The following is a 70,584-nucleotide window of genomic DNA, read 5'->3' as shown; positions in this document are numbered from 1 at the left end:
GGTTGCCCTTGTTTTAGTTTCCGAGGGCTGTCGTAACGAAGTATCACAAATTGGGTGGCTTAAAACAGCGTGTTTATTCTCTTATAGTTCTGGAACCAAGAAGTCGGAAATGAAAATGTCAGCAGGGTCATGCTTCCTCTGAAACTCTAGGTAAAAAGGCTTCCTTGCCTTTCCTAGTTTCTGGTGGTGTCCAGCCAGCCTAGGAGTTGTTTGGCTTGTAGCTGCATCACTCGGATCTCTTAACTCCAATAGGGTGTTTTCTCTGTCTGTCTCTTTCTCTTTAAAAGGACAGAGGACCACCCTACTCCAGTATAACCTGATCTTAAGTAATTACATTTGCAATGACAGTTTCCAGATCAAGTCGCATTCTAAGATTCTGGGAAGGACATGAATTGGGGCGGAGGGCGGGGTGTGTGTGACACTTGCCAACCTCATATAGCTGTCAAAGAGCTTAAGCTGGCAAGCCAAAAGCTGAGAATTTGCTGTAGTACACAGGAATTCAAACGTAGTTCAGTTGGATCCAAGAAGTTTTCGTGGACATTTGAACTATTCCCTTGAGAGGTGGGTAGGATTTGGATGTGCCATCATAGCTCATACCCAGCATTCTAGGCAAACAAACATCACAGACAAGAAAGCACAGGTTGAAATGTGAGTAAGTTAGGTTAAAGCAGGAAGGATCTTGAATACAAGCTAAAGAGTTTGGATTCTATTCTGTATTGAAAATGAGCAGTAAATCAAAGTGGGCAGAGGAGTTGTGCTCTGAAGATTAATTAGCAACTTGAGTCAAACCTACTTTGTGTTACTTAGTCCATTTTAAGAAGTCTTAAATCCTATTCTCTGAGCATATCCTGTTATTTTTCATCCTGGTGTCTCTGCTCATGCTGTCCCTTATTCCTGGAGTGCTGCCATCAAGGAGAGTTGTTCAGATCATTTTATGTTTGCATCCCAGTATTGCCAAAACCTGACAAAGGTAGCACAAGAAGAAAAAACTACCAAACTCCCATGAATACAAAGCCCTAAAATAAAATATTAGCAAATTCAGTCGTGCCCTCCATCTGGAACAAAAAAGGTTTTATCTCGGAAATGATTTAACATTAGAAAGCCTGTTTCTATAAATCACTGTATTAGTAGCTTAAATCTGTATGAGGTTTAAATCTGTATGATCGTCTCAATTGATAAAGTGTTTTTTGAAAATATTCAGTACCTCCTTTGATCGAAAACACTTAGCAAAATGGGAATAGACAAATAGCAACTTGATAAAAGGCACTTAAACTGATAGTAAATTTCATACTTAATGATAAAACAGTAGAAACATTCCACTAAACTCAGAAAGAAATGGAATATTTACCTTCCCTACTAATATTCAACATGATGCTAGCTTTTCTAGCCAAAATAATAAAGAAAAGGACAAAAATCTTAGAAAAGAAGTGAAGATACTATTTTTAGATGATGTGATTTTATTTCTAGAAGATGGAAAAGAATGAAATTACAAATTATTAGAACTAATTAAATGGTTCAGCAAAGTGGCTAAATAAATTACATACAGACACTTAAGTTTTTCTTATGTACCAGTTATAAAATAGGGAAAAAATGGAACCCAATATGAAGATACTGCACAAAAGAGACTTTTTATGAGAAATATGAAGAATTATGAAAAGACATTAAAGACAAGTAAATGGAGATTTCATGTTCCAGTATGGGAAGTTCAGTGTTTTAAATATATCAGTTTATCATAAATTAATAAACCGTTTTGATACAGTGCCTACTAAAATACTGATGGGATCTCCAAGTAATTCTCTTTGGTCAAAGTATATTCTTTTGATACACTCTTGGGTGCCATTTATTGGTATCTTATTTAGAATGTGTGTCTTATTAGTCAGACTGATACATAGGGGAGGTTTTTTGTACTGTGTTAATCAGATGTTGGTATTTAAAATTATACTGGATCCCTTAAAATAACTGTAGGGATCATTTCATATTTTACTCTGGTCTATATGGTAATGGTCTGAAATAATTTAAGCAACTTCAGAATTATTTGCTCTTTTAAGGCCGAGGAGAGAAATCAATTGTGAAACTCTATTATGTGATGCAGTATTATATGGTGGATTTTAAATGATGTGTCCACACTCCTCTGTGATCATTTAAAAAGTCAACTCTTCTCTTCTGTGGGGGATCAACTGTAATTTATATTTTGCTTGGAAGTCTTCCATTTTCAATAGGTTTTCCAAATTAGTTGTCCATTGTATTGTGTATGAAATTCTGTTGTGCTTCTTAAAATCTGTTCTGTGCATGAGTTGTTCACTCTCTCATTCCTAACCTTACATATTTTTGTTTTCTTTTTTCTCGAATCAGACTCACAGAGGATTTGTCTCTTTTGTTGAGTGCTTCAGAGAATCAGCTTTGGCGTTTTTCTGTTCTTACTGTTTTCTGTTTTTCCCTCTTCCTACTCTCTCGTGTTCTTTTCCAATTTCTTAATATTAACCTAAGAGCCTTTATTTTTTTAAGTGCTTTTATTTTTAATCTTTCATTTTTGATGAAGACTTTTTAAGGCAGTAATTTGCCTCTGAATACAACTTGTATTTATGTTGCATAGTTTTTGGTATAAAGTGTTCTCTTTTTCATTGCTTTTTACATATGTTGTAATTTTGTCATTTTTTTTCATTTGACCCAAGAGTTATTCAGGATCGGGTATCATTTTTTTAAAATACTTAAGTTTTTCAATCATTTTCTTTTCTCAGTTTTATTGAGAGATAGATGTATTGACATACATCACTCTGCAAGGTCAAGTGCACTGCACTGCATGATGGTGATCATGTTTGTATTATTTTCCAGTTTTATTGTGATCAGAGAATTAGATTCTGTATGTTTTAACTAAGCATTTCCTCTTTGGCAAGTACATAAAAATATGTATATTTTCTTCTTGGAATTAAAAAGTTCTGTGCCTCTGTTCCATCAGGTTTACTGGTTTTAGTATTCACGTTTATTGATTTTAGAGTTCCAATTCTCTGATATATTTCCTAGATCAGTCTAATTCTAGAAGAGGTGTGATTAAAATTTCCAACTTAAATGTATTTTTAAACAAGTTTTTCTTGCATTTCTAAAAGGTTTCCTTTTATATATTTAACTGCTATGTCAGTGGTTCACACAAGACTATCCCTTGTCTTCTTTGTAAGTTCCTTTTTATCCTATTTAATGCTTTTAACTTATGTCTAACCAATATCCCCTTATCTGATGTTAATGTTACCATTCCTTATTTTGTTTACCTCTCTCTGGTTTCTCATAGCTCACCTCTTTGTTTTAAATCTGTTATATTATTTGTAAGTTTCATTTCTAGTAAAAGAAAAAATTATAGATATAACAAATGAGCAATCTGGGTTTAGTTTTTCACCTGGAAAGTTTAGCAGTAACCATGCAGAAGCCAGCTGTTGTGCTGAGGGGATCTGCAGATGCATGGAGGCCTAGAGCTTGGATAGTTTTATGTTGCAAAAAAAACCCAAAAAACCCTTAATGTTATATGATGTGAAACAGTAGTTCCCAATACTGTGGTATCACTATTGTCCATTATCATTAATTTTATTCTAAGGAATCACAAGCAGATCTGCAGGAAGTCATGGATTAGACTTTGCATTAGTAAAGATTATTTTCCTTTTATAAGTATTTCAGGTGCCCTGGAAAGGTTCTGAGGTGACTAAAACCCAAGCCCACTATCTCTTTGCTTTCCCTTTTTTTCCTGCCAGAAATCAGCCTGCCTCCTCACGTCCTGCCTCTACACTGCCCAACTAGTTCTGAGTTATCAGAAGCTAATGTCAGAGGTCCTGCTAGGGCTCTTGCAGTGGAGGGGAGAAAGGTGTTCTTTTTACTCAAAGCCAGGAGGGGAGAGGGTGAACACAGGAAGGCTTGAAAACAGGAAGCAAATCACCTCCATTCATGTTAGTCTCTGGGTCCTCCCAATAGTAGCCAGTTGGAAGACGGGAGTTCTGGGGCCAAAAGCACACGGGCCCTGTTCACAGTTTCCCTCAATTTCCCACTGAAGAGGCTCCAGGTTAGGACCAGCGCTGCTTACCTTGTTTCCCCCGCTTTTCTCGTTCCACTGCCCTGCCTCCTTCCCTAATCAAACGGCCAGATTTGAGTTCCTGTGATACACCTCCCTTTCTTCCTCCTCTATAGCCGATAGACTTTTGGAGTTGTGAAAGAAGCCTTGGCATCGAGGTTGGAAGACTTGCTTTATAGGCAGCAGAGCAGAAACAGAATGACCTCTACCCTGTTACTATGTGAACTTTGTGGAAAGTGTTCCCATAATCCGTTAACCTGTAAATTTTAATCGGTGTTCGGACTCTGATTTCTCTCAATGCGAAGTTGAATCTCAGAACGAGAGTGACGCCTGAATGATTAAAGGTGGTAAAAACAAGTTTCCTGTGTGAGGAATACTGGGGACAGCGCCTGGATGCTCGGTGTGTGACGATGTTTTGTAAATGAATTCAAGATACTTGTGTAAACATAGGGGCGTTAGGGAGACGAGAGAAAGGAGACCCAGTCTGACAGCAGGTGCTTGCTGCCAGTGCGTTGGAAGAGCGCTCAGGCAAGTCACTTAAATGCTGTGTCCTGTGTTCCAGCGATGTTGAAGAACGTGGGATTCCCTGCAAGCGCCCCCTCCGCCCTCACCTAACCTTGAGAGGCAGGCTCTGTCTCCCCTCCGTTTTCAGGAGAGCACCTGCTGTCTACATTGCTTCAGCACACACCCTTACCTCCACCCTATCCAGAGGGAAGAGGTCTTCTCCCATCTGGGGCTCGCTTGTTCTTGTGGGCTCCGATGCCCCACCTCTCCTTCTCATCCTCATTGGACTTTGTTTCCTCACCTAATATACATTTTGTCTTCTGAGCCCCATCCAAAGAATACTTACCTCTAGATTTCTTTCAGGCATATGAAGTGATTAATCCCTCTCTTTAAAAAAACTTTATTGAGAGGGGAGGGGGGTGGGAGGATGGGTCAGCCTGGTGATGGGTATTGAGGAGGGCACGTTCTGCATGGAGCACTGGCTGTTATGCACAAACAATGAATCATGGAACACTACATCTAAAACTAATGTAATGTATGGGGATTAACATAAGAATAAATAAAAAAATAATTTAAAAAAAACTTTATTGAGATATACTTAACAACCATACAACTTACCCACTTAAAGTGTACGATTCAGTGGTTTTCAGCATATTCACAGATACACGCAACCATTACCACTGCCTATTTTAGGACATTTTCATCTCCACAAAGAGAAGCTCCCTACCCTTTAGCTGTCATTCCCCTTCCTCACAACCTAAGCAACAACTGATGGGAATACTTTGTAGACAAAAGATTCTGTTGCTGGACATCTGCATCTTCTGGACATTTCGTGTACATGGAGTGTTCTTGTGTCACTGGCTTCTTAGGACAGTTTTTTCAGGGTTCACTCGTGCTAGCATCTATCAAGTACTTCATCCCTTTTTATGGCCAATTGATGCTCCATTATATGGATATGTCTATCAGTTGATGGGCATTCGAGTCCTTTCTACTTTTTGGCTATTGTGGGTAGTGCTGCTGTGAACATTTGTGCACAAGTTTTCATTCGAATGCCTGCTTCAGTCCTTTTGGGACAATACCTGGGAGTGGTGTTGATGGGGCCTGTGGTAGTTGTATGTTTAACCTTTGGAGGGACCGCCCAGCTTGTTCCGTGGTGGTGGCACACGTTAGCTGCCCCCCCCGGCATGCACAAGGGTCCCCTCTCTCCAGCACCAGGTCCCGAGTGATCAGTAAGGCCTTTCAGTCCGAAGGCTCTTGCCCTTCAAGTGTGAGAAATTCTCTAATTTCCTCACTTGATTACATGTTCTTCCTGGAATGTCTGTTAATTCAGGGTTGAAGTTCCAGGTTAATTTTCTGTCTCTTGTCTCTCTTTCCATTTGTGTGTTCAGCTATTTAGTTGAAGATTGCATCAGTTTTTATCTTCATGCCCTTCTATTGACTTCATTTCAGTCCAGCTTTTACCTTTCAGGAGTTTTTGTTCTTTGTTACTCCTTTGTAGCATCCTGTTACTGGCTTAAGGGTGAAGTTTCTTCCATGTGTCTGTTTTCCCCTGTTCCCTGAATTAATTCTTCCCTTCACAATCAGGGCGGTTTCTTGTTTATTTATTTATTTATTTTTATAATCTTTCTACTGGAAGATGATTCTTCTATCTTTTCATCCTGGAAACTTCCTCAAATGTCTGAGGGTCTTGACTGTTCATATTTAAGAATGAGGTAATAAATGGATTATCACCTCTCTCTACTCGGGTGAGACTTGTCAGCTGCTAAGATGATGGGGCAGGAGTGCTGACATTTTGCCCTAAGTGGCTGAATGCAGGGTATTTTCTATGGAGCCATTAAATGTATGTACAGAATAACGTTTCAGTGTTTTCTGTGTATATGTGTGTTGGGAAGTTCTGGGTGTTCTCCGTTCCTTCTCCCACCCTGGGGGTAGATGTCGCTGTGAGGCATTCTGTGCTGGGTTGGAGAGAGGGACACCTATTTCATAAGCGGTTTCTTTGCCCTGCCTCTCATCCCCGCACTCAGTGGTTCCTGGTTCTGGACCCTTCTAGCAATCTGTAGAGCACATTGGTTTCTTCCTTGGTTTTATCTCACCCTCCACAGTTTCTACTACTTCCCCTGGCTGTTTTCATTCCTCATCAGCTTCCTGTCTTCGCAAGTATTTTGAAATCTCTGATCCACTGATGGTCCTTTTTTCCCATTCTCTTGTCTTGATCTTTATGTCTCTTTTTATCTCTTAAGTATTGTTTTAATGAAATCCTAGGAGGGTGAGATAAGTCAGTGTTTTCAGTCTTGCAAATATAATAATTCTATGTCACTGCTTTCTGATTTTTTTTTTTTTTTTTTTAAGTTTTTTATTTAGTAATCTCTACACGCAGCGTGGGGCCAAACTCACAACCCCGAGGTCAGGAGTCTCGCACTCTACGGACTGAGCCAGCCAGGCACCACTGCTTTCTGATTTCCACCATTAAAAACAACTAAAAGTCCATCAAGCATTGATTAAATTATGCTTTATTCATGCAACAAATACTAGGCATTCATTAAAATTGATATGAATCCATTTTTGGCATCAATAACTCACCAAGATGAGTATGTTTTTAAAAAGTTACAAAGCAACGAGTTATAAAAGTATAAACTAGATTCATACATGTCACTGAGGGGAGAGCCCAATTATAACAGCGGTTAAATCTGAGAGGTGATATCCAAAGTTCTTTGTTTCAGTTTCTTTAAACATCTCTGTATCTTCTGAACTTTTTAAAAATTAGCATGTTTTTGGGCGCCTGGGTGGCTCAGTTGGTTAAGCGACTGCCTTCGGCTCAGGTCATGATCCTGGAGTCCCGGGATCGAGTCCCGCATCAGGCTCCCTGCTCAGTGGAGAGCCTGCTTCTGCCTCTCTCTCTGCCTGCCTCTCTGCCTACTTGTGCTTTCTCTCTGTGTGTCAAATAAATAAATAAAATCTTTAAAAAAATAAAAAAATAAAAAAAAAATAAAATAAAAATTAGCATGTTTTTAATAACCAGAATATATTTTAAATTGATTTGTGAAATAATATCATGACTGTCCTTGTACCTAACTTTTGTGTACATCTTGACTTTTTAAGTTAAGTACCTACATTTATTTGGTGAAGAAAACATCATATGAAGCTTTAAATAGGTATTTTCAGATTTCCTCTCCAGGAGGAATGCAGATACATGCTCACCAGCAGTATCTGAATCAGTGCTGGTTCCCTAGGCCCTCACTTGAGCCAGGGAGTGATCCATCACTACTCGGTTCCTACGTGGCAAGTTGGATGGGTCATCACTTCCAGGTGCTTTCTGCAAGGTGTGTCTCATTGGATTGGCACTCAGAGAGTCACCCCTTTCGAACTGGTGTTTGTATACTCTCCAAAGTTGTGCTTTTCTCTTAGATCTTTCTGTTGTCAGCATTTTTTTGGGGGGGGGGGCCTGGTTTATTTTCTTATGAGTAGTTATCAAAAGAATCACTTTGATATTTGGAACTCTTCTCTACCCAGTTCCAAAAGTGTAACAACTAAAATAGTAAATTCCTGAACTCGGTTCCTCAGATCTCAAAATGATTTTTCCTCTAGTTAAGGCAGTATAGGGAGAGAATTAGGAGTTTGAGCTTTACAGCTAAACTGCCTGAGCTAAAAATCTTAGCTCTACGACAGCTTACTAGCTGTAACCAGAGTCTAGTTAATGAGCTAGACCCAGTTCCCTCCCCTATATAATAAGTGCACCTACCCATGTAAGCGTGTGACATGGGGCTGGACATAACAAACTCTCGAATTGTTTATGAATTTGATCATTACTATCATAAGAAGGGACACTCCTGAGTAGGTACAATGCTGTGGACTGAAATGTGCCCTCTCCCCTGAAAATGTGTATGTTTAAAAAATTTTTTTTTATTTGAGTATAGTTGACAATTCTACGTTGGCCTCAGGTGTACAACGTAGTACTAGATTCACTTCCTCTGTAAAAAAATATATATGTTGTAAAAAAAAAAAAAATTATATTTTAAGCCCTAACCCTGAATGTGATGGTATTTGGGAGATGGGACCTTTGGGAGATAGGTTTAAATGAGGTCAGGAGAACGGGGACCTTTTGATGGGATTAGTGCCTTTATAAGAAGAAACACCAGAACTCTCTCCTCCCCACCTTTGTGCTCCCCAGCAAGAAGGCAGCTGTCTGCAAGCGAGGAAGAGACCCTTCAGCAAAACTCAACCTTGCTGGTACTCTGATCTTAAGACTTAAAAACTGCAGAACTGTGACAAGACAACAGTTCATTAGTATTTTGTTTTGGCAGCCTGAGCTGATTAAAACATACAGTTTTGGGGCACCTGGGTGGCTCAGTCAGTTAAGCGTCTGCCTTCGGTTCAGGTCGTGATCCCAGGGTCCTGGGATCGAGTCCTGCATCAGGCTCCCTGCTCAGCGGGAGCAGGCTTCTCTCTGCCTGCCACTCCCCCTGCTTGTGCACACTCCCTCTCTCAGTCAAATAAATAAATATTAAATACAAAAAACATACAGTTTTGTTATCATTGAGCATGGGGCCTGGAGTCCTAGGTGAGAAATAAAAGGGGAGCAGCGAAGATAGACTATGAGATGGGTTTGGATGCTGGTAGAAGTACAGAATACATAGTGACTGACATCCATGCTTTGCTTATATCTATCTGTTTGCCATCTAGACTGTTTATCATGGGAAAACAGTAGCAGTGAACTGGTAACTGTTTTCCCAAGCAACAAGACCTTGATTCGCCTGAATTTGAGGGCTAATTTTGTGGAAGATTATGGAATGAAGTTTCTGTGTGAGGCTTTGAGTCATTCTGACTATAAAATGCAGAATACAATGCAGACTGTTCTGCAGCTTTCCTTCTATATGGCATTTGGTACGTAGAGATTCTGGTTATGGATGAGGATACTGGAACCGGTATCTATTAAGGAAAAGTTGAGTTCTAAATGACTCGTTTGTTTCCTAATGGAGTTCTGAATAAGTCTTTTGTCTTCATTATAATCATTATAATACAAGTTTTTCTTCCCCAAAGTCCCACTGATTCTTAGAGTTTTCTTTTTGTGTAAAAAATGCTTTTTTTGTTGTTGTTACTAAATCGGTATTAGGGTATCGTGAAAGGAATTAAAATATTTCAACCCACAGCTTCATTAAATTAATACCAACTACTTCAAGATTTGTTTATTCTATATGTGAATAATTTTGTACACTTGTTTATTCACTTAATATTATTTCAATGACTCATTTCAATATGGCTATTCATTTAAAATACCCATATAATAGTCTATAGAACCACATTATCTCTGAAAGGGTGTTGGTAATATGCAGTATGTATGGCCAGTGGATGCCAGTCTGACCACTGAGACCATGGCCTAAGAGAGGATATGGTTTGTCCACCAAAGTGTAAGGTCCAGCCTTCAATTTAGGCTAATAAGCTCAAGGTTTATAGTCTTTAGAGGGGATTTTGAGAAATTGATTTTAATTAAACAATTTGGCAAGAGGCATGAAAATTTTAGAATATAAATGAATGTAAATAGAAGGGAGAGTAGATTTGGAATTGGCATTTGGTATGTAGGGATTTTTGATTAAAGTCTGATTAAAGTCATTTTCTTCTGGAAGGAAAATCTACCTGGAACTGTGGGTAACTAGATGATCATTAACTTATAACAGGGAAGAAGTTGGATGATTTTTTTTTTAAAGATTTTATTTATTTATTTGAGACAGAGAGAATGAGAGAGACAGAGAGCACATGAGAGGGGGAAGAGTCAGAGGGAGAAGCAGGCTCCCTGCCGAGCAGGGAGCCCAATGCGGGACTCGATCCCGGGACTCCAGGATCATGACCCGAGCCGAAGGCAGTCGCTTAACCAACTGAGCCACCCAGGCGCCCAAGAAGTTGGATGATTTTAAACATAGGCCATAAAACTGCAACATATGAACACACTTGTTATGAAGACTGTTGATTAGAGACTCTTGAGGTCTCCTTCCCCCTGCTCCCTGAGATGTTCACCAGGATGCTTCACTACCTCCTGGACTGATTGTTTATCCCACAGTGGTAATGAGCTGAGAACTTACTAGCAGATAAACCGGAGTAAAGAAAACTATAGCCTGGAATGTTTACAAGTGAGGACTTAGCAGGCATGGAATCTTTCTTCCTAAGAGTATCTCCAGGAGGCTGCAGGCTGAGAGCAGAAAATGGAGAGTGGAAATAGGACTAACATCAAAGGGATTAACTGACGGACAGGACAGACGACCCCTGTTCATGCTGTGGCCCTCCTCAACCCTGCATGAAGTGACTGGGTTAGCTGCAGCCATCACTAAACTGGAAACAAAAGCTGGAGAACTGTTTCCGCTTCGGGAGGCTCCCACTTCCAGTGTGGGAAAGCCCTTCTAACTTGGGCGTTTGGAAGGGTCCTCTTTCCTGCCCCCTGCCTGTGTACCCTAAAATGAAGTCTCCCACTTGACACACCCTCTATGTGTGCAGAGTTCACACTGTCCCTCCCATTCCACAGAGAGGCCAGCTGGTGGAGAATTCAAACTCCCAGCAGCAGAGGAAACTCAGCCAGCCACCCAGAGGCCAGGTCCTTTGTTTTTATGTAAATTTTTTAAAGGGTTCAACGAAGATTTACTACTTGTGAAGAAAACCAACAGAAGGTAAGAAAACCCCTTAGGAGCAAACAGCTGGCCTGAGAGGGTAACTAAAAATTTTAGTGTCTATGGAAAGATTTGAAGATTCTGCATCATAAATCAAGAATAGGCTACCATGGAAAAGGAATGAGAGAATGAGAAAGTTCTTAGAAATTAAAATGATTGTCAAAATAAAAATTTAATAGTACTGGAATAAAAAATACATTTTCCCTAAAAAGATAGAAAAAAGATACAGTGTTAGTCTAGAAAAATCTAAATACCTAAAAGAATTTTTTTTTTTTTTTTAAAGATTTATTTATTTGACAGAGAGAGAGACAGCGAGAGCAGGAACACAAGCAGGGGGAGTGAGAGAGGGAGAAGCAGGCTTCCCGCCGAGCAGGGAGCCCGATGTGGGACTCGATCCCAGGACCCTGGGATCATGACCTGAGCCGAAGGCAGACGCTTAACGACTGAGCCACCCAGGCGCCCCTACCTAAAAGAATTTAAGAAGGAAAAAAATAATAGAAGAATGATAGTTCAGGTAACTCAGAGGTACATGTATTTTTATTGAAAAAATACTAAGCATAGTGAATTTAAACAGTGTCTGTCTTCTCACACACACACTGCAAACCCTTGAAAGATTTTTGAATCTAAAGATAATAACCTAAAAGCTTCCAGAGAAGGAAAACAGAAGTTACCTAAGAAGGAATGAGAATTAGATTGGCATCTGTTTTGTCATCAGCAAAAATATATGTTAGAAGATACTGAAGCAGACCTTCAAAAGTCTGACTAGAAAGGTTTTTGAATACAGAATTCTGTACCCAAACAATTAAATAGAAAACGGAAATAGGTATTTCAGTTACAGAAGAATTTACTTGTACTTCACATCTACATTTTTGTGAAATTATTTAGTATTCTTTGGAGAAAATAAATAGTGAAAAAGATTACAACCTAGGAATGCAATAAGACCAAAAAAAAAAAAAAAAAATCCTAGAATGTTAGCTATGCAGCAAGCCTGAAAAATAATGGGTCTACATTAGACAGGATGCCAAAGGATCAGAATTCCTTGAAAGAAAAAGAAGATTCCTTTTAAACAGGATAATTAAGAGGCTGATCATCACCAAAAGAGTAATGGTATATGCTTCATTTTGTCAAATAAAAGCAGTTATTAGAAACACCAGGGAAAGTGAAGTTTTATAAGAACATGGTAGTCCAAATACAAAAACTAAAATGTAGCATGATTGTAAGCAACTACCAGAGTGTAAAAGGATTTGATTTGACCTTGACCCTTGAAGTGGCGCAAGTCTGGTGATAAGAGTACATTTCTTACTCTTTGAATATAATCTTACCCCTTGGTCCTGCAGTGAATGATATTTATAGAAATATAATCTCGTAAGTGCTATATACTCACTTTGAAATTTTAGAATCTATGTGTAAAATACAGAAACAATGACTAAACTGTGTAATGGAACCAATTAGGATAAAAGAGGTGCACAGAAGTTGGGAGATAATTTCCTCATATAAAAGTCAATAGATCTATCTACTATTATATCAAACTAAACTATTGATAGGAGAAATAAAAGCAATGTAAAATATGTACAGAGGGAGGGGGGACTTCAGTGGATTCACTCAACTGAAGACATGAAGGTGACAGTCCAGGGAGACCAAGGCAGCTAGAGTTTACTGAACAGTATACCATTGAGGAGAGAACTGGATAGGTCAATATAGAAATTGGGTTCACATGGACTATTCACCAGAGTCCTGATCAGCTCCTGTGTGAGGAAACCTGATGCCAGAAAAAGAACCACCTGGAAGAATTTTACAACAAAAGTAGTGCCTATTCCCACGACCAAGACTGGAAAAACTCATAATTCATTAGGCATTGGGGAGAATACTAAAAAAAGTCTTGCTTCATTAGTGGGGAATAGTTATCCCTAGCCTAAATATAGTTCTAGTCCCACCAAACAAATCTTAAAAATAAGACCAGAAAGGGCCAGATTCCAAATAATTACATCTTAGAACTACATCAACGCTCCAAAAATTTTGTAGGAATACAAAATTATCCAGCAGTTAACAGCGTAAAATTCACAATGTCTAGCATCTAATCAATGATTACCAGGCATGCAAAAAAGAAAAAAATGCAATCCAAATGGCGTGAATAATCATTGAAACCAACCCAGAACAAAGACACTAGAATTAGCAGAGAAGGACATTAAAAGTTATTAGAACTATATGCTATAGATTCAAAAATTTAGGTAGAGAAACGGAAGATCTAAAATCCCAATTTAACTTTTTGAGATGAAAAATACAGCATCTGAAATGAGAAACTGGGTTGGTTCATAGCAGATCAGACATTGCAGAAGATTAGTCAATTTGAAACATAGTCATAGAAACTATCCAACATGAAATAGGGAAACTTGTTTTCAAATGAACAGTATCAGTGACCTATCAGATAACTTCAAGTGGCCTAATGTACTTGTAATTTGAATCCCAAAAAGAGATAAGAGGGGAGGATATATTTGAAGAAATAATGATAAAGATTTTCCCAAATGGATGAATACTATAAATCTATAGACTGAAGCTCAATGAACACCCAAAAACAGGAAATAAGAAAGAAATATACCAGGCACATCATACTCAAAATTTTTTAAACCAGTGAAAAAATCTAAAAGCAATCGTATGTGGGGGGGGGGTGTGGTAGGAGGAGATATTACAGAAGAACAAAAGTAAAGATGATGGCAGATAACTTGGTGGAAACATTGCAAGTAAGAAGTATTAGAGCAACATCTTTAAACACTAAGAAAAAAAAAAAAACCTGTCAAGTGAGAATGCTATACTGATTCTACCCCTTATTTCAAAAACAGGTGAAATAAAGACTTTTTCAGACCTATTAAAGCTGAAAACTCATCAGCAGCATCCCCTCCCTACAAGAAATATTAAAGGAAGTCATTCAGGCACAAGGAAAATAGCAACAGGTAGAAACCTTGATCTACTGGAGAAAAGAAGAGCACCAGCAATGACAACTACATGTGCATTTTTTTTTTTCTCCAACAAAACAACCTGTTATTTTTTAGAAAGAGCCAGGCTGTTCCTGTGACACTACAAAACTGGTGGAGTTAAGATATGATTTTTCCTCGTTTCTCCTTGGAATAAGATATGGATCATTGCATCCTGTGGTATCATCACTTCCTTAACTGAACAAAAACATCTAGAAAATCATTTCTGTGACTTTAGCCACCAGTTTGTTAGTGATATCCACCCCTTCCCGGGCCTGGAGTATAAATAGTGGTGGGAGGCACATTTATTTCCTTAATCTTATTTCATTGTTTTAGCTAACTTTTTCTGTGATTATGAAATGGACACGTTATCTCACTCCAAGATACAAACTTCAAAATACTGGTTCACCAATGTTTCTGGGACCACCAGTCTGTTCTGTTAGTCATTTTGTCTAATCTTGTACCAGTACCATACTGTCTTAATTACTATGGCTTTATAGTAAGACTTGATATCTGACAGGATGAGTCCTCCCTATTCTTCAAGAGTGTCTTAGCTGCTCTTGGCTCATTGCTCCTGTATACACATTTTAGAGTCTGACAGTTTCTGCAAAATAAAGGTGAATTTGTGATTTGTGAGTTGTATAATCCTCAAATAAGATTGGGGGCAAACATTTCTGCTTAAACTACTTCTTAGGTTCAAATAAATAGTTTTTGTGGCCCATAAGCTTCTTTATTTATCTTAAGCTTGTCTCTTTCAAGATTTTCACAGGGTTCTCAATTTCAGGTTCACGTGGTTTTTCTGATTTCTTTCAAAATTTTTAGTTTGGGTCATTTCTCACCTATATGTGTCTTCATTGTATGTTTGAGGGATGTTTCACTCCTGATTGTTGTGACAATTTTGCCTCTGTTCTTCATCACAAAGAAGAATCTGACAAATATAAACGTGGCCCAAAATACCTTGGAGCATGATGGGGTGGCGCAGTTGTAAAATCTTTGAATCACCCAGAGTGTAACCTACGCATGCTCAGGTAAGACCCAACTGTTTCCTGTGTAGAATGTCTCCAGTGAAAAGGTGGTCGGAGTCTGTTGTATCAGCAAATCATGCCGACTCTGTCCTCTGGGGATTGCAGTGGGTCACTCCCCTCCCGTTGTCCCCCCCTCCAATACCTTGACCAGTAAAGCCTGGCGGATAATAAATAATGAGCTATAAGTAGATGAGACCAACTTATTAAACAAATATAAAACATACCTCTCAGACTCCAGTATCCTTATTCCTTTCACTCACATCCTAAATACTCAAAATTTGAGCCTTCAGATGCTCTCATACATGTGTGCAGATAAGATCCAGGATGGTAATGAGTTCTCTGTCCTCCGGGTAACTCAGAACCACGAGGAAAAGCAAATGCAGGAATTCCACAGAAGCACCCTAAAGATTTTCCCAAGTTCAACACAGATGAATCAGTCTATTCAGATACACATACATTCATGGTTACATATAAAAACTCATGCTCTTTTGAAGAGACCAGATGATAGCAGTTATCTGTGATAAAACACTGTTTTACAGGAAAGATGGTTCTTAGTTGCATTAGTCTGTTCCTTGGCTGGGCAATGGGGTGTTCCTGGCATTCCACTGGAGGGAGGAACCAACTGTCGGGTGAGGAGAGTAACATAATCAAGATCAGGGGATAGATCCTCGGTGCTTCTTCTAGGCTGTGAGAAGGGTCAGTTGGTAAAAGCAAAAAACAAAAGCAAACCCTACAGTTTTCTTTGGACGCTGTAAGTCTCTGACTTCTATTGAGGAAGATTGATATGATTATGAAAGGCAAGGAAGATACTGGTGGTGATCTTCCTGATTTGAAGATCTTTAAATGTATTCTCTTGGAATGATCCTGAATACAGATGGACATGAAGCTTTATCTGTAACAAGCCAGGACTGAAACCTCATGAAGATGTATGTTCTGCTCTCTCAACAGCCCTATCAGCCAAATAGACTGTAGCTGCTCTGTGTTGTTACCTGTGGGGTTCAACTGCCAGAACATCTGGGGTTTGGTCCTGGTTGTGTCCTTTGGACCTTGAAAAAGACCCTTTAAAATCATTCTCTCTAACATGCTTGTCTGTACTTTGAAAGAATCAAATAAGTTAATGTTCTAGCACTTTGAAAGAGTATAAAGTGGTATTATTTACCAGTGGACATGAATCAAGAGCTAGAGTAGAAGAAACTTTAACCCTTAACCTACTTTGGTTAGGAAGGGAGATTTGAAAGGATGTCTGGGCACAACCCGATTAAAGGACTCTCAAGTGTCAGTCACCTCAATCTCTCCTTTATGTCCCTGTCTTTTTTTTGTGCCTCCCATGGCCTTAGTTAACACATTCGTCTCTTAATTCATTTGCCCTCATCTAGCCATCCCCAAAAACCTGCTTTCCCAGTTTCCATTATCTTTCACACTGGCCACCAGTTATTCTCTAGAATTTTTTTAATTGCAAAATTCCTATTCCCATACCGCCTTAGGGGACTACAAAATGGATCACATTCTCTCCATGATGTATAAGGCTTCTTCCAATCTACCTCTCAGGCAGTTATAAGCGCTAAGTTTGTGTAATGCCTGACACATAGGATTTAATAGATCTAGTATTATTTATATAATAGTAATGTTATAAATAATTATAAATATGTAGACTATGTAACTTAAATATAAATATTTTAAAAATAAATTTTATATATATAAAATTTTTCATATATATAAAATTATCTCCATTTATAGCCCCTTTCCTCTCTGTGGAGAATGAGAGATGGGGCTGAAAATTCCAAGCTTCTAACCATGGCTTGGTCTTTCTGGTGACCAGCCCCCACAGAAGAGTCACTTCATTAGAACAAAAAACACTGCTATCACCTATGAAGGAATCCAAGGGATTTAGGAACTCTGTTCAAAACCAGGGTCAGGGGGCACCTGGGTGGCTCAGTCGTTAGGCGTCTGCCTTCAGCTCAGGTCATGATCCCAGGGTCCTGGGATTGAGCCCCTCATCGGGCTCCCTGCTCCACGGGAAGCCTGCTTCTCCCCCTCCCACTCCCCCTACTTGTGTTCCCTCTCTTGCTGTGCCTCTCTCTGTCAAATAAATAAATAAAATCTTAAAAAAACAAAAACAAAAAACAGGGTTAAAGGCCAAATATTAAAACAAAGATGCTTCTAGTGCTCTTATCATTACGAATTTAGGATTTTAGTAGTGCTGTGTCAGGAACCAGGAACAGAGACCAATATATATCTTTTCTATCCTCACATTCACCATTTACTACACTTCGCTCAAATCCCTCTTTTGTTAATTCTTGGCAAACTTAGTATTTCTTTGTCTAAAAGGTATAAAGGCTTCCTTCTCTGGTCACTTTTTCAGGTCTTCGTTCTTTTGTGAAGCCCCCACCCCCACCCCCACCCCATGTACATGTAGAAATGCAATTACATTTTTATGCTTTTCTCCTGCTAATCTTACATCAATTTAATTCTTTAGTCCAGCCAGAGACGCTAAGAGGGTAGAGGAGAATTTTTTCTTCCCTTACACTAACATCTTCAGTACAGTGTTGACTAGAAGCAGTGATAGCAGACATCCTGGTCTTGTTCTAATTTTGAAAGGAAGTTCTATTAATTCACTAGGCTGCTATAACGGAGTACCACAAATTGGGTGGCTTAAATAGTAAAAATTTATTGTCTCACAGTTCTGGAGGCTAAAAGTCCAAGATCAAAGTGTCAGCAGGATTGGTTCCTTCTGAGATCGTGTGGAGAAACTGTTCCATGCCTCTCCTGTAGCTTCTGGTGGTTTACTGGCAACCTTTGGAGTTACTAGGCTGTAGACCCATCACCCTGGCCTCTGCCTTCATGTTCATATGGTGCTTTCGCTGTGTGTGTGTCTGCCTCTGTGTCCACATTTCCTCTTTTTGTAAGGATACCAGTTATATTGGATTAGGACTCACCCTAATGGCCTCATATTAACTAATTACATCTACACTGACCCCATTTCCAAATAAGGTCACATTCTGAGATACTGGTTAGGACTTCAACTTAATAATTTTTGTGGGACACAATTCAACTCATGAGAAGCTCTGACACTTTGCTATTAAATGTGTTTGCCACGATAACCTTTATTAAGTGAATTCTTTTCCATTTCCAGCTTGCTTAAAAGCTGTTTCCTTAGATGTTAACCTTTATTCAATGTTTTTATATACCTAATGAGATTTAATATATGGCTTAATCTGATAGTGGGTGGTTTATTCTAATAGCTTTTCCATTTTAGTCCATGCCTGAATTTTCAGAATAAACCTGAACTGATCATGATTTTTAATACATTTCTATATTCAGTCTGCTAATATTTTAGGAGATCGTTTCTGCATCTTTGTTCATAAGAAAGATTGGCCTATAATATTTGTCGTTATTGTTATTAGACTGTCTTTGCTTCTTATATTGTTATAACAGCCTCATAAAATAAGGTGGGAACTATGACAGAGATTGTCAGTTGTTTCAGTTTGGGATGATGAAAATGTTCTGGAGATGGATGGTGGTGATGGTTGCACAACAGTATGATTGTACTTAATGCTTAATTGTTAAAATGGTAAATTCTATGTTATGTTTTACCACACATACAAAAACCAAACCCACAGCTAACATCATGCTTAATGATGAAAGACTAAAAGCTTTCCTCTTATGATTAGGAATAAAACAAGGATGTTTGTTCTTGCCATCCCTATTCAATATTGTACTGGAGGTTCTAGGCAGGGCAATTATGAAAGAAAAATAAAAGGCATCCAGATTAGAAAGGAAAAAATAAAATTGCCTCTATTTAAAGATGACATGATCTTATATATAGGAAATCCTAAAGAATACACACACGCAAAAGTAGCAGAGCTAATAAATTCAGGATGGTTTCAGAAGATAAGATCAATGCATAAAAATCAGTTGTATTTCCGTACACTAACAATGGACAACCTGAATATGAATTTAGAAAACCATTTCATTTACAAGAGTATAAAAAAGAATACTTAGGAATTATTTTTTACAGAGAAGTGCATGACTTGTACACTGAAAACCACAAAACACTGTTGGAAGAAATTAAGGAAGACAAATAAATGGAAAGACATCCCATTTTCATGGATTGGAAGACAAGATGGCAGTACTCCCCCAAATCGATCTACAAGTTCAGCACAATCCCAATCAAAATCCCAACTGCCTTTTTTTAAAAAAAAAGAAATGGACGACCTGATTCTAAAATTCATATGGAATTGCAAGAGACCTTAAATAACCAAAACAGTCTTAAAAAAACAAAGGTGGAGGACTCCCATTTCCCTATTTCAAGCCTACTGCAAATCTACAATAATCAAGATAGTGTGGTGCTAGCATAAAGGTGAACATATAGATCAATGGAATAGAATTAAAAGTCCAGAAATAAACTCATACAACTATGGCCAAATGATTTTCAACAAAAGTCCCAAGATTATTCAGTGGGGAAAAGACTTCCCAGAAATTGTGCAACAAAATAAAAAATAGATAATTTGAACTATACCAAAGTGAAAAACTTTTGTATATATATATTTTTCGTATGTATATATCAAAAGAGTGAAAAGACAATCCAGAGAGTGGGAGAAAATATTTATAGACTCTAATTTCATAAAGGTCTAGCAGCCAGAATGTATAAAGAATTCTTATAACCTAAAAATAAAATTAAAAAAATGGACAAAGGTATTAAATAGACATTTTTCCAGTGAAGATATACAAATGGCCAATAAGCACATGAAAAGATACTCAACATCACTAGTCATTAGGGAAATGCAAATCAAAACCACAATGAGATACAACGTCATACCCACTAGGATTGCTGTAATAAAAAAGACAGATAATACAAGTGTAAGTAAGAATGTGGAGAAACTGGAACATTGCTGATAAGAATGTAATATGGTGCATTTGCTTTGGAAAGCGGTTGGATGGTTCCTCACAAAGTTAAACACAGAATTACCATATGACCCAGCAATTCCACTCCTAGATATATATCCAAGAGAACTGAAAATATAAGTTCCAACAAAAACTGGTACATGAATATACATAACAGTTACTCATAATACTCAAACAGTGGGAACAACCTAAATGCCCATCAACTGATGCATGGATAAACAAAATATGGTATATTCATACAATGCAGTATTATTTGACCATAAAAACCAATGCTACGCATGGATGAATCTTGAAAACATTGTGCCAAGTGAAAGAAGCCAGACACAAAAGGTCATGGATTATATAATTCCATTCATATGAAATGTCCAGAACAGGCAAATCCATAGAGACAAAAAGATTAGTGGTTACTAGGAATTGGGGAAAGAGGGGAATCAGGAGTGACTGCTTCAGGGCGCCTGGGTGGCTCAGTCGTTAAGCGTCTGCCTTCAGCTCAGGTCATGATCCCAGTGTCCTGGGATCCAGCCCCGCATCGAGTCCTGCATCTGGCTCCCTGCTCTGCGGGAAGCCTGCTTCTCCCTCTCCCACTCCCCCTGCTTGTGTTCTCTCTCTCACTGTGTCTCTCTCTGTCAAATAAATAAGTGAAATCTTTAAAAAAAAAAAAAAAAGGAGTGAGTGCTTCATGGGTATGGGGTGTTTTTTGAGGGTGATGGAAATGTTCTGCAATTAGATAGTGGTGATTGTTGTGCATATTTATGACAATCTAAAAGCACTAAATTGTAGGGCGCCTGGGTGGCTCAGTTGGTTAAGCGACTGCCTTCAGCTCAGGTCATGATCCTGGAGTCCCGGGATCGAGTCCCGCATCGGGCTCCCTGCTCGGCAGGGAGCCTGCTTCTCCCTCTGGCCCTCCCCCCTCTCATGTGCTCTCTGTCTCTCTCATTCTCTCTGTCTCAAATAAATAAATAAAATCTTTAAAAAAATAAATAAATAAATAAAAGCACTAAATTGTATATTCTAAAATGGTGAACTTCAACAAGATTATATAGATGAAAAGTGTGCACATGAAAATATGTTCAACATATTAAGGAAATGCAAGTTAAAACCATTGTGAGAAGAGGAACCCAGAGGGATATGATGACTAAATGTTAATGGTATCTGGGATGGAATCCTGAAACAGGAAAAGGGCCTTAGCAAAAAAAGTAAGAAAATCTGAACGAAGTATAGACCTTAGTTAATAATAATGTGTTGGGGCACCTGGGTGGCTGAGTCAGTTAAGCGTCTGCCTTCAGCTCAGGTCATGATCTCAAGGTCCTGGGATCAAGCCCCATGTTGGGCTCCCTGCTCAGTGGGGAGCCTGCTTCTCCCTCTCCCTCTGCCCCCAACTTGTGCTTGTGCTCTCTCTCTCTAGTGCTCTCTATCTCTCAAATAAAAAAATCTTTAAAAAAAAAAAAGTGTCAATTTTGGTTCCTTAATTGTCCCAAGTGGACCATACTAATATGTTTAAAAGGGTTAGTTTTTAGGGATCGTGAAACTGTTCTGCATCTTGATCATGATTAATCTATACATGTGTTAAAATTCATAGAAATGTACAACAAAAACAGTTAATTTTACTGAATGTTAATTTAAAAAATAAACATTTTAAATGATTTGGAGGAATTGGAGAGTAACTAAGAATCAGTAGAACCTGGAGATTTGATCCTTGAAAGAAGCAAACTGCACTGGATGAGACCTATCTTTACAAAGCTTTCTCCTTAGGACACTCCTCAGCCTGCACAGTGTAGGTGGCTAGAACTCATGCAGAAAGCCACAGACTTCTTGGCTTAAGATAGCAGTGGATTTTAGTGGGAGAGTGGGAAAAATGGGTAAAGGTGGTCAAAAGGCACAAACTCCCAGTTATAAATAAGTCCTGGGAATATAATGTACATCATGGTAACTATAGTTAAAAAAAAAAAAAAAAAAAAAAGGTATCAGTGGATAAAGTTCAGTGCTGCCAGAGCAGTTGGATATTGAAGGAGAATACCCAGAAAGGGGAGGCATCTGCAGAGAGGAAATCCCCTAAATCTGCATATGAAATCCCCTCAAATCCTTGGATGACCCCTTACTGCATATCTACTGGGTGAGACTCCAAGGAGTCCAGTGGAAAGCAACAGCTCAAAGGCAGGAAGCAAAGGGCAGATATTTCAGCTGCTGCCTGCTCCAAGACAGTTGGGATTTGTAGTTTGATTTTCACAGACTCAGAGGGGCTTGGTAAATGTCTTAGACTGTCCACTGAAATCCCACAGGGGCCATGTCTTGGAAGACCATGCACCAGGACTGAGGCATTCACTCTAATAATAATGGGGAAACTTAAACTCACCATAACAAAGGTTGAACCCAAACTACACAAATACAAGGTCAAGTTCAAGCTATCGATTTGCCTGCTAATACAAAAATCAACATTCTTCAGAAGATAAAAGAATCCATGGGGCGCCTGGGTGGCTCAGTCGTTAAGCATCTGCCTTCAGCTCAGGTCATGATCCCAGCGTCCTGGGATCCAGCCCCGCATCGAGTCCCGCATCTGGCTACCTGCTCTGCGGGAAGCCTGCTTCTCCCTCTCCCACTCCCCCTGCTTGTGTTCCCTCTCTCGCTGTGCCTCTCTCTGTCAAATAAATAAATAAAATCTTAAAAAAAAAAATAAAAGAATCCAGAATCTGTATAACATGTCATCCTCAATATCCATTATAGAATCTTTTAAATCCTAGACATGCCCCACCCCCAAATGTAACTCAGTATTAATAGAAAAGTCAGACAATATCAGTAAATACCAAGACCACCCAGATGCTGGGGGTGGAGAGAGAATTTGAAGCAGCTATTATAAATATCTACAAAAGAGTTTAAGGAAAAGAGTTATAATGGATACATGAATGAGGAATCTTAACAGAGGAAAGAAAATTATTTTAAAAAGTAGAAATTCTGGAACTGAAAATAAAATAAATTCAATGAGTGAGTTTAACAGCAAATTGACAGTGTCCAAACAAAGGGTCAGTGAAATCAAATACCAAGAGACATCTCAGTCAAGGGACTGAAAAAATATTGAAAAAAATGACCTATCAAACAATATTCAGGTGATGGCATTAATTGGAGTTCCAGAAGGAGAGGAGAGAGAAAACAGGGTAGGAAAATGTGATTAATTAATGGCAACAACAACAACAAAAATCCCTACCTTTTGTAAAGACAAAAAAATTCAGATTCAAAATCTTAGGGAACCACAAGAAGATAAATATGAACAAAACCACTCTGAGGCACATCACAATCAAACTGCTGGAAAGAGAGAGAAAGAAAATATTGAAAGCAGCCAAAGATGATAAACAAATGACATGCTGGAGAACAATGATTGGAGTTTTCATTGACTTTTCACCTGAAACCATGATGGTCAGATGATATGGGGGGGGGGGTGTCTTTAAAGTGTTGAAAGAAAAAAATCATTAATATAGAATTCTACATCCAATAGGATGAATGAAGATGAAATACAAATATTTTCAGATAAAAAAACCATCTCAGAGAATTTATTGCCAGCAGACCTGCACAAGAAATGCTGAAGGAAATTCTTCAGGCTAAAGAGAAATTATATCAGAGAAAATCAGACCTTCATGAATGAGTGCAGAGGACAAACAAAAAAATACAACAAACTGGTGATTGCCAGAGAAGAGGGGGTTGGAGGGATGGATGAAGTAGATAAAGGGGATTAAGAGTACACTTACCTTGACGAGCACTGAGAAATGCACAGAATTGTTGAATCATTTTGTTGTACACCTGAAACTAATACAGCACTGTATGTTAAGCATGCTTCAGTTTTAAAAATTAATGAAGAGGATCAGAAATGGTAAATATAAAAGACTATTTTTGTCTTCTTGCTTTCTCTAAAAGATAGGACACTTTAAAGCAAAAATTATAACGTTACCTGGTGGTTTATAAAGTATGTAGTTGTATATAACAAATACAGCATAAAGGATAGAGCAGGGCATAGTGGTAAATGGGCCCATATGTTTACAAGTCTTCTACATTTTACGTGAAGTTGTATGATATTATCTCTAAGTAGACTGAAAAGTTTAGTAGGTATATTGCAATACTTAGAGACACTACTCAAAATTAAGACAGAGGTAGAGCTAACTATCAGTAGATAGAATGAAATTCTTAAAAAAATACTTGAATGTGTTCAAAGAAGACAGGAAAGGGAGAACAAGGGAACAAAAATCAAAAGGAGAATTCTAAAAAAATGGTAGACCTAAGTCCAACCATATCAATTATTATATTAAATATCTATAGGCTAAACAGTTTAACTTAAAGGCAGAGATTGCCAAAATGAATAAAACAAGACTTAACTATATTCTGTCTACAAGAGCTGCACTTTAAATATAAAGAGACAGACTGAAAGTAATAGGACGGTAAAAGATAGAACCTGCAAATAGGGAGCAGGACATCAGATGAAATAGACCTCAATGCAAAATGTAGTAGCAGAGATAAGGAAGGACATTTTCATAACGATACAAGGTCAACTCATCAGAAAGACATCACACTCATAAAATGTTCACCCTTTCTTCCCACAGAGGAACTCTGTCGGGGGTTAGCCTGAAGGGGGACACGAGGGGCTGGAAGTTCAGGTCAGACTACAGCCTAATAATACAGACTAATAATACCATTTCAAAATCCACAGAGCAAAACTCAACAGAGTTAAAGGGAGAAATAGACCATCTCGCAACCATAGTTGGAAGTTTTAATATTCCTCTCTTAACAACTGATAGAAAAACTACACAAAAAAATCCGTAAAGACATAGATGATCTGAATATTATCAACCACGTTGACCCAATTGATATTTCTAGAATAAATGTGCAAAATAAATATTTTTAAATGCACTTAGTATATTCACCCAAATAGACCATACGTTAGTTGATAAAGCAAGTCTCAATACGTTTAAAGGGAATACAGAGTTTCTCAGACCACAATAGGGTGGGGATGAGGCACTTGGGTACCCTAGAGGGCCAGTGAGGGGATAAGTATGGATTCAGAGAGCAAGCACAGGTGTGGGGTAGGGGCAGAACATTAGGAAGGAGAGAGAGAGGGTGGGTGAGGGCACCAATAACCCACCCCGGACCCCAGCCTCAGTCACTAGCTGCCACCTGCCCCCAGAGCTGCTAGGAGGGAGTGCGGCTATCAAACTGTCCTAGCCTTAATGCTCAAGACAGGGCCCCGGGGCTTACTGCTTGGCTTCCTTGTTTACCTGAGGGACGGACACCTTGTCCTCCCTGCTCTAGCCACAGAAGGAGAGCACCTAGCACGGTGTGGAGTGCAGCCACTGCAAGGTAAGCTGCTTGGGTTGGGGGCTGGGATTCAGGTGGGGTTAGTCTGTGCCAAGAGGGAGGGGGTAACCAAACCCTTTGTAAGGGCAGGAAGGGCCAGAGCAGAGTGTGCTGGGGGCTCACAGGAAGGGCCTCGTCTGCCCCAATAGGGAGCTCCAACCCTGGTTCTGACTGAAGGTGACAGCCAAGGGCGGTGACCCCAGACCCTTTCTTCCCACAGAGGAACTCTGTTGGGGGTTAGCCTGAAGGGGGACGCGAGGGGCTGGAAGTTCAGGTCAGACTACAGCCACAGAACCAAGGGCCACCACAATGGCCCCACAACGTCTGCACTCAGTGACAGGACCCCATTGGGTGGAGGTCCTGCAGGGGCCTCAGAGAGACTGCCTGACACATACTGATCATTCTGTACCCCTGAAAGCCTTAGGGTGAAAGGAGGAAAAGCTGAGGCCCCCAGCAGAGCCCCAGTGGAGTAGAGTAGGCAGGACAGTGACAAGAGACAGGTGCTTTGTGTCCTGTGCTGCTCACAGCTTTTCCTTTTTTTTTTTTTTTTAAAGGTTTTATTTATGTATTTGACAGAGAAACAGCTAGAGAGGGAACAAGCAGGGGGAGCGGGAGAGGGAGAAGCAGGCTTCCCGCTGAGCAGGGAGCCCGATGCGGGGCTCGATCCCAGGACCCTGGGATCATGACCTGAGCTGAAGGCAGATGCCTAATGACTGAGCCACCCAGGCGCCCACAGCTTTTCCTTTCTTACAAAGAAAATGGTGGCTTGGTTCAATGAAGCCAAAGGGAGGGGCGGCTGTTTCTCCAGGTCAGGAAGGATACAAAGGGTCAGTACTTCCTGGTGGGGGGGTCCAGGGGCAGCAGGAGAGAGGCAGTACTGTACAGTGGTCAAGGTCAAGGGCACTAGGCCAGGCCGTCTGGGGTTGAATCCCAATTTCTCCACCTACGAGCTGTAACCTTGGTAATCTCTCCAAGCCTTGGTTCCCCCGTCCATAAAATGGGAACGATAACAGCACCAAATGGGACTCTAGCACAGTTTTTTGGCAATAGATATTATTATGGATGGAGCACCTCATGTAGACCTAGATCCTCTATCTGAAGGGACACCTCATCCAGACCCTGACTCAAATTCCTGGGCCCGGCTGATGGTGGCCAAAGTGCCCCACGACTCCCACCACCACTGGGAACTTTCAGAGGGAGAGTCGGGGGTGGGGCCCAGCTTGCCAGGGCCTTTCCAGCTGGGTGATTCCCGTAGAGCTCTGGGGCAGGGGTCACAGGGAGGCAGCCAGCCTCTGAGGGCCCATTGTTCTTCTCCTCTGAGCTGGGCAAGAGGCCTTCTCCCCACCCCTCTTCCCCTGATGCCTAACTCTGCATGCAGGAGAGACCAAAGAGCAACAAACACTGCCCGTCTCTCCTTGCCCCGCTCACAAAGAGCTCTCAGTGTCTCACAATGGGCCTGTGATGCCCAGCCTTCGGAGCTTATTGGCCCCAGTTCACAAATGAGGAAGTTGAGGCCCACAGGGAGGAAGTGGTGTATGTGATTTCCCATGTAGGGAAGTGACTCAGCCAGGATTTGGATCTCCCAGTCCTGTGTCCAGGACTGCGGACTCAGGGGCAAACAAATTCACAGCCATGCATTGACAGGGCTAGAACCCTCCCCCCTCAGCAGCCAGGTGGTGATAGCTGGTTTGTGTTTTTTTTCTCTCTAGATGAACTCACATCCCAGGTAACTGGAGCAGAAGTCCTCAGCTTTTCTCCCCAGGTGGGATGCTTGCTGCCCCAACAGGCCCAGGGTATAGCTGTGACCATGACTTGGCCTAATGATAAAGGGGGGGGGGGGAGATGAAGCAGGAAGCAAGGTGCCCTCCCTACTTGGTGCATTGCCAGAGAGCATGACCAAAGGCCAAAGGGCTGTGCACATGACTGTGGTCTCCTTAAGTCAAAGGATGTGGAAGGGGGTGACCATCCAGGCTTTCCTGGGTTCGGGATGTGCAACTTTCAATTTTAAAACCTGGGAAGTTCCAGGCAAACTGGGATGAGTTGGTCACCTGAGTCTCCCACAGCTTCCAGTCTGGGAAAATAAGACTCACCAGGAGTAAGTAGAGGAGACTGGAGACGAGGGCCAGGAAGGCCACACGAGTGTCGGGGATGGGAAAGGCGCAGGCACCCAGTGGTTAGCACTCTGCCGCTCGGGCTTGGGCAGCCCCGCTCCTCATGTGCACATCTGCTGTCAAATCCGCTGGAGTCAAGCCCCTCCCTTCCATCAAAGATACCCAGAGACCCGGGGGTGGTGGGCCGCTTCTTTCTCCCAGGTCCTCTGCCAGCCTGGGGTTGGTCAGTGCTCAACAGGCCCTATTTTCACCTTCTTTCCGGGGCACTGTCTCGGACCACATCTCCGGCACGGCCCAGGAGGCCATCTTTCCAAGTCCCCACCCAGAGCGCTCTGTTCCCAGTGACAGGACAAACCTGAACTAAAGGGGCTTCTTACTTCCTTATAGAGGAAAGGGAGGTAAAGGTGGCCAGACCCAGAGCTGGGTGCACTCTGGCAATGGAGAACCTCAGCCTCAGTTTCCTTAACCTGCAAACAGGGATACTGTACCTCTCTTGTAGAATTGTATTAAGCATCTCATAAGCCTCTGCTCAATAGATGTTTGCTGCCGAGGCTGTTGGAGGGGACTTAGTCCACTCAGTCTTGGGAGGAGATGCTTGCCTTGGGTCCAGATGTCACTCAGGATTCTGTTTCTTCAGGACTCTGCTCAACTCGGGTACACGCAAGTCCCCGGTGTTGCCTCCAGGGAATGGCGAGATGGGAGATGGTTCAGGAAGGGGTGCTGGGAGTGGGGGGAAGAGAATGGGAAGGCTGGAATTCAGGATGAGAAGAAAACGTTGGCTGAGAAGGGGGTCCCAGTTGCTGGGAACTGAGGGGTTCTTAGTGGTGGCTCGGGGCAGGGTTTATCCGTGATGTCCAGGCCTCTGGAGTTCAGCACACGGAGGCACGGATAGGCTAGTGAAGCCTGGCCCCAGGCCAGGTCTCCTTGAGCCCCGGGAGGCCCAGCTGACCCGATGCCCAGGGGAAGGAACTGGCTCGCCCTTCATCCCGGCCTGCGCAGACGCCCAGGGGTCGAGTCCCTGTTTCCTCTTAGGTCCTGACGGGGGCAGTCAGCACCATTAAGTTCTTCCTCTCTGAGGCGTTCCTGGGTCAGCACTTCGAGGCGGCGGAGCTGGAGGGCAAGGAGCCTGAGCCAGGAGACCTCTTCCTGCTCAGGCTGTTGTCCCTCACTGGACGCTGGTGCGGGGCCCACGTAGGCGCGGACTGCGGCCACGGGGAGATCATCCACTTTGGAGGTGAGCATCTCCGGCTGAGACACCGGCCCTAGTCTGCGAAGAGAGGCTGCCCATCCCAGCCCTGCGCCACCAGTGGGTGGGGCACACGAGAATGAAAACTGCAGGTCCCAGGCTGGAGGTGCGGGTCTCTGAAGAAGGGCGCTTGGGCACCATCTCCCAGCTCCTGGGAGATTTGGGAGCAGGATCACGGGGCTAGGGTCACAGGACCTAACCCGGCTCTGATCTGCACCTGTTGGGCCATCCCTGCAGGCAGGAATGTCGCCGGCCAAGGGCCTCCCGCGTTTCTGTGCTCCTGCGAAGGCACTGTATCCAAACGGGGGCAGCGCCGCGGCTGCGCTCCCGCTTGCTCTGGTGCGTGCTGCGTAGACGTGGCGGCGTTGACCGCGCGGCTCAGGAGCGCCGTGCGCGCGAGGCCATGGACGCGGACCCGCCCCCCTATCACCCCACGCGCAGTAACTGCGTGCACTTGGCGCTGCGTCTGCTCGGCCCCGGGCCCACCCTGGACCCCGTGCAAATAGATGGCAGTCCTATTAGCTCGGTGCGGCTCAGTTACCCATGCGCGAGCCCACCCCGCCTCCGCCTCCGGAGCCAGTTAACAAATGCAGCTAACCAATGTGCTGCAAAATTCATACTTTCCCTCCCCGCCTTGTTCCTCAAACTCAAGATCCATTTTACTCTGCCAAACCCAAAGCACCCAGAAGCAAACTAGGCCTGCCAACTCTTCGACGTTCCACTTCTCTGAAACTCTTTTGGGCCCACTCCAGGAAGACCCCAGCTCACAGATCTTGAGCACATCTGTTTCCTTCGGCCTACCAACTTCCAAACCCAGGCGCTGCCCTGGTCCTTGTTAACCCCCATTCCACTCCCCCAGTGGAACCTACCTAGGGAGCCATCTTTCTGGGCCCTGTCCGTTTACACCCAGGCCCACAAATTCTGGTTCTGGAGACATTGGGATCCTAGTCTATAGATCAAGACTCAGGCCTATGAACTCTGGCTCTCCAAGTCAAGCCCTCCTCACCTCCTCCTCCAAGCCCAGCAAAGAGACCGCAGCTATCCAACCCAATGCCCCAAAGTCGGGCCCAACTAGATCTCACCCCTTTCCCAAAACCTAGTCACTACTTTCTCTCTAGATCCAGGCCGTCTTTCCTTGGGGTACTTCGGGCCTTGGAAACTGAGCTGGAGGCCTCACATGATCCAGGAGTCCTGGCTGTCACACCAGACCTTAACCCAGCCTCTTCCCTCTCTCCCTTCCTTCCTAGGTGTCGGTGGACATGAATTTGACTGTGGACAAGGTGTGATCTTATGTCCTCCTGAGTGTGCATGGGGGCTTCAGAAATGGTCATTAAACTGTTTTTGCAAAGATGAATTCGGGGTTCACTATCCCTTCTATTCAGTCTCCATTTCTCTGCCTGCAGCCTGCTGCAGTCTCCTCCCATGTACCAAACCTCCTTAAATTCTGTCACGTCCAGGAGAAACCAAGACACCATCCAACGGGCCCAGATTTTGTAGGAAAGATGGAGCTGGGAGAGAGAGCGTCTTTGGTCTCTGAAGCGGGTCTCTGGGTGCTGTGCCTCCTTCCCGCTCTAGGACCCCCAGCACTGTAACACAGCCCCCTCTTCAGTCCCCGGCTTTCCTTCCACCGCGCGGGGGAGCATCCGTGGTTGTGTCTGGAATGAGCGGAGCCCCTAGAGGCCCTTCCACTGAGACCCTGTGGTCGGGAGGGTGGGGGAAGGCGCTCTGCCTCTCCCGGAAGGCTGTCCCACCCTCAGTCCAGAGGCCTCCACCCACCCCCGGACCCGGAATCTGGGTCCCTCTAAAGGACAGGAGGATCCCTCACGGGGAGGGGGAAGGGGGCGGGGATTTCCGAGGGATGCGGGCGGGGCCAGCCCCTGGGGCGCAGCCCCGCCCCCTCCGCGGACACGCCCCCCGATCCTCAGGCGCCGGTGCCTTTAAGAGCCTCACCGCGCGGCCCTGATTGATAAATCCGCGCGCTGCCTCTGCTCGCGCGGGTTGCGGCCTCTGCGGAGCCCGGCCTGCGCTCGCTTCCTCGGCCCCAGCCTCCGCCCCGGCGAAGCGCTCTCCCCGGCCGCCCCATGTCGGCCGCCCCCGCCTACGGCGAGGACAAGGGCGGCTCCGCCGGCCCCGGGGAGCCCGAGTACGGCCACGACCCGGCGAGCGGCGGCATCTTCTCCTCCGACTACAAGCGGTGAGGGAGCCCGCGGCGCGCCGGCACCATGGACAGCGCCCCGGCCTCGCGGACCGGAAGCCCGCCCTGCCCCCTCCCGCCGCGGCCGGGCCCGGGCGCTCGGGTCCCCCGCGCCAGGGCCCAGCCGGGACCCGGGGAGGGGCTGCAGGCCGTCGGGGGGCGGGGGCGACCCTCCCGCCCCGGGCGTGCCCGCAGTTCGTGGGTTTGCACTACAGGTTCCCCGCCTTTATCGCGCGGGGCCCGCCGGCTCCCGAAGATCGCGGGGGAGGGGTCAGCGTCGGTGAGCTGGAGCCTGGGGCCTGTCTGGGAAGGCCGGCCCTGCGTGTGCCCTCGGAACCTCCCAGGCCCGGCCCCTCCTACAAATCCATTTCCCTCATTCTGGCCCCACTCTCGCGCCCCCGTCTCCCCTCTGGCCGGCGCTCACACATTCCCGCTTCCCTCCTTGCCCCTGGAGTTCAGCCCCACCTGGACTTCCCACTCTCCCCGCCCCCCACCTTTGGCTCACTCGTTGGTTCTTTCGTTTATTTGTAAATCCTGAAACAAGCATTTGTAAGGGGCTGCCGTGTCCATTCTCATCCTCGTGACTGTGAATACAGGCGTGAACCTGAGACGGCCCTTGGTCCTCGTCCTCTAGGTGCTCTAGAGGGGAGCATAGAGGAAGAATCCGTGTTGTGGGAGCGTCGGAGGGATGCGAGGAGCTGGTCCCTGGCCCTGGAGGACGGGGAGAGGGGAGAGGGAGGGATGTTCCAGGCGGAGGAAGGAGCTTGTAGGGAGGTGGCCAAGTCACAGGTTTTGTAGGTGCTAATAATACAATATGGCCCGAATCGCTGTGCAAGCCCCTGGAGCGACCAGAAATGAGGGTGGGAAGATGCCAAGGAGCTGACGGGTTCTGAGCAGGTGATAGCAGATTTGCATTTTAGAAGGATTCTAGGCTGGATTGTGGAGAAGAGACCGGGGGTGTGCTGGTTTGAGCAGGAGACGAGGGGGGTGTTGAAGTTGGGGGAGGGGGACATGAGGGTGGTTTAGCCTGTGGGAGGGGCAGAGGATTTGAGGACTGTTGAGGCGGTAGAAGTCACAAACCTGATGATTAACTGGGGGGAGAAGATAAGGATAATACTCAGGTTACTATTTCTTGTAACTGGATAGATGGTAGCACCGTACAGAGTGATTGGAAATAAAGGGGTTACAAGAAAATTGGTGAAAATAATGTTGAGCCCTGCTTTTGACAGGCTGAAATTGTAAACTCTGAGGGATATTCAAGCCTGGAAGGTAGCTGGATCTTAGGATTTGGGTTCCAGGAGAGATTATTAACATACATGTATTAATCAAAGCCACAGAAGGAAGTTAAGATAACCCAGGGAGAGTATATGAAATGAGTTCAGACAGCTCACAGAGATGAACCCTAAAGAATGCAGGGGGAAAGTGTTTCAAGGTGACTGAAAAAAAGTAAACCAAAGAGAGAAGGAAAACAGAATGTGGTTTCGAGAAGGAGGAAGTGATCAGCAAGGTCAACTCAAACAAGGGAAAGAAATCATGACCGTTGGTTTGACAAAGAGTAGGTCAACCCCGCCCTGCTCTACTCCCCACCTCCTGTCCTGGGGGACAAGTCTGGCAAAGTCAGAAGAGGGGGAGCTGGATTATTTTTCCCCAACATTCTGTTATGAACAGTGTTAAACATACAGAAAAATTGGGTGTGCGATACAAGGAATACATGAATACCCTCCACCTAGATCCAACCACTGTTGACATTATGCCATATTTGTTTTATATAACCCTCTAGCCATAAATAGTTTTGGCTGAGCCATGTAAGTTGCAGACATCATGGCCCCTCAGCCCTAAATTCTTATCAGCGTCTAAAACCAGGTGAAAGTGAGTAGAGGAGCAAATAAGAGGTGAATAAATAAAATACAGCGAATGGGGAATTTGCTTCCCGGAAGTTTGTAAAGGGGAGAGAAAAAAAAAAAAGAGTTGCTGGAGGAGATCATTAGTTCAAGAAGGTTTGTGTTATTTGTGTTATTTTTGTTTATTATCAGGATGGAAGAGCAAGTCTAACTGCTGGTGGGAAGGAGCCAGCAGTGTGGGGGAGGCTGAAGGGAACTGAAGGCACAGGGCCCCCTGGGTGATGGGGGGGGAGGCGGAGGCATTCGGAGCTGGGTGGGAGGACCGAGCTGGCTTTGAGGAGGATTGCTGCCCAGGGGGAGGAGGGCAGGAGGAGAGGAGAGGCAGGTGTTTGGGAGGTGCAGGGGATTTTGTCTGAGGCCTTTCATTCTCTGTGAGAAGCAGGCGGCCAAGTCCTAAGAGCAGGAGAGCAAGGCTGTGGGTGGGGATTTGAGGCGCTTGGAGGGGGTCTGAAATGGAGCGAAAAGAGCCAACTACTCCTGGCAGGGTAGGGGCAACCTGGATAGGAGGGCCAGGGGTGTGAGTGAGAGAGCGGCTGGAGGCCCCAGGGGGGCCTAGGCCAGGGAGGGAGGAAGTAGAGATCAGAGAAGGCTGATAGGAAGGAAGGAATCGAGGAACTGGTTCTGGGTTCGGGTCAGAGTGGGCAGGAGGTGTACTGGATTTCTGAGGAAGAGCAGTTCCGGGGAGGCAGAGGTCTAGATGTGGCCGGAGAGTGGAGGTGAGGAGGGCGTCCCTCACCTCTGCCTGGATCAGCTCTCCCCAGACCCCCTCGCCCCCTGGCCCGAGGTTGGGGTGGCTTAGTCCCCAGTCCCTACCTTCCATCCCCTCTTGAGTCCTGTCTCTGAGCAGTGAAAAGGAAACCGTAGCCTCCTTCCCTGCCAGTGTCTGGTTTCTGAGTTTCGGGGGCGGGCCATCTAGGACAGCGACAGGCATCCCCAGCTCCCCGGTCAGCTCAGTCTCATCTCAGAGCAGGACCCGGTGCCCCATGCAGCGATTCCTGCAGCTCCCGGGGGCCGTGGGGAGGCCGGGGGGCAGAGGGGCCTGTGGCGCTGACCAGGAGGCCGCCAGCCCTGTGCTGGCCCCTGAAGGCGGGCCCCCACCCTGGTACCAGGCCTTGCAGCCTGAGGAGCTGCGGTGGCTGCAGGCCCCGGAGGAAGACACATCCCCTGAAGCGTCCCTGGAAGGACCTTGCCCAGAGCCTGGCCAGAGCCAGAGCCAGAGCCAGCCGCTAAGGTACAGAGGGACTCCCAGGGACCCTCACCCCTACGCCGGGAAGACAAGCAGTGGGCGGCGGCTGCCCTCAGCTCAGGCTCTTCCAAGTCCCAGCTCCTCAGGAGGGGGATGAGGCTGGGATTTAGGGTGCGGGGGGCGGGTCAGGGGCACAGTGTGGGGGCTGAGGGTATGAGGGGGGTGGACTTAACTCCAGCAGCTCTCTGGGGAGGACAATAGTGTTGTGGTCCCACCTTGACCTTCCCCCCTCCCGGGTCCTGGCTAAAGTGGGCTCTGGGGGAGGTTGGGAGATGGGCAAAGGCGCAGAGTTTGAGATTCTGGTGGCGAGGAGAGGGAGGTGAGCACGTCTGGCCTCAGTGGTGCATTTTGCGCCCTGGCTGGCCCGCTGGACAGGCCCTCAGGCCGGGCCAGGGGTCAGAGTGAATGTGGTGTAAGGCGATCTGACCACGGGAGGCTAGTGTTTCCTGGCTTTGGAGCGTCACTGTGTATCCCTTGCTTCCTCTCGCTCTTGGGCACACAAGCTGGTGCCATGAGGACGTGGGACCCGGGGCGGCATTTAACAAGCCCGCCTGGGCTCTGCGTGCTGTATACCCACAGTCCCTCCGCTCTCTCGGGTCCCCTGTGCCGGGGCCCAGAGCCCGCAGGGCCGGGGAGGGGGGGATCGTGTGGGCGCTGCCGCGATGCCCCGGCGCGTGTGCATTTGACAAGGGCCTGTGGCATTTCTAGGAGTGGTGAGGGCAGCCGGGTGTGAGGAAGCGTGCTTTAGAGAACACCCAGAGTTAAAGAGGCCGGGCGAACTCCTACTGCTCCCGGTGAGGTCACCACAGGCTGACCCCTCAGAGGGAGGCCGGAGGGTCCATGAGGCTGCGCGTGTTTGATCCTAGAAGCCTAAATCCATCCTCCGGAATCTCAACTAGGAGCCCACGGGGCACTGGGGAATGAGACAGAGTGCCAGTCTAGTCCCAAGGGTGTGTGTGTACGTGGTGCGTGTTGGGGGGGAGTGTGCGTGGGGGGGGGGGGCACTGCGTGGCTTGTGCGTGTCCAGATGAGGGCGTGGGGGAGAACGGAGGGGTCTGGTGGGGATGTGTGTGGGTCTGTGGGCGTCTAGGGGTGTGTAGGTGAGGTGTGTGCTGGTGGATATGTGGGCGTATGCGTGGAGAGTGTGTTTGTGGGAAGTGTCTGAATGTGAGGTATGTGTCTGTGACTGTTGGTTTCTCTGGGGGCGGTGGGTGTGTGTCTGCAGGGGGCATGTGTGGGCGTGTGTGGGTTTATATATGAATCGTGTGTGTCTGGGGGTGCGAATGTGTCTGGGGTGGTGGATATATCTATGCGGTGTGTCTGTGGGGGTGTGGGGATGTGGGGATCTGAGGATGTCTGGGGCGCAGGTGTGTCTGTGGGGGAACAGGTGTGTCTGGGGGTGTGGGTACGTCTGTGGGGATGTCTGGGGTACAGATGTGTCTGGGGGAACAGGTGTGTCTGGGGGTGTGGGTACGTCTGTGGGGCTGTCTGGGGCGCAGGTGAGTCTGCAGGGGACATACGGGAGTGTCTGTGGCGTGTGTGGATGGCGCTGGTGTTGGTGGGGGTGTTGGGGTGTGTAGGTGAGTTGACCGTGAGGTGTATGTGTGGAGGAACCCGGCAGTTCAGTGGTGTGCGTTTGTCCACTGGGGATGGTGGTGCCCGGCTTTCATTCTCCTCGCAGCCCTGGTGCTGCCCAGGCCCGGCTGCATGGTCTGTCCCTCTTTCTATACCCCCGTTGTCCTGAGCTCTGCCCCTTAGGAATTGACCACCTGATTTGTGTTTGGGAGAGTGAGAGGATCCTCTGATTTGGGGGGCATCCCTCAAGTGAGAGAATTTTAGATCAACATGGCTGGGGCTGGACATCTTCTGCCTTCTTGTGACAGCTAGCAAGTCCTCTGTGTTCTGGAAAACATCATCTTTCTACTTCGCTTTCCATCAGAAAATCTGTTCAGGAAAGACACTTCCTAAATCCCTCGGAACATCCATTTCTTAGCACCGCTTCCGTCCTTTCTGAATGTATGTAGGCACTCAGGCATTTGTGCAGAATGCAGCCCGAGGACTAGGCATGTGTCATGTCGGTTTTTCTCCTCCTCTGAGCTTTCGTCGCTTACTCATCTCTCAGCATCAGCCTCCCATTTGCCTGTCTGTGACTACCGTCACGCTCTTCCCTGCTATCACTGCTCCCTCTCATTTCTGATTTTCTATTGTTTCTAAATGTTTCACTGCTTTTTAATTTCTACCATTGGTGATACCTTTCTAGACTGGGTTCTCCTGCCTGGGTCGAAAGCTGTGGGTTATCAGAGTATCATCTGGGAGATGAGAGAACTGTGCAGGACCCCACACATAGCTGCTCACCACATTTTGGAACCATTTTGGCAATACATGAGCACATCAGTTGTCCCACAGCTGTATCAGCTGTGTATAGACACATTTTTTCTATGAGTTTATTCATAGTTCTCTGTTCACTTCTTTGACCACCAGCCCTTAGACCTCTGAGTATGGTTGGGCAGGTTGTTCACTGCAGAAGGGTACCTGGCCAAAGAATACCAGACTATATTCCACTCATGGAATGGGGAGCAACAGCTCAGGGCTATGTCTACTTGGAGGGGCAAGCAGATGGTGGATATGCTTGCAGCAGCCCTGACAGTGAATGCTGGATATAAACCTTAAATTGATATCAGTACTTTATTTTGAATATTAAATTTTTATTTGCCATTTCCCCAATATTTTCCTTTCTGTTGCTATTATAGGCTGGATTGCGTCCCCTTCAAATTCCTATGTGGAAGTCCTAACCCCCAGTACCTCAGAATATGATTGTATTTGGAGAAGGGGTCTTTAAAGAGGTGATTATGTTAAAATGAGGTCATTAGGGCCCTAAAGCAGTCTGACTGGTGTCCTTATAAGAAGAGGAAATTTGGACACAGGATGCACAGGGGGAAGACCATGTGCAGATAAAGGAAGACAGCCATCTACAAGCCAAGGACAGAGGCCTCAGAAGAAACCATGCCCGCTGACACCATCTCTAAAACTGTGAGAAAATAAATTTAGGTTGTTTAAGCCACCCGATGTGTGGTACTTTGTTACGGCAGCCCTAGCAAACAAATACACTTGCCCTATTTGTTTCTTCCTTAAATTTAGTTTTATATACCAAAGTTATTTAAAAAAAAATTAAACCTTAGCCATCTGGTTACTGATAATTTTATGACCTTGAAAATAAAAATTTCCCCTTCCACTTCCATATTTAAAAATCATTTCACGATTAATTGCAGATGGGGGGTTTATTTTGGTCCGAGACACGTGTACAAGTTCAATCCTTTGCTGCCAAGGAGGTGTCCCAGCCGCGTTTATGTACGGGAAGAAAGGGTTCTTCCTTCTAAGAAAGGGTTCGTCCTTCCACTAGCGAGTTACTTGTTCCTAATATATCAGTTTAGATCCATTTATAAAATTGCCCCCTGTGACCTTTGACTTTCTATTTTTAACCTGGTACCAGGGAGTTTTTGTCATTGCCTGTTTGGTGTTTGGAGCTCCTAGAGGGTAAGTTGTCTGTCATTGCTCCATTGTTCTCTTCTTTCCCCAAACTATTCTCTGGAGTTCTTAACCTATTCATTTTTTTTTTTTCTCCAGGCAAATTTTGCTGCCACTTTAGGAAGTCTGACAAAATGCCTTCATTGAAATTTCATTGGACATTGCATGAAATTTATGCATGAAATTTATTGCATGAAATTTATCCCTTCAGCTGTGTGCAGGGGGTCATGTATTCAAATCTTCATTTATTTCTCCCAGGAGGGTTTTATAACTTCCTGGAATCACTGTTGAATGTTAAGTGATAACTCTGGCTTTTGTGCTGAGGCCAAAATCTCAATAGATTCTGGAGCGCCTGGGACCCCTCCAGTCCTCAGAGTTAGATCAGTCTGTGGAGTCCAGGCCTGGGAACACACCTGGGCTGGGGCAAGGACATCCTGCTCCTCTTTGGACACCGACACCTTTCCACTGGATCCAGATCCTTCCCATCTCTCCAACTGGCCATTTTCTGGGCGGGGTCCATACCTTTCCCACCCCAAACCTTTCCTCGTGGCTTCTGGCTCTAGGTCCCCAGATGTATGGGTTTCCTAGGGCCGCTGTAACAAAGTACAGCTGAACCACAGAGCGGGTGGTTTAGGACGACAAAGGTATTGTGTCACAGAGCCAGAGGCTAGAAGTCCAAAATCAAGGTGTCGGCAGGGCCATGCTCCCTCTGCAACCTGTCGGGGGATCCTTCCTCACCCCTTCCTGGCTTCTGGTGGCTTCCTGGCAATCCCTGGTGTTCCTTGACTTGTAGCTGGCTCACTCCAATCCTCTATCTTCACCTGGCATTCTCCCTGTGTCTCTCTCCACATCGCTGTCTTCTTAGAACACCAGAAATACTGTGTCAGCCTTACTCCAGTGTGACTTCCTCCTAATTACAACTGCCGCAACTCAGTTTCCAGAGGGCCACATTCTGGGGTTCTAGGGGTTAGGACTTCAACGTTATCTTTTTTGAGGGGGACCCAATTCAACCTGTACCATGGGCTGGCCCACGTTTCTCCTGACCCCCAGTCCCCTGCCCATGTCGCTGTTTTCTGCCTGGATCCTCCTGACGGATACCCCCACCCCCACCCTCGTCCCCTCTGCTGACCTCCTCTGTCTCCCCGACCCACCAGGCATGACGACCTGAAGGAGATGCTAGACACCAACAAGGATTCCCTCAAGCTGGAGGCCATGAAGAGGATTGTGGCCGTGAGTGGGGAAGGGGGTCCTCGGGGTGGAGGCCTGGTGGGCAGGGATCAAAGAGCAGCTCTCCTTGGCTCCTTGTGGACCTTCCCCTAATAAGTGTGGGCCTCCTCCCTCTTCCTCCCCCTCCCTTGACCCCCCCACCCAGATGATCGCCCGGGGAAAGAATGCCTCAGACCTGTTTCCTGCTGTGGTGAAGAACGTGGCCTGCAAGAACATAGAGGTGAGCACCCCCCAGGGAGGGATCTCCCACGCCCACCTCCATCAGGAATAAACTCCCGCTGCTTGGGGTGAGGAAGAGAACAATCCAGCCCCCGGGGGCCTGACTTGCTCAGAATGCCCTCACTCGGGAGAAGACACTGTTTGTATGTCCCTGAACCAGACGTGGGTCCGACTGAAGGACCCGGGGCACAGTGGGGACGCTCTCCCCGCACTGGAAGCATCTGTCCGCGCGACCACAGCCGGCCAGGCGACCACATCTCGTGGGGGGGCCGCCAGTCCCGCTGAGAAACCCGCTCTCCGCAGGTGAAGAAGCTTGTCTACGTGTACCTGGTGCGCTATGCCGAAGAGCAACAGGACCTGGCCCTGCTGTCCATCTCCACCTTCCAACGGGGCCTCAAGGTCAGAGGTCGCAGTTTGCCTCCCTGGCGCCCGGGGCTTGTGGACGCTGGCTTGGAGCCGCAGGCCCAGGGAGAGGCCGGTGCCTGGGGGAACAGCCTGGAGGCCCGTTCCTGCCTGCCTAGCGTGGGGAGGGTCCGCATCAGAGAAGAGCACCAGCGGGACCCTCAGAGGGTGGAGGCCAGCTCAGAAGGGGCATGAGACATGGAGTGGGGGCCCAGGGACCATGTCCCTCCTCCTCTGAGGAGCCTGGGGCAATGGCTGCCGCAAACAGGAGCCACTCGAGCCCCTGAACGTGGAGAGCCCTGGGCTCCCTCACCCACTGGTGTAAAGGAACGGTGGCCCACAGCCAGGCAGAAGTCCACCTCCTTAAGACAGGACTCTGAGGGCGCGCTGACCTGGTTCCTCGCCTCTGCGGGTCACAGCCTTGGCTCCGGCTGGAGCTCCTAGTCTGGGTTTCTGTGGAGAACAATGACTTTGGAACTTGGTACGGAGGACAAAAGCGTTTGTTGAAAACAAATGAGCTCTACCCAGAGGAAAACAACAAAGTTTACCCTGTAGGAGAGCTGCCTCAGACACGGGGTTTGGGTTCAAAAGTCAGCGCAGACGCCATAGCCATAAACACACGACTGTCCATTTCCAGTGAGTTCAGTACAACAGGTCATTCCTCTAGAGTTGAAACAAGGTGATCGTTCTTCTTCTTTCTTCTTTTTTAAAAATTTATTTATTTTTTAGAGAGATAGAGGGCGTGAGCGGGAGGGGCAGAGGGAGAGGGAGAGAGCATCTCCAGCAGACTCCCCGCTGAGCAGGGAGCCCAGTGCGGGGCTTGATTCCAGGACCCTGAGATTATGATCTGAGCAGAAACCAAGAGTCCGAGGCTTAACTTACTGTGCCACCCAGGCGCCCCAAGGTTGATAGTTCCTCGGTTTAGCACCAGAAGTAGTTGACTTGTCTTAGATGCCCCGGTGAATGCAAAATACCCACTTTTAGAGACTGGATCACGTCTGTTGTACTGAAAGGCTCTTGGAGGCATGTAGAAATTGAAATCACCTGGGGGCGCCTGGGTGGCTCAGTCGGTTGAGCTTCTGACTCTTGGTTTCGGCTCAGCTCATGATTTCAGGTCATGAGATCAAGCCCCACATCGTCGGGCTCTGCACTCAGCGGGGAGCCTGCTTGGGATTCTCCCTCTCCATCTCCCTCTGTCCCTCGCCCCCCATTTCTCCCCCTCCCTAGGGAAAAAAAGAAAAGAAATCATCTAAGGGAAGGGGCAGTAGGAATGGCGCGGGGGGCTGAATCCCCTCATACTATTTAAACTGAATATTGTCACCTTTTGTTTTGCATATGACATGCATGCGTGCTAGTCCCCACTGCGTGCTTTTCTGGCCAGTCTAGCTCAAAGATGCAGAAGCCATTATCACTGCCATTCTGTTCTCTCTCCTTTCAGCATTTTCAGCACAGATGACAGCCATTAACTCCCCTAGTCTTTCCACACATTTAGTTCACATTCCTGTGAGAGCATCCCTGAAGGGTCCAGCTCACCTTGTCATGTCCAGCTGGTTCTGGAGGTTGCTGAGCAGCCTGAGAACTGACTGCCCAGATCCGGGCTCAGCCCTGGGTCACTGTGCTGCGGCCAGCAGGAGAGGCCGACAAGGTCTGCTCCTCTGAGACGGGGGAGCAAGCACGGCCACTGGCAAGTACCTGTAACACCTGGGTATCCCTGTGCTGCGTATCAGGCTAGGCTAATTTTTTAAAGTCAAAACCATAGGATCGATCTATCTAGATTGGCAACTGATCTTTTGATTTGAATCAGGGTTAAATCATTTTATAAGAACCGTTCTAGTTGTTTTGCACATGTACGTGCAGTCTTCACAGTCTGTCCCTTTTCCCCTTTTAGAAAACCAGAGCCCCCTTAGTCCAATCAATGCAATGATTTCTCTAGAACAGTGGTCAGCAACCTTTTTCTATGTACTGCCGACAGTAATTTAGGCTTTGTAGGCCACATAGCCTCAACCCTGCAACCACCCAACTTTGCCTTTGAAGTGTGTAAGAAACCATAAATGAGTGGGCCTGGCCGGTTCCAATTAAGTTTTTATTGACAAAAAAGGCAGGAGACAGATTTGGCCCGAGGGCTGTAGCGTCCCAACCTTGCCCTAGAACATATCTGACCCGCCATCCCCAGTGACCAAGATGTCACTCCACTGCAGCTACAACTTCTTTTTTAAACCATTATATTCTATTAGCAATAATCGCATTATAGTCTATCCAAACCTCCATAGCTATAATTTTTAAAAATTTATTTCGGATGCACAAAAGGCGCAAAGAATAATATAATGAATATCTATACGCCAAGCACAAGAAATGAAAAAGTTATCAACGGCCAAAGCCCCCTGTGTGTCTTCTCCTGTTTATCATTCATGCGCATGCATTCATTCTCTTACTACTCATTTATCATTCCTAAATAATATATAATATTGTTTTGTAAGTGGTATCACATGATAAATGTGTTCCTCTAAGACTCATTTTCCTTCTGTTGTTAACGACTCCGGGCTTGCTTATACACTAGAACCATTCATTTCCATCAAGGATTCTCCCTTCTTTTTATCAACCCAGGCTGAGACTGTGTTTGCTTTCTTAGCAGCCCACATACGTGGTTGCCTCAATTCAGACAAACCTCCAGTGGGCAGTCAGATAATCTAGGTCTCCCTACCTGCAGTCTTAATGCAGTTGGTCCCTTGAATCCCCTATGAAACCCTATTACAGTTCATTTTATTGGTTTAGCACAGCGTCCAATTCAGGGTGATTCTAAATTTTAATTCTTTTAAAATGCAATTTACAGGTGGTGCTGGTGCTGGTGCTCTCCCATGAGTGCAATGTACTGTGTCTAAGGCTCTTCTTGTCCTCTTGATTTTGTGTCTTCCTCCAAAATGTTGATAAGCTGCACAGACCAGGGCAGCAGACTGAGTCCCATGGTGTATCATGTTTCTGGGCTGATGCCAATCTGCTAATAAACCTTCCCCAAGTACACTGTTTTACCAAGTTGTGGATCCACCTAACTGTACAGTCAGCTGGCATTTTCTTATCTTGTTAGAAAGGATCTTATTCAATAGCAGAAAAATTTCTTAACACCTTTCATGTGCAAAGGGCTATGGAAATACAGAGACAAAATAGACATGAGTTCTGCTCTTAAAATGCTTACATATTAAGTGAAACAAAAAGCCTGCATCAAAAACGGCCAACCAGGAAACGCTACAAGACTCCCACCAATGCCTTGCTGAAATCGAGATCCACAGTGTTAATATCGACCAGTCTAGTTACCCTATCAAAAAGGAAAATGGTTTTTTTAGTAACTTCCTGTGAATCCGTAATTGTTTCCAAATAAAAGGGGAAAAAATAGGTTAGAGCAGTAGCTAGGATGTGATCTGACTCTAAACAAACACAGACTGCTGCTTTTTAAATAAGTGCTTCTAAACCATGTGTTTAAAAATCAGTTCTAGAATTTTGACAGGGATTACCATCATCGTGCCCTGTCATTTCATGGATCTTCTCTTTCCCCGTTTTAGAACATCAGGGAGGCATCTACACATTATTTGTGCCAGCACCTCTCCCGTTGTCCACCATTCTCTAAAATTCACAGCAATTTACAGCTGGTGCTGGTGCTGGTGCTTTCCCATGATTGCAATGTACTGTGTCTAAGGCTCTTCTTGGGTGTGTATTGGATGCAACAGGAGCAAAGAGGAGGGGCCTACGCACCTGTCTATTTTAAACAGTGGAGGAAGAGGAAGAAGAACAATTTCTGGGAGGTTGCTGGGGGAAAGGAGTGTTAACGATGAACTCTGGAAAGGAGGCCAGTTTGAATTTGCGGGCAGTCACCTCTGGCATAAATACAAAGACACCCCCCTCCCCCAACTCTGCCCCAAGCACCAGGAGGTGTTTCAGGAACTTTAGGTATTCTATAAGATTTTTACTCTTCCTGAAAGTGAAGCAACCCACGGCCACAACTGTTCGGTGTCAGATTTCTGCAGCGGGGGCCAAGAGTCAGTTCCCTCAAAGTGGTCCCTCCCAGGTCCCTAGCACTTGCACACGGTTCAGGGGGTCAGGGAGGCAAGAACTGCTGGTAGCTAGAGACAGTAAGTTCCATAGGCGTGGCCTTTCCCATCAGGCCACTGTGCTCTCTCAGGGCTCTGCCTCCACCTCTGCTCCTAGGACCCCAACCAGCTGATTCGTGCCAGTGCCCTGCGTGTCCTCTCTAGCATCCGGGTGCCCATCATCGTGCCCATCATGATGCTGGCCATCAAAGAAGCTGCCTCGGACATGTCACCCTATGTACGGAAAACAGCTGCTCATGCCATCCCTAAACTCTACAGGTATGCCCCAACCCAGCCATTCACTCCTCCGGGGGGCGGTGGTTCCCAAGCCCCCAGCCCACCCCAGGCTCTCCCAAGTCTTGAAGATTGCCCTTCTTCTTTTATACTTTGGATGGTTTAAGATGGTTTGGGGAACTGATAGACATGGAGGACAGTGGTGGTGGCAGCTCACACCTCTTTACCAATAAGGTTGGGGTGGGGGTGGTGAGCACAGTTTGGGCAGATATTGGGAAGGCTGGGGATGGGGGGAGGGGCAAATCCCTCTCAACCGTTTCTCCTTCAGTTTGGATTCTGACCAGAAGGACCAGCTGATCGAGGTCATTGAGAAGCTTCTGGCCGACAAGACCACGGTGTGTACATGGGCACACACGGATGGGTGGTGGGAAGGAGCGGCACAGAGGCCCTCTGCCCTTCCTGTTCACCCTCTCTTGCCACTGTCCGTTCCCCAGCTGGTGGCGGGCAGCGTGGTGATGGCCTTCGAGGAGGTCTGCCCGGAGCGCATCGACCTGATTCACAAGAACTACCGGAAACTCTGCAACCTGCTCATCGACGTGGAGGAGTGGGGCCAGGTGGTCATCATCAGCATGCTCACCCGCTACGCGCGCACGCAGTTCCTGAGCCCCACCCAGAACGTGAGTGGGCCCGGGCCCTAGCAGCGTGGGTGGGAGGGCTGCCGGGAGGAGGCGCCCACTGCTTCCCGCCACGTCTCCGCCTCCGCCTAGGAATCTCTGCTGGAGGAGAACCCCGAGAAAGCCTTCTACGGCTCGGAAGACGATGAGGCCAAGGGCCCCGGCTCGGAGGAGGCGGCCACCACAGCGCTGCCCGCCCGCAAGCCCTACGTCATGGACCCCGACCACCGGCTGCTGCTGCGCAACACGAAGCCGCTGTTGCAGAGCCGCAGCGCCGCCGTGGTCATGGCGGTGGCACAGCTCTACTTCCACCTGGCGCCCAAGGCGGAGGTGGGCGTCATCGCCAAGGCGCTGGTGCGCCTGCTGCGCAGCCACAGGTGCGCGTCCGCCCCGCCCCTCCCCGTCCCGCCCACACGGGGGCTGAGCCGCCCCGCCCACACGGGGGGCATTCCCCCGCCCCGCCCACACGGGGGCTGAGCCGCCCCGCCCCCACAGGGGGCTGCCTCCCCGTCCCGCCCACACGGGGGCTGCACCGCCCCGCCCACACGGGGGGCATTTCCCCCGCCCCGCCCACACGGGGGCTGAGCCGCCCCGCCCACACGGGGGCATTCCCCCGCCCCGCCCCCACGGGGGCTGCCTCCCCGTCCCGCCCACACGGGGGCTGCACCGCCCCGCCCACACGGGGGGCATTCCCCCGCCCCGCCCCGACTGGGGGCGGGCTCCCCGTCCCGCCCACAGGGGGCTGCCTGCCCCGCCCACACGGGGGGCTGACCTGCTTCCACCCGCGCTGCCCACTTCGGGAGGGGTGGACGGGCCCTCCCAGCTTTTCTCCGACCTCGGGGGCACACATCCTGCCCCTCACCTCCCCCCCAACGCCATACTGACCCCATTCTTGCCTTCCCCCGACTGGTGCCCTCCCCTCCCTCCTGTTTGGCCCACCTCCCTTCCCTCCACTCGCTGCCCCTTGCCCGGGGGGAGGGGCCCAGGTACCTCTGACCTGTCCTCTCCGTAGTGAGGTGCAGTACGTGGTGCTCCAGAACGTGGCCACCATGTCCATCAAGCGCCGGGTGAGCACGTCCTGCGCTCGCAGTCGGAGGAGCGGCCCCCGTGGGTGTGGGCGGCCCCGGGGAAAGGCAGGACGGGGAATGCCTTAGCTGTGCAGAGCGTGGCAAGGGGGACCCCAAGCGCAGGAGGATGAGCAGGGCCTGGATCCTGAGGGCCGCGGAGGGAGGAAAACCCGGTGAACAAAGACGCGGTCAGATCTGAGAGGGAGGCGGGAGGACAGTGCTGCGGCAGGATCCTGCGCCTGGCGTCAGGAGAGCTGGGGCAGCTCTGGAAACGAGGCAGGTCTAGGGCTGCGATGGAGCTCCCTGGGGCTGCCTCCCTCCTGCCAGGGTATGTTCGAGCCCTACCTGAAGAGCTTCTACATCAGATCCACCGACCCGACCCAGATCAAGATCCTGAAGGTGAGTGATGGACGGACGTGCAGGCCGCCCTTCCGCCTCACCCCCACCCCCACCGACCCTCAGATATCCACAGTGGCCACCGTGGCTCAGGAAGCCGGGCCAGTGAGAGTGGGAAGGGAACTGCCCTTGGCCTATCACCTGTTGGACATCTGCCGCTTTTCACATGTAAAGTAACCCGATTTTCATAATAAACTCAGGAAGCGCACATTATCTCCATTTTATAAAAATGTAGACCCAAGTCCCTAGCCCAGAGTCAGTCCTGCTGACTCCGGAATTCCTCCTTTGCCCCCACTGTGGTCTCCTGTCTTTCACTCACAATGTTCTTTTCCCCATACATCTACTCCCTCAGGCTTTCACGCAAATATACACCCACAGAAGAAGTGTCAGGAGCCCCTACCCACATTCCATTCCTGCTCTGCCTCCTCATTACTGAGTAATTTCATTCAGCAGCAGTTAATCCTGACTCTCTGAACATCTACTATGTATCAGTCACAGCTAGATCTAGGGGTACGAGAGATGGCAAACTCATCAGATACCTTGCCCTTTGGAGCTTACAGTTTAGTGGGATGAGGAGGAGACACTGAGGAGCTAATTACAAAACAAATGTAAAAACCCATTTGAGAAATAAGGTAAGAAAGAGAAGTGCAGAGGGCTGTCAGAGCATAGAGTAGGAGGCCCTGATCTAGTCGGGTACCAGGGAAGCTTTTCTCCAGGAGGTGAGGCTTGAGCTGAGGCCTGAGAAATGAACATGAATTGTCTAGGCAAATGCAGGGACAGGAATGGCAGGAACTGCTTCACACAGAAGAAACAGTATATGCAAAGGCCCTGAGGCAGGAAGAGGTCTGACGAAAGGCCAGTATGACTGGGGCATGGAGGGCAAGGGGGAGAGCAGTGTGAGAACAGAGGTAGACGGGGGTCGGCTCATATGGGGATTTATAGATCACGGTAAGGATGTTGCTCTTTTTCCTAATAGCAATAGGAGGCTTTTTCAGTGGAGGTGGAGAGGTGACATGCTCATGCTGTCCATAAGCACACTCTGTCAGGGAATCCACTTAAGAGGCAAACTGGTCCTCCTGCATTTTGGACAAGCTTCACAATCTGTCATTTTCTTCATCAGTTTAAGGGTGATGCAGGGCTGTGCGTAGGATCGTTTTCCGGTCTGTGCAGTGTGTTTGGAATGAGGGGTTATGAGAGCACAGAAAGCCCACTGGCCACCCTGCCCATTTTCTGCCTCCCTGCAGCTGGAAGTGTTGACCAACCTGGCCAACGAGACCAACATCCCTACTGTCCTGCGGGAATTCCAGGTACGGGCCAGGGCCCGGCTCCCAGGAGAGGGACCCAAGAGAGTTGCCCTGCAGCACCCTGTGCTCAGTGACAATCATCCTGATGGGCCCCCCTTCTCTTAAGAGCCGGAAGCAGAGAAACGGTCGTCTTTGACCCCCTCCCAGGGCCTTCTGCTGGCTTTGGGCCAGGGAATCACTGCATGATGGGTAAGGGTGGCATTCCCTCTCCCAGAGTTTAGTCTGGCATGACGAGTCGTTGAATGAGGGGAGACAGCCTTCCCGGAAGGTGACCCCCAAGCCTGCAGAATCACGGAGGGTCAGTGCCAGCAGGGGGTCACTCTGTTGTGGTGTCCCACAGACCTACATCCGCAGCATGGACAAGGACTTTGTAGCCGCCACGATCCAGGCCATCGGACGCTGTGCAACTAACATAGGCCGAGTCCGTGACACCTGCCTCAATGGCCTGGTGCAGCTGCTTTCCAACCGTGACGGTCAGTGTTTGTCTGCGTGTGCAGCTTTGATGAGCAGAGGGTGTCCGCCTGTCTGTCAGGGCACAACGCACGTTCGTTGGTCCGTCCCCCTCAGTTAGCGTCTAGGTGTTGCTACGTCTCTGAGGGCCACTGGAGAAGTGTGGGGGGCTGTGGAAGAGAGCCGAGGGTCTGGGGGTACTGCAGGCGTGGGCGCCCCCTGCGCATGGCTGCCTGACCGCCCCGGGGCCACCTGCTCATTCCCCACAGAGCTTGTGGTGGCAGAGTCCGTGGTTGTCATCAAGAAGCTGCTGCAGATGCAGCCCGCACAGCACGGAGAGATCATCAAACACCTGGCGAAGCTCACAGACAACATCCAGGTGAGGGAGTAAGCCCGCTCTCCCTCCCATCCCAGCAGCCTCCCCGTGATTTTAAAACCCTGTAATTAAACATTCTAGCCTTAATAAAATCAACTTCCGTACCTTCCAAACTGGCTCTGAAAGGTCTGCTAGTGGAAGGCGGTGGGGGGGCGGACCGGTGACCCTCACGTGTTGCCCAAGATTCGCTTTCCTCTTGAGGGTCCCTCGCTGAGCTCCAGGGTCTGTACCACCACTCATGTGTTCTCTGAAGCTCTGGCCGAGCCTGGCTGATTGGCAAACCTCGTGTTTTTTATTGCACTGCTAAGTTGAAACATTCAAATAAGGCATTCCTTGAAGATTCAGGAAGAATAACATGGAAGTAGAATGCTAGAAAATCAGTCTTGTAAACCAAACCAGGACTGACTTTGGGGCTTGAAGGTTCTGCCCATGCTAGCGAACCCCTAGGGGAGAAGGGAGACGCTGCCCAGGAAATGCTCACCTTTTAATCTCTCTCCCACCAACCCCCCGGCCCATTTCCAGAGAACCCCACAGTTCATGGGCCAGCACAGATGGGAGGAATGCCATTTCCCTTGCAGGCCACATGCCCACCCACATGTCCACACGCACCACGGTCCTGACCCCTCTCGCACACCCGCAGGTGCCCATGGCCCGAGCCAGCATCCTGTGGCTCATCGGTGAGTACTGTGAGCATGTCCCCAAGATTGCACCTGACGTCCTGAGGAAAATGGCCAAGTCCTTCACAGCAGAGGAGGACATTGTCAAGCTGCAGGTCATCAATCTGGCAGCCAAGCTCTACCTGACCAACTCTAGGCAGGTGAGGATTGAGAGACGCCCCCGACGCGTGCTAGGCCCCGGGATTGGTGCAGGCAGTAAGCTGTGGGCCCTCACCAGGCGGGTGTGGACTCCAGCATCTCTTTCTGAAGAGAGAGTTCAGGACAAGTGTCTAGTGTATCTCGGTAACTGGTGTCCCCCAGTGTCCACAGCTACTCTGAGGACCCAAGGGCCGGTAGGGGTGGTGGCCGAGGTTGGAGGCTCTCCTGTGGGGCTGTGACCTCCAGTCTGCCTGTGTGAGTGTCCCTACCTGCTGCCTTTGGGACAATAGGGCCATAAAGAACCACAGCGGAGTAGGACTGAGGGAGGGGCCCGTGATGACGGGCACTGGGGGAGGGGACGTGTATCCTAGGATATGAGGTCTGTCCTTCCTCCCAAAGCTTAGTGCTGTTTGGCCAGTCTGTGCCAGGGATTATGAGGGCAAATCTCTGCTCGGTCTGGGATGGTACTGGAGTCCATTGTCATTCTCAAGGTTAAAGGTTATGAGATATACCATAGCCGAGGGCGTGGCTCAACGAGGCTGGAATATCAGGATATTGTTAAGAGGGTCCCAGGAGATTCTCCTAAGAATGAGGTGTAACGTGCAGTTTTCAAGGTGTTGGAGAGGCCAAGCACTAGGACACTTCCCACACTCACTGCCCCTCTCAGTTAGGTGAGGTAGGGGACCAAATCCTGCCTGCTGCCTGTGGTTGTAAATAAAGTTTTATCGGGACACAACCATGTTCATTCATTTGTTTATAGTATATGGATGATTTTGTGCTACAATAGCAGAGTTGACTAGTTGTGAGAGCCCATATGGCCCACAGAGCCTACAATAGTTAATTTCTGCCCCTTCTAGGAAAAGTTTGGCGAGCTATAGAGCCGAGTATCTGGGCGGGCAGCTGGGGTCAGCAGCATGGCTACACCCTGGAGGTGGTGACGTCCCTGCCCGCCTGCAGGTGACCTCCTTGCCATCCCATCCAGTCTTTGGATGGAGCACTGTGTTTCTTCAGCGGCTCCCTTGATCCCTGGTGGCTCTGGTGGGCCCCCAGGACTTAAGGTGGGGAGGCAGGGCCGTCAGGGGCTGGGACACTCGTCAGGAGGTGGAACAGGCAGCAGTCACGCACGGGAGCCAGGAGGGACGGGGTCTGTGAGTGTCAGCGTGGTGGGAGAAGCAGGCTGGAAAGAGAAGTTAGAGCACTCACTGAACTAATATTTGTATGCCTCCTTTGTTCAGAGGGGAGGAAAGAACAGGTGAGAGGAACATTTGAAAAGATGAAGCCACGTGGGTGGGGAGGACGCAGCGGGACTCCTGAGCCCCTGGATGGTGATGTGTGATGTCAGGTCGTTGTCATAAGCCCGGGTGTGTCCCCAGTTCCTTGGGACGGTAGGACTGAGACCCTGGCTTCTTGCTGGCTGTCAGCTGGGGGCTGCCCTCAGTTCGAGAGACCACCCTCTGTTCCTCGCCAAGGGGGTCTCCCAACACAGATGCTTATTTCTTCAAAGCCACCAGGAAAAAAGTCTCTAGAGCAAGTCTTACATAATGAAATTCAATCACAGGATTATGTTACAGCCCCATCACCTTTGCCGTAGTCTGTTGGTCAGAAGCGAGTTTCAGGTCTTGCCCACACTCACAGAAAGAGGATTACATAAAGGCATGAGCACCAGGAGGCAAGGACTGTGGGGGAGGACCTTCGAATCCGTGTGCCACACAGATCTAGAGCCTCTTTTTATACGTGAGGTCAGGATGTATTTTGTTTTCGCTTTTTGAAGAGCCAGTGTCCCAGTGTGATTTAACAGGTGGCTGCAAGGTAGTGGGTATGTTGACATGGGTTCATGAAAAGAAGTCCATGTTCCCCACGTAAAAGTCCCCCCTGGAAGCTGGAGCCCACTGGTCCGTGGGAGCCTTGTTCCGTTCTTGGTGCACTGAAGCAGGTCTCTTAGGCCCTCTTGAGCTGCCCGTAAATCCTGCCCATCCTGGCTGAGTGAGGTGAGGGTCTTGGTGGTACAGACTGGATGCTAGGATTTCTGGTGAATGGCTCCTTGGGATGGAGAAGCGTAAGGAATTGTTATAAGCAAATCCTGCAGTGACAAGGAGGGTGAACCAGCCCCTTCCTATACTGGCTGTTGATATGCAGTTAAGGCTGTGGACAGATGGATTCAAATCCTTAACACTTCTTTCCAGAACTAGTCAAGGACTTGGGGGAGGGAGAGAGTCTGATCAGCCAGCTGGGAGGTCTGTAGAAGGGAATCAGCAGCATCTTGGCAATGGACCATGTTGATAAGGGCATCCACCAGCCATGACCAGTCAAATGATGTCTGGCCCAGGGAGGGGAAGGTCTGTGATGAAGTCCACTGCAAGGTGTCCTGGGGCTTATGGCGCTGAGAGTACTTATCTGTGATGGCAACAAGGTTGTAGGCACTGCTACTGCTGGAAGGGACTGAGCTGAAGGTGAGTCCACCAACGTCCCTGTGGGCTGTGTCATGGGTACGAGAGAGTCACAGCGGCTCTCTAGCTTCGCCACGGCAGCAGCTCTGATTCTCGGCCAGCATCTGGGGCTCTGCCCCTCACGGACATCTTCCTGACGCTCCCACTGGGTTACCTGAGTCAGCCATGCCCTCGGCTGGATGTCCATAAACCGCAGGAGGACCAGGTTGGGTTCCGGACTCCCTCCGCTGGTTCCTGCTGCCCCGGGCACTCTGGCTGTGGGGACATGAGATCTGTGTACTTGGTGATTCTGACTGTCTTGCTCATAAGAGGTGGAGACCTGAGTGAGGGCAGCCGCCTTATGTCAGTGGGAGGTGGTGCGGGGGAGCTGGTGGGTGGCCGGCTCTGGCGGGCCCAGGCCTAGAAGCAGCGCTGACTGACTCCTTAACCTGAGAGAAGTCACTTCTGACTCCGCTTCTCCTCTGGAAGTGGGCGCAGTAGCCCCTACCTCGCAGAGGGGCTGTGACGTTACATGAGATCGTGTGAAGCACCTTACACAGCACACGGTGCTTAGAAGGCCTCCGTGAATGACGTCTGCTGCCTGTCATGCTATGAACGCAGGGCAGAGTAGGCCAGGATCAAGGCAGAAATCAAGATTTTGGGTCCTGGGATGTGGCTGCTTCCATTGTAGACAATGGACCCCACAAGACTCCAGCAAACCCATAGGCAGCTGCAGTTTGCTCTGATCTCATTAGAACCTTCTAGGGGAGGTCATGGCCTCTGAGACTCTGGGCTGCTCAGAATGTACCATGTCAGTCAATGGGGCATGAGGACAGCCCCTGCCAAGGGGATCCCCCTGTCCTCCCCCCTTTTCTGCTGTGTACTTTTCCTCTGTGTGGTGGACGCTGGGAACTGTGAGATTTCCAATAGGATGTTCCAGACCTCCACTCAGCCTGGCACCCCACAGTAAAGAGGTTGGCCGGGCCTGGAGTAGGCAGGGTAGGAGCTGGGCCTGGGACAGGGGGGACAGTGGGGACCCCAGCCTGAGGAAGAATGGAGCCCACCGCCCAGAGGGAGGAGATTCCAAAAGGGCGACCTCTCCTGCGGGGCACGGCTCTTGTCGGAGCTGGGGTCAGGAGCAGGGCCAGGGACATGAGGGGAAATGCAGAGTGGTACAACAACAGTGAGGGAGGGAGTTGGTGGATGCAGCTGGCTGGCAGGTGTCCGCTTACAGAATCTGCTACAGGCCCCCGCCCCCATGTCCCCACCTCTCGTCCCCCAGACTAAGCTGCTGACCCAGTATGTGCTGAGTCTGGCCAAGTACGACCAGAACTATGATATCCGTGACCGAGCACGCTTCACCCGGCAGCTGATTGTCCCATCAGAGCAGGGGGGTGCCCTCAGCCGCCATGCCAAGAAGCTCTTCCTGGCACCCAAACCAGCCCCCGTCTTGGAGTCATCCTTCAAAGGTGGGAGCTGAAATCAAGGGTGACCCCCCGGGGGTGGGGGAGGAATTAGCCAGGACCCCAGCCCTAGACCATGCCCCTGAGGTCCCAGTCTTAGCCAGACATCAGGACTACTTCTGGAGAAATGCCGCCCCCCACCCCCAGCCCACCCCTTCTGCCCGTCCTGCAGCACCTGGGGCTTACTCACCCGCTCACCCACAACCAGCACCAGCATCCTCTTGCCTGAGCCCCCTCCCTCCCAGCCAGCATGGGCTCCTGGCTCCTCTCCTGTCCCGCTCCCCCGTCCACCTCCCTCCCTAGCCGCCACTTTATATCAAGATTTAAATACCAAGGGCCCAGGAAGGCAGGAAATCAAATAGCGTTCAGAGGAGAGGTGTATGTTTGTAAGGGTCTTGAGAAAGAAGTTTCCAGCACTTGGGGCTGTCACTGGAGCTCAGCCCAGATGCTGGGCCCTCAGCCTTGCCTCTGTCCTTGGGCTCATCTCCTGTGACCGGGGCCTGGAGAGAGGCCAGGAGGGGAGGGTCCTCCAGCTGGCTCTCTGGACCTCAGAACCTACACAGGAGGGGAGCCTCCTTCACAAAGCTCGGTTTTCCTGGGTGTCTTTCTGTTCTACTTTTTCTCTTCCCTGGACCTCAGGAATAGGGAGATTCTGAGGGATGGGACGGATTTGAAAATCTCCCAGGAAGGAGGAAGTCCCTTTCTCCTCCCCGAAACCATCTCCACTCTGTGTTACCCTCCGATACCACAGGCTAGACCTCTGGTCCTGACTCCTTCCCACTCCCATTCAGACTGCACACCCCTCTCCATGGGGTCCAGAGCCTGACCAGGCATGTCTCCCCCACTTGACCCAGCCTGGTCAGCCTCTTCCTCACAGTTGCTATTCTCATACCAACCAGGCCTCCTTCCCAAGCCTGGCCGAGGCACACAGCCCCATTGCCCGGGAAGAGAAGCCGCACTCACAGGTCTGCCTCCCCTTCAGGCAGAACCAAGCAGAAGGGCCAGCAGCATCTCTGGGCCTCGAGCCCCCACTCCGCGGTCCCACCTGCCCCCATCCCTCAGCCCGTGCTCTAGTCAGGCCAGACCACCTTGTCTTCCGGCACGTGGCCCTGAGGGTGCCTTCAGGGTGGAAGAACCCTAACAGGACACAGCCGCTGCCTTCATCTGCCTAGATGGGGGGGATCCCAGCCAGAGTCTCCACCCCATCTGGGAGATAACTCTCCCAGGGCATTTCCTAACACCTCCTCCTGGCCTGATCTCTAATCCTGCCCCCAGACCGGGACCACTTCCAACTGGGCTCACTGTCCCACCTCCTCAATGCCAAGGCCACAGGCTACCAGGAGCTCCCAGACTGGCCAGAGGAAGCTCCAGACCCGTCTGTGCGAAACGTGGAGGTCAGCGGGGGTGAAGGGTTGAGCTGTGTGTGTGGGGGGGTGGGGGGCAGATAGCAGAGAGCCTGGGCAGTGCTGGCCGAGCCCTCCTGACACCCTCCCCACACGCAGGAAGAAGATCTCTCCCTTATCGAGACCCACGTGGGCCTGCTGGGCGAATACGCGGAGGTCCCCCTGCCCGTGTGCCGTGCTCTCTCCCCCCCCCCCCTGCCCCCCCCCCCCCTCCCCTTGTGTGCTGCACCCTGCTTCTTCTTTGGTTAGCAGCGCTCCCTGCGTCAACAGCATCCCCTCCCCCCATTATTCTCTCTTGGAGACTGGACCAAATAGGGCAGGGTGCAGGGTAGAAGCCTCGTGCTTTCCTTCCTCCGCCTCAACCATGATTCGATGCTCCTCTTGCCCCACCCCCATTTCCAGGTACCTGAATGGACCAAGTGCTCAAATCGAGAGAAAAGGAAGGAGAAGGAGAAACCCTTCTACTCGGACTCTGAGGGGGAGTCAGGCCCCACAGAGTCTGCAGACAGCGGTGAGGAGATCAGCAGAGCTGGGGACTCTGTGCCCCTGCTCACATGTGTTTCACATGGTTTCACGTGTGCACGGGGTTGCTCACCTGCTTGTGTGGACCTGTATGTGTGGGGGTGGGCCCGAGGGATTGCACGTCCCATACGAGTCCATCTGTGTCCTGGTTGCCGGGTGGCATCTGGGGCCGGGGGCAGCTCAAGGGGGTGCAGCTTCAGTGCTGAGTCAAGGCGGGATCCCAGGGCACCTGCTCTGGACCCAAGGAGGTCTGCACACAGGGAGGGGCCCTGAAACTGTTCCTCTGCAGATCCCGGGTCCGAGAGCGCCTCGGACAGTAAGAGCAGCGACCAGAGTGGCTCCGAGGAGTCCAGCAGTGAGTCTGAGAGTGAAGACCAGGAGGAGGAGAAAGGGAGGAGCAGTGAGAGGTAAGAGGGGAGCCAGCCAGGTGGCTGGTGGGGTTCAGGGGTCTCCTCTGGAAAAGAAGGGGAAATGTTCAGCCTTAGCCCCTCTCCTAAGAGCCCCCACGCTTCCTCCTGATCTGGTGTTGCCTGCAGACCCCCAGGGCACTCCCATGATGGCTGCTTTGGCTGGCTGCAGGGGGCCTCTGCTGGGCCTGCCCCCTCATGGGGGCAGCGTGGAGAAGCAGTCTGGGGCCAGGGGCCCAGGCATAGGGGCCCACGTGCGGGCTCCTCTGGCTTGGGCCCCCTCTCCCCCTCCCACTTTCCTGGGGTTCTGCTCTTCTGTGAGGCAAGGAGATGTGTCCAGGCTGGGCCTGAGCCCCATTTGCCCCCTCTCCTCCAGTGAACAGAGTGAGGAGGAAGGTGGGAAGAGGAAGATGAAGAAGAGGAAGAAGGTGGCCGAGGGACAAGGAGACGGTTCATCCTCAGATGAGGGCAGTGGTTCCAGCAGTAGCTCATCAGAGTCTGAGAGGACATCAGAGACAGAGGGGGAGCAGGTGGAACCTGCTCCTTGGAGGAAAAAAACAGTGAGAGCCTTGGGGCAGGAGGGGGGCGCTGGGCTCATGGGCCAGGCCCAGGCATCTCCCCACCATCTAGAATAGACCATGGTGTCATCTACCCAACCCAGAACAGGCCAGGTGCTCTCCTTCCGCATCTGCATCCCATTTTCTCTTTCAGCCTCCCAGTGGCAAAAGTGCCCCGGTAGCCAAGGAGATCTCCCTGCTTGACCTAGAGGACTGTGAGTTTGGGCTTGAAGTCACCGGGGGAAGGAGACCTCGGGAGGGTGTAAGAAAGTCCATGGGTGCTCTGGATTAGGTTCCCCAGGACTCCGGGTAGGAGGAGCAGACAGAACACACTTCTGGGTTGAGAGGGTAGCAGGACAACCTCCCCAGGTGTGGGGTTGGGATCAAGGAGCAAAACCCGCCTGCCTTGTGCTTCGCTGTCCGTGGTGCTGAACTGTGTGCTCCCTGAGCTCTGGGCTCCCTGCTCAACCCAATCCAACTCCACGTTGCCCCTCCGTCATCAGAGCCTTCCTCATCTACTCCACAGTCACCCCGCCCAGTGTCCAGCCTGTGTCTCCCTCCACAATTGTGTCCACCAGTCTGGCTACTGACCTGGAGGGCCTGACCCTCACAGACTCCCCACTGGTGCCCTCGGTAAGTGGGATGCAGGACTGCTGGGTCAGGGGCACATCTCTGTGGTGCGTCCTATAGTGTGGATTTGAGTGTGTGTGTGTGGGGGGTGTGATGTAGGGGATAGCGTTGAGTCCCCATTGCTCGATGACCCTAGGTGAGGACAAGGCGGGGACAGGCTCTCTCCTTGTTCATTTCCATACTGGCCCTCCTCCTCCTCCCCTCCAGCTGCTGAGTCCAGCGTCAGGTGTTGGGAGGCAGGAACTGTTACACCGTGCAGCTGGTGAGGGGCTGGCTGTGGACTACACCTTCAGCCGCCAGCCTTTCCCGGGGGACCCCCACATGGTATCTGTGCACATCCACTTCTCCAACAGCTCTGATACCCCCATCAAGGGCCTGCACGTGGGCACCCCCAAACTGCCCGCCGGCATCAGCATCCAGGAATTCCCTGAAATCGGTATGGAGGGCCTTGGACATGGTGGAGAAGGAGGCTCGTGGGCAGAGTCAGTCTTTCTGTGGCTGCTGATGCTCCTTCTGTGCTGGGCCAGGCTGTGTGGGTACAGAGAGGGCATCTGATATCATGCCCTGGTAGACAAGATGGACTAGGAAACAAGCAAGTCCGTGTCAGGGCAGAAGGTGCTTGAGGCCTTGGTGATTTCAGGACGGACTTAAATGGGGTGAGGGACAGGGGGAGGAGGGTACTTAGATTTAAGGAGAAAACCAGGAACCATCTCCAAAGGCCCAGAAAGCCAGGAATGCATGGAGGGGTGGTCAGCTCTGGCAGTGGTGGGTTCCAGACCTATCGGGTGATGGTGTCCCCCACTCTCCCCCTCTCCCTGCCTCATCCCCACAGAGTCGCTGGCACCTGGAGAATCTGTCACTGCTGTAATGGGCATCAATTTCTGTGACTCAACCCAGGCGGCCAACTTCCAGCTGTGGTGTGTATCCAACTCATGGTGGGGCGGAGGGGGGGTGGGGGGCCTGGGGAGAAGAGGGAGCAGAATGGCAGGGATACATCATGAGCTGCTGGGTTCGGAAGCCATCCCAGGCCCTCAGATCTTCTCTCTTGCACTCTTGTTGCCTCCAGGCAAAGTGGGAGGTGAGGGGCAAGATGCTGGCCTCATTTCCTCTCCCTCTGTCTCCTCCCACCCTTCCCAGTACCCAAACCCGGCAGTTCTATGTCTCCATCCAGCCACCTGTTGGGGAGCTGATGGCTCCTGTGTTCATGAGCGAGAATGAGTTCAAGAAGGAACAGGGTGAGTGCTCCCTGGGGTCGACAGGGAGGGGGCTCAGCACCATCCGCTGGGGCTCAGGCAGCTCACAGTGCCATCATGCTGGAGGAGCCTCGCCATCTTCAGACAGAGGGAGGCCTCGTAGCTTGTGCCTCCAGCAGAGGCTTCACAGAGGGTGGGACACTTCAGTGAGGCTTTGGAGAAAGTGGGACTCAGCCAGGCAGAAAATTCTAGGCCAGCATTCCAGCTTGGGGAAATATCATGAGTACGTGTGGGTGAGAGTTTCCAGCAAGAGAGAGGAGTTTGGTTTGGAGCTCAGGAGTCTGCAGCACAGAGGGGTAGTCAGAACAAAGCTGAAAATGAGATGTCTGGTCTAGTTTCTGGAAGCCTTGATTGCTGCGCTAAAGGATTTCAGTCCCAGAATTTGAGAGCTGGAAGGGGACGCCAAAGTTACCCGGTCCGCCAACACTGTGAGGGAGATTAGCACCACAGACCTCATTTTCCTAGCAGCGGAGGGGTCCGTGAAGGTGTCTGAGGAAGGGGCCAGGTTCAGACCTCAGCTTCAGCAAGGGGAATCCGCAGCCCCCGCAGCTAAGACCGCACTGGGAGAGCCTGCAGCAGGCAAGGAGGCAGGACAGCTTAGGTGGGAGAAGCATGGGGCTTCATGAGCCCTGGCTCGAAATTCTGACCCCACCCCTCACTTGGTGTGTGACCTTGGCCTAAATCCTGTGACTATGTATAAGGCTACTGCAGTAGATCTGGTGAGAGATGGTGAGGACTGGGATGAGCGCCTCAGCAAAGGCATTACAGGGCTGAGGCGGGTCGTGGTGCTGAGAAGGGGGCAGCCGGGGGCCGCTTGCTGCCCTGAGGAGGAGGAGAGAGAGGTGTACGAGGATGGCAGGGTGGCAGGGAGAATGGCAGTGCCCTTACCTAGACCGTGAGTCGGCAGTCTTTTCCTGTAATGGGCCAGAAAACAGATGTTTTAGGTTTTGTGGGCCGTGTTGTCTCTGCGACAATTGAATACGTCACAGATAAATGTATAAATGAATGAGTGTGGTTATGTTCCAATAAAATTCTATTTGCGGACACTGAAATTGGAATTTCATGTGATTTTCATATGTCATGAAATAGTAATCTTTTGATTTTCCCCCCCCGACACTTAAAAAATATAAAATGTGTTGCGGGCCATATAGCTGGTAGGCTGGATTTGGCTTGCAGCCCATAATTTGCTGAACCCCTGGTGCGGAAGAAGGAGGAATGGGCTAAGCAGGGGAGGAGGGAAGATCATGGTTGGTTTCAGATTAGCTGATTGTGAGGTGCGTGTGGGAAGTTCAGGAGGAGTACTTCAGTAAGCAACTGCAGATGCGGGTCTGTGCCCCGGAAACACCTCTAGGCTGGAGTCATGAGCACAGAGGTGAGAGCTGGAGCTGTGAATGAGTCAGATGCTCTTGGGAGAGAGACGAGTGGGAAGGTGAGGCCAGGGAGCGTCCTTGAGGAAAACCCACGGAGAAAGAGGGGAGGGATAAGAGAAAGAGCAGAATGAGAGGCGGAAGGAGACTCCGGGGAGAAGAGAGGGCAGAAGACTGCCCTGGGGTGGGGTGGCTAGGCCAGGACGACCCAGACCTTCTGCTCCAGCAGGTGGGAGGTGGCTGCCCACGTCAGAGAGCAGGTCATTGCACAGGGGGGACAGAGGCCAATTGCAGTGGTTGGGAGGAGACCGGGGCTTGAGGCAGTGGACCCTGGGGAGGGAGACACGGCAGTAGCATGATAGAGAGGACTTTTTAAGGACTTGGAGACTTGGCCATGGGGAGAGTAAAGGTAGAGGAGCAAGGAAATGTCACTCATCAGGAAGGAAGGGGATGAGGGCAGCAGGAGAGGGAGGCCTGTTCTCAAAAGGAGAAGAATGGGGGAAGCAGCAGGGGAAGGATGGAGGGGCTGCAGGGAAGGTGGCAGGAGGGCAGACGGAGGATGTTACACGGCTGGCCCCGAGTGTGAGAGTGGAGAGGAGAGCTCAGGCCTGCAGTGTGAGGGGTTGTGGGATGCTGTGAATGTCTGGGGGGCTTCAGGAGCCCTGGCCAGGTTCGGAGCTCAGGCCGCAGGTGAAATGAGAGATCCACCTCTGAGAGCCTCACGTGTCTGCTGCACTCCGGCCTGTCTGGTGAGGACCAGGGCCCTGACCAGGAGTGTAAGAACCACCAGGGATGTGTTTGTGAGGACTCAGCTTCCAGGAGCTGGGAGGGATTTGAACTTGGGTTGGAGGGCCAGCCAGGAAAGACCAGAGCGTGTGAGGGCTGGGGTGGAGGACACCGCTTTGAGGTGACTGGCCACCGTGTCCACTGGTCCCTCCCTCCCAAGGGGCAGTAGCCCAGAAGTCTGACAGTGGAGAAGGGCCAGATCCGTCTTTGGTCAACAGCGTGGATAGAGCTCGGGGAGGGGCGGGGGGGTAGGGTGGGGAGGCTGGCTTCCTGAAGAAGGGTGTAGTCCAGGACAGAAGTAGCCCCTCCTTAAGCCCGAGAGATTCAGACCCGCTCTTAGCATGAGAACTGTCCAGCCTGAGGGGACCTTGGTGGAGGATGCTCCGTGGACAGACTCAGGTGCCAGCCTCTAGACCCAACATGGCCTCTGCCCTCATCGTGACCTCTGCCCCCAGGAAAGCTGACAGGCATGAGCGAGGTCACAGAGAAGCTCACGCTGCCAGACACCTGTCGGAGTGACCACATTGTGGTGCAGAAAGTGACTACCATTGCCAACCTGGGTCGTGTCCCTTGTGGGGCATCTGATGAGTACAGGTATCGGCCACCAGCAGAGGGGAAGAGATGGGCTCTGGGGAGGCCTGCTCTGCAGCAGGGTCCTGTGCCCCGAGGCTGAGCCCCTGCCTCCGCCCTCACCTCAGATTTGCAGGCAGGACGCTGACCAGTGGGAGCCTGGTCCTGCTGACCCTGGACGCCCGGCCCACGGGAGCTGCCCAGCTGACCATCAACAGCGAGAAGATGGTGATCGGCACCATGCTGGTGAAGGACGTGGTGCAGGCTCTGACCCAGTGATTCCCCGGGGCTGTGACCTCCTTGACCCCTGCTTGTCTCTCCTCCGTGGCATCTGGGCTGTTAGCCCGCCCCCCCCCCCGCCCTTTTCTCTCTCTTTTCTCTTTCTCTCTCGCCTAGCAGATTCCTCATGCCAGATAGCATCCGGGGGGGCCTGTTGCCCTCCGGTCATTACCAGGCTCCCCACACCCCGCCATGGGTTCCACAGTGACTGGTGCAGAGGTTGCTGGTGGCTGTGGCCCTGTCTTCCCAGCCTTCTGCAGCTATTTGTGTAGCAAAATCCCAATAAAATGCCTTCTCCCTACATGCTGGCTCAGCTTTCCTTCCTTTGGGGTTCTCTGCAGGGGCGGGGGGGGGGAGCTGCTCAGAGTGACCGTGTGACCCTTGTGAATGATCATTGCTGACTTTCTAGGGAAGGCTGTGACTCACTCGTAGGTGACTCTGGTTGGATGCGAAGGTGACCCTCCCCGAGTCTCCAGGCCTGTCTGTGGAAGAGCCATGCGGGCAGGGATGGGGAGGCCACCCTGAAGAACTCCCTGGTCCTTGTTATGAGGCTCTGCAAAAGCAAGGCCTCTTCAGTCACTATCAGTCCCCCTGATTTCCCTCATGGGCCTTCAGGAAAGACCCTAATGTGGGGGACTCCCCAGCATAGGTGTGAGGTTCAGAATATGTTGTCAGTGGAGCCCCCGGCTGGCTGGGGAGATGTCCCAACCAGCCATCGTGGAGGGGGGAGAACAGGAGAGGTAGAACAGTGCTCTCAGACAGCCCTGCCTCAGCTCAGCTGGGGATTTTACTACCCTGCAAACTGCGGTCAGTGTCTGCAGTGGGGCCTGGGATCCTGCATTTCCCACAAAGTCCCAGTGGCAGATGCTGGTGCTCTGTGGACGCACTTGAGCAGCGCAGGGGGAGGGCCTCTGCAGCTGGGACAAGCCTTCTGGATGTGGCAGTGAGCGTCAGGGCCCTCCCTGATGCCCTTCCCCATGAGGAAAGAGGCTGAGTGAGCAGTGGTTCCATAAGGTGTAAAAAGTAACACGTTAGCATATGTTCTCCCCAAAAAAAAAGAGAGAGAGAGAGTCTATGATCAACAAATTTAGGAATAATGGACTTAAATGAAACAAGTTTATTTCCCACAGGCCTTCTCAGAGCCTTTACTATGCCAATTTGCATTGTGACCTATCCCTGCCCCAAACTGGAACAGTGTTACCCAAACCTGGTTTTGACTTTAGGAACACTTTTCCCCCAGAACATGTTGATCACCTGGGTTACAAGGAACACCCTCAAATGATGGTGTGAGAGGTGATGCCTCAGCCTCCTATCCTCCGTGCCTGAGACTCCAGACCCTTGGCCGTACCTCTCCACAGCCCTGCTACTGAGGCATCCCTGAGCAGGTCTCTGCAGGGGAGAGAGAGTGTAGCAGGTGTGCCCTCCTCCCGGGGAAGGAGGACAAAGGCAGTGCCAGGGGACACCCCCTACCTTCGTCTCTGGGGATGGGCTGGGCTCCGTGGCACCAGACAGCAGCTGGAGTCGCTGCTTCTTGGAGAGCCCTGGAGCCCCACGGTCTCCCTGGGATCACTGTTTTTGTCACTGCAGGTTTGGCGATGGGACTGCTCGGCCAGTCAAGGGCAGACAGAGTGGTCAACTTGCTCTCACTCCCGTCTCTGAATCAGCACTGCCCGCAGCATAAGAAGGTGAGAGCAGTTTTCCGAGGCACTGAACACGGACCATCAGAGAATGCTTGGCCAACCCGTACTTTGCAACAAAGGCCCCAGAACGGACTCTGTTGGAACCAGAAGTGTGTAAGGCATCTCCCCCAACCTCCCTCAAGTTGCTCACAGCCCAGATTCCCACAGCCCCTCATGAAGGGCACTGGGATCTCCAACCCTGAGTGAGAATCCCGCATGCTGGAACTTCGGTCCCGGCCCTGTGCTGCTTTCTCTGGAGCGTGTCCCAGGCTGTGGGCTTAGCAATTGCAAACCTCCCTGCCCCCCACTCATGCTCTCTCTCTCTCTCTCAGATAAATAAATAAATAAATAAATAAATAAATAAATAAATAAATAAATAAATAAATAATAAAATCTTTAAAAAAATAAAAGACTTTAAAAAATACTATTTAAAAAAGTATAATATTCGTATAGAAAATTGTACAAATCACAAGTATGCAACTTGGTGAGTTTTCATAGCATGAACCACCCACGTAAACAAGAAACTGAATGTGACGACTCACCGCCCTCTTGCTTCCTTCCAGTTTGAGGCAGGGTTTTATTTTGCTCAGAGATCATGGAGCTCTGAAACCATCTGACACCTGACTCCAGTTGGTAGTGGGATCTGTGTCTGGCGATGGGGACACGGTGGGATGTGCTGCTGTCTGGGGCCACTAGGGCACCAGCAACCCCTGCAGCAGAGGCGGGGTGCGTGGAAAGAAGCAGGATTGTCTTCTTGTTTTAACTGAGGGAGAATGTGAGGGAGCAGCTCTGGGGAAGAAGGAACTCTTGAGGGCCAGGGCAAGGTGACCTTGATCTAGGCTTTTATGGGCCAGAACCCCAGCATCTGCACCTGCGGAGGAAGGCAGGGAGAGGTGGGGTTGGGAGAGGGGGTCTCCCTAGGACGGGGCAAGACTGAGACCCAGGATCCCGACAAGAGTAGCTGCATTCTCTCAAGTAAATTCCGAAACATGTCGGTTTCCTTCACTGGAAACAAAAGGCCACGGCCTCCTGAGTTCTCCTCGTGCTGAGGCTCCAGGCATCTCTAACCCATTTACCAGCATCTCAGGACAATCAGCCCTCAGCTTTGACTGTGATCAGTGTAGCAGCTGACCTCCAGGACGCACACAGGGATCCCTGCTTCTTCCCATTTGCTCCATTGGGGGGCCCCCTCCTACGGTTCATCAGGCTTGATGGGCGTGAACAATGGGATATTGCAGAAGTGACAGGATGTGCTTTCTGAGATGTTATAAAAGTCACTGTACCTCCACCCCACTCTCTCTCTCTTTCTCCGTCTGGTCATTTGCTCTGGAGAGGGCTGGGTGCCACGTCTTGAGCTAAAGCCAGCAGTCCTATGGAGAGATCCATGGGACAAAGAACTGAGGCTTTGCCAGGAGCCACTCGAGTGAGCTAAGAAGAAGATCTGCAGCTCCAGGCAAAGCTTCCAATGACTGCAGTTCTGGTCCACAGCCCATCTGCAACCTCAGGAGGGATCCCAAGCCGGAGCCACCCAGCAAAGTCATTCTCGGATTCCTGACTCGCAGAGATTGTGTGAGACGATACGTGTTGTTGTTTCGAGCTATTTAGTTTGCGGTTAGCTTTACAGCAACAAATTAATACAATCCAGCGCCGGACCCAACTCCTAGGGCGGTGGGAGAAAGTCCTCAGAGGGGGCCTGGGCGCCGGGCTCTGGCCTTGCAAGCACTTGGCTCCCACATTCAGTGGCAAGCGGTGTTCGGGAGCGGGCTCGCGCTGGCTCGGAGCACCGACCGCCCACCACCCACCGCCGTGCTTCCAGGAATTCTGTGGGCCAGGCAGAGTCACACTGGTAGTTGGCAGTCAGCTGTAGTGGGAGGATTTACACCACAGAAATTGGCGAATACTGCAGATCACGCCCCTTCCCACAGCTCATTGTCAGACATCTGCCTTTAGTGATCTCCGTCCCTTATTTCTTTAAAAAACTGTGATAAAGAATATCACATAACCACGACTAGTGTGCTGATTCCCAGGCTTAAGGACTAAAACACTTAATCGATTCAGGCAATACCTTTTGTAGTCATTTCACAAGCTCTTCCCGCCTCACCTGAAGTAAATCACTATTCGGAATTTTCCATTGATCAATGCCATGCATCTTTTTTTTTGGTACTTTTACCAAACATGGATATGTCCCTAAACAATGTATAATTTGGTACTTTGTGATAGCAGTGTATTGCATGTTTTAAATTTTTATATAAATGACATCATTAAGTATGTCTTCTCTTACCTCCTGCTTTTTTCAGTCAATATTATTTCTGAGTCATCTATGTTGATACAATTTGGCTTTATTTCACTTACTTTTACTTATATATAGTATCCATTGTATGACTATACCACAATTTATTAATGCACTCTCCTGCTGGTGGATATTTAAGGTTGTTATTTTATTTTTGCAATTGTGGATAATACAGCTATTGGCATTTTTACTCAGGCCTCCTTTAACATATGCAAAAGTTTCTCTAACATGTTACCCTAAGAGTAGAATTGCTGGGTCATAGAGTATAAACACCTGCAACTTAACAGCATCGCTGGAGTAGCTGCAGTTCCCATCAAGGATGTTCATAGTACCTTTGTTCACAAGAGTCCCCAAACTGGAAACAATTCAAATACCAATCAACAGGAGAATGGAGAAACAAATTCGGTACATCCACACAATGGAATACTACTTAACAAGAAAGAGGACTGAACTGTTGCCACATGCAACAACATGGGTGAGTTTCACAGATATCATATCAAATGAAAGAGGCCAAATGTTTATATGAAGTTCTACAACATGCAGAATGAATGTCAGGAAATAGGTAAGAATAATAGTTAACTCAAGGAAGGAGGTATAAAGTGGGAAGAGGCATGATGGAATCCTATGGGGTTCTGGAAAGATTCTATGCCTTGATGTAGGTGACAGTTACCTGGGTATATATGTAAGTAAAAAATTATCAAGCTGAACACTTAAGATTTTTGCATTCCATACTCTATGTGTTATCCCTCAATTCAAAAAATGCAGGAAAGCAAAAAACTAAAATGGGCAAGCCAATTTATACCCTCATTGGCAGTGATCCTGCTATTGGATCTTTTTCATTTTGTCTGTGTGAGAGGTGTGAATCGTCTCTCCTATGGTTTCATTTGCATTTCCCTGGTTATTGCTGAGGGTACACATCTAGTGATATGTTTGTTGGCCATTTGGGTTTTCAGTTTCTGTCAATTGCCTGTTCCCATCTTTTGCCCATTTTTTTATAAGGTTGTCTCTTTTTCATCATTGGTTGTAGAAGTTCTTATGTATCCTGGAAACTAGTCCTTTATAGATCTCACATTGCAAATATCATCTTCCAGTTTATGACTTGTTTTTTTCAAATTTTAAAAATCTTTTGTTAAATCGAAGTTTTAAATTTCAATTTGGCCAAATTTATCAATCTTCCTTTATGTCCTGTGCTTTTTGTTTCTGATTTACAAAATTCACCCGTCCTCTGAGGTAATAAAATATTTTAATATTTTCTTCTAAAACACTTCCAAGTAATGCCTTTCACATTTATATCTTTAATGCACTTTAAATTTACATTGTGTATGATGAAAGGTGGGGCTGATTCACATTTTTAAATCCCACTTTAAAAAACATTTAAAAAAAAAACAACAACAACTCAAAAACAAAGAACATGGTTTCTTCTGCACAGAGCTTGGGAAAAGTCTAGCAGAGACTGTGTGCCTTCTTTACCTTGTAGTCTTGAGTTCCTAAGTGAATCCCCCTTCTGATCTTTTTCAACCACGAAAATTATTTCCTCCCCACATTGTCTTTTCTTTTTTCGGCTCTCTGCCTGCTGTGGAAGGCCTGAACACCTGAGCATATAAACGACTACAGGGTTCCTCCTGTCCTCCTAGTACATGCATTTAAAACTTAGTCCGGCCAATTACCCTTACACTTAAAACCTGTATTGTAAATCTGGAGCTTGACTGCAGAGACGGTGCCAGGCATAGCTGGGCTCAAAGGCTGTTTGTTGACTCTGAGAATGGATAATGCTGCCTATTTGTTCCTGCTACTTCTGCCAGTGACCAGCTGTGGGGACTTGACCGAGTCATTTAATATCTCCACCTCTGCTGCTTTCCACACTGTACCCTGTGGACTGTGGACACCTTCCAGTCAGAGGTACGGTTCTTCCTGTTCTATCTGCAGGCATGGCCAAGTGAGGGCAGGGAGCAAAAGGCCATGACCACACCTGAGGCCATGACTGTATTTTGACTCAGCCACTCCTTCCTTCATCATCTGCATTGAGCTCTGGGGTCAGTCTGAAGGAACTGCACACATAAGGGTGCTGGAAGTTCTGTTCTTATCTGGTTAAGGCTCCAAAGCAAGAAGACTGTCTGGATTTGAGTTCCCACTCTTCCATTTCTAGCTGGAAACCCTGGGCTTGGTACTTCGCTTTTTTTGAGCTTCAGTTTTCTCATCCAGCACAGGTAAAACACTCAGAACTGTGCCAAGCACGTAGTAAGTGCTCAGTGAAGGTCTTGTACTGTGAGAACAAGTTTAGGAAGAGGGATTTTAGGCAGCAGCAATTTCTGTTCCAAATCACCTGAGAGATGCCTTCGTTTTCTTATGGCTACAAGTTTTAAAATATGAAAGAGTGCCCAGATACCTACTCCCCTGGGCACTATTCCAGGTTTCAGAGTCTTATCTTGCTCAGCTTCGGATCAAAGAGGAGGAAGGATGTACACAAGCTGGCAGCACGAGAGCTGCATGGGGCCCCTGGATATACTGGGCTTTGTTCTTTTAATTTGAATTAGTGACCAGATTTAAAATGAGGAAGATTTCACATTTAAAAAACCCAAGACAACCCAGGTTGTGTTCAAAGATCTGGCTGGGCTGCGGCCTCGTTTCGGCATGGTCTGTATCTGCTAATGGCCCTTTTCCACGCACCCGGGTCTTCTCCGTGCTCTCACCCTCACGTGGCTCCCGTGCTATCGGTATCCAAGTTGCACCCCCAAGAAGACAAGCAAGATACATCACCTCGGGGCGGCTGTCCTATGCTGTCTGTGGGCCAGAGTAAGCCTTGGGGGTGGGCTGCTCCCCAAGAAGGAAAGGCCCCAGGAAGGACCCCCTGAAGGAGGGTCCCAGTGAAGCTAAACCATGAGGTATGGTTTTCTGGATGGCCGGAATAGGCCAGCAAGAGCAGGAGGGCAGACGGCTAGGCAGGAAGAGGGTAGAATAGTTGATGGGTAGGAGGTGCCTGGACCCCCTTTTGCCCAGTCCCTGAAGCCATCACCCTCTCTGCCCATGACCCCAGCAACCCAAGGAAGCTCCCTGCATGAGGACATACCTGTGAATGGAGAGTAGCCAACTTTCATTATCACTTTGAGTCCTGCTGTGGACTTCTACTCCCATCTGTTCGTACCCTGGCCACCTTCTCCTATTAATCCTCCTGAGACAGTAGGTTAGATCACGGACTTCCTCTCCTTCCACAGAAACCTGCCCACTCCCGCCTTAGCCATTAGATCCAGGCCAGCCTCACCAGCCTGCCAGGAAGGCCGCAGTCCTGTTTCCCAACTGCCAGGACGAGCCTTGTGCATAATAAATGCATTACAAGTAGTGTTATGATGATGAGCTAACACATGTAAAACACTTAGTAATGCTCTGCAAACGCTGGTCTCTCTCCTTCTCGCTCCAGTCCCTTGCCTCTACTAAGTCTCCAGTAACATCTTATGAGACCTGATACTGCCATTCTCCTGTTTACAATTCTTAATAGTTCCTGCTGTCTGCAATATAAAGGCCCTTCACAAATTGGGCCCAGGCTTCCCTCCTGTGGTATCAGCACACATTATCCTCGTCCTGCTCAGATTGAGCCGCTCTGTTCAATCCTCCCTCCCGGCCTTTGCTTGGTCTGCCGCCTGGAATGCCATCCCCGCCTCTGCGCTTGCCTGGGGCTTCCGGTCCGCTCCTGCACCAGCCAGCCCAGGTCGCCTTTCCTGACAACAGCCCGGACCACGGCGGCCTTTCTTGTCCCGTGGCCCCCGCCCTGTCCCTTGTCCCTGAAGCTTCCTATTACAGTGCGGCAGGAGCGTCGGAAGCGGTTTCCCCAGGAAACTGCGGTCCAAAGAGGACCCCTAGTGTCTTTGGAACTTTCCGAATCCCCCGACGCGTCCCCCTTTCCAGCATACGGAGCAGCCGATCTAGGAGTCCCGGGGGCAGGGGCTAGGGCACCAGCGTGCAGGGCTGGCTCCCGCCCTGGAGGGGTCCTTGGAAGAACAGGAGCATGGACACGGGGCTCTATTGACAAAGCACCTCGCCGCCGCGTCGCAGGGGCTTGTAAGTCGCGCCCTAGGCGTACGGGACGGGGAAAGTGAGGTCCCGAGGAGATAAGTGACTTGAACAAGGTCACTAGGTGAGCAGCGCGCTCGGGCGTGGGCCTCTGGCCTCCCAGGCGCTGGCTGCGGCCGGCCCCGTCCCGGAGCCCGGCTCCGGGTGGGCGGCCGAGCCCTCGGCCCGGCCTGCCGGGAGGGGAGGGGCGGGGCGGGCGGGGGCGGGGGCCCGGGCGGGGCCGACACAGGTGCTTCGCATCCGGCCCGGGGGGGGGGGGAGGGGCGGCGGCTCCGCGGGGGCTTTATAAGCGGCCAGGGGCGCAGCGCTGTGCGCGGCTCGCTGCAAAAATAGTGCCCACGTGTCTGCGCGTCCCTCCCCGCGCCGGCCCGCCGCCCGCCGGCCGTCCCGCCCGTCCCGCAGGGCCACGCCGCCCCCATGGCGTTCCCGCTGGTAAGAGCCGCCTGCCGCCCGCCGGGGCGGGGCTGGGCGGGGCGCGGTCCCGGCCGCGGCAGCTAACGGTCCGCGCGCAGCCTCGGCCGGCTCGGCGGTCCCCTCCTTCCCGCTCCCCTCCCCGTGGGCGCGAGTCCCGGGCGGGGCGTGGGTCACGTGCCCGCGGGCGTGGGGCCTCGTGGAGGGGCGTGTGGCGAGGGGGGCAGGGAGCCTCCTCGTGACTCAGGGCCTTTGGGCTTAAAGGCGCCGCGGCCCTCCGGGGGCGGCCGGTGGGGCCTCCAGGCTGCGCTGCGGACTCCGGTGGCCTCGAGTGTATGTCCAGACGGGAGCCCACGGGTCGGAGGGGCGCCTCGGCGCCGGGAATACTTCCTTCTCCCGCAGCCGTCGCACGTGAGACCCGAAGCCGCCGGCGCAGGGAGCTCACGCGCTTCGCAGCGCCCCCCGCGAGTCTAGTTCGTATCCAGTGGGCGGCGGGGGTGGGCGGCCCGGGTGGGGCGGGGCTGCGGGCGGCGGAGACCCCCGCGGCGGGGCTAAGTTGCCTGGAGAGCGCCACGACGGCGGCGGGCGCGGCTCCTTTAAGGCGGAGGGATCAGGCCCCTCGTGCGGGGGCCGTGCTTGCCCGGCCCGGGAGGTCACGTGGCTTCACACGTTCGACTGCTGGAGCCGCGTTCTGGGGGCGGGGTCGGCTAGGTAGGGTCGCACGCGGGTGGGTGCTCGGCACGTGCGCCGGGGCTTCGCGCGGGGGGAGGCCTGAGGCAGCGGCTCTGAGGTGGGTCCTGCGGGCCGTGGCGGGCGGACGTGCAGACGTGGGGCTGCGCAGCCGTGGAGGGAGGGGAGACCGCACCTGCCTTTGCTTTCCTGACCCCGCCGCCTGGCGAGAGGACAGTCGTGCATGTGGCCCTGGCTTTGTCATTCTCTTGTCAGTCCAGCTCCTGACCAGGTGCACCAACTTGGGAGGAAGGGGTGTGGCCTCTGCTCCGGCCTCAGGTTTGGCGGAGCTGCAGCTGGGGGGCAGCTGGCCAGAAAGGCCTGGGCCAGTCCTGAGCCCCGCTGGAGTGGTGGGCACCCTGACCAAGGACAGGTCACTCACCTTTGGTTGCGTCACTCGGGTCGCTCCCTGGAGCGGGTGCCGTCTGTCGTTCAGTTGGCCCTGACTTTGGAGCCGCGTCGCAGGGGGTCCCCTGGGCCAGGCCAGAGGCCTCGTGAGGGGCCCAGGGCTGCCCAGGGCCCTGCGGGAGGCCGAGCACACCTGGCGCTGGCGGCTGGCCAGGTGCACCTTGCAGGCCTCGGCCCTCCGCACGTGCCTTCTTCAGCAGCATTGCAATCGTGAAGGAGGCCCGGAGCACCGCAGCCTCCGTGACAGCGCTGAGAAGCCAGGGGGGCGCTTCTGGAAGCCCAGCGGGGGCCCGTCCCCTCCCCCACGCGCACCCCCTTCCACCCCGCAGCCTCGGCGCTCAGCGCCGCATTTCTCTGGCAACTGCCTCTGGTCTCCCTGGCTACCAATCCGCCGCCTCACTCCCTGTTCTGGCACCTGAGTAAACTGCTGCT

The 70,584-nt window shown here is 49.6% G+C and overlaps 1 protein-coding gene across 4 annotated transcripts; it reads left to right on the top strand.

Annotated features, from left to right (window-relative positions):
* Window positions 1–30,879: 30,879 nt before the first annotated feature.
* AP3B2 (adaptor related protein complex 3 subunit beta 2) lies at window positions 30,880–60,570 on the top strand. Of its 4 annotated transcripts, XM_021680579.1 has the most exons (27): window positions 30,880–30,992; window positions 38,819–38,894; window positions 39,037–39,111; window positions 39,414–39,509; window positions 43,710–43,870; window positions 44,154–44,220; window positions 44,320–44,502; window positions 44,593–44,876; window positions 45,512–45,566; window positions 45,894–45,965; window positions 47,207–47,269; window positions 47,607–47,739; window positions 47,986–48,095; window positions 48,733–48,909; window positions 52,616–52,802; window positions 54,072–54,190; window positions 54,299–54,355; window positions 54,602–54,710; window positions 55,011–55,128; window positions 55,505–55,688; window positions 55,840–55,900; window positions 56,212–56,318; window positions 56,523–56,751; window positions 57,148–57,232; window positions 57,453–57,550; window positions 60,177–60,315; window positions 60,420–60,570. In XM_021680579.1, exons 1-27 carry the CDS (start codon window positions 30,880–30,882, stop codon window positions 60,568–60,570), a joined length of 3,309 nt encoding a protein of 1,102 aa, XP_021536254.1. The 4 variants fall into 4 exon arrangements, with proteins under 4 accessions (XP_021536254.1, XP_021536255.1, XP_021536256.1 ...); XM_021680580.1 differs by lacking the exon at window positions 54,299–54,355; XM_021680581.1 differs by lacking the exons at window positions 39,414–39,509; window positions 54,299–54,355.
* The last annotated feature ends 10,014 nt before the right edge of the window (window positions 60,571–70,584 follow it).

The sequence above is a fragment of the Neomonachus schauinslandi genome, chromosome 9, assembly GCF_002201575.2.
Source record: "Neomonachus schauinslandi chromosome 9, ASM220157v2, whole genome shotgun sequence".
In the NCBI taxonomy this organism is placed as follows: Eukaryota; Metazoa; Chordata; class Mammalia; order Carnivora; family Phocidae; genus Neomonachus; species Neomonachus schauinslandi.
The sequence above is the reverse complement of the archived record's forward strand: the minus strand, read 5'-3'. Positions and strand labels throughout refer to the sequence as shown.

Coding starts and splice junctions, on each gene's coding strand:
- AP3B2 (XM_021680579.1), top strand. CDS start 30,880: ATGTCGGCCGCCCCCGCCTACGGCGAGGACAAGGGCGGCTCCGCCGGC. Junction 39,510..43,709: donor CCTTCCAACGGGGCCTCAAG/GTCAGAGGTCGC, acceptor CTCTGCTCCTAG/GACCCCAACCAGCTGATTCG. Junction 60,316..60,419: donor GGGGCATCTGATGAGTACAG/GTATCGGCCACC, acceptor CCCTCACCTCAG/ATTTGCAGGCAGGACGCTGA.